Genomic DNA, 72089 nt, shown 5'->3' with positions numbered 1-72089 from the left:
ACTCATATTGAAATACTGCCCCTCAATGATAAACTATTCTGTTCTATTGTTAACAAAACACAAATATTTATATTGAGCCAGTCACTAATACTTAGAGCACTTGCTACGGTTAATTTACATAATGTTTCATACATGAAAGCTGCTCCTTTAGCTACAGTGCAATGAGATAACAATCTCTCATTTTGTATATATTTTTTGCATATTTCTCCAAGAGAATCCTGGGGCAGCATAAGAGCCTTTTAGGACAGGAGACAACCAAAAGAGGGGCCATTTAAGTGCTAATTGATGTGACTAATATTACATTACATTACATTACATTACATTACATTACATTACATTACATTACATTACATTACATTACATTACATTACATTACATTGAGGGATGCAGGTGGTGCTGTGGTCTAAACCTCAGAGCCTAGGGCTTGCCGATCGGAAGGTTGGCGGTTCAAATCCCCGCGACGGGGTGAGCTCCCGTTGCTCAGTCCCATTGCTCGGTCCTAGCTCCTGCCAATCTAGCAGTTTGAAAGCACGTCAAAGTGCAAGTAGATACCTTCCCACTCCGGCGGGAAGGTAAACGGCGTTTCCATGCGCTGTTCTTGTTTCGCCAGAAGCAGCTTAGTCATGCTAGCCACATGACCCGGAAAAACTGTCTGCAGACAAATGTCAGCTCCATCGGCCAGTAAAGCGAGATAAGCGCCGCAACCCCAGAGTCGTTCGTGACTGGACTTAACTGTCAGGGGTCCTTTACCTTTACTTTTAATCTTACCTTACAGAGCTTGGGTACTGATCCACATTTTAAGGTTAGTTAACACCCACACTATGTAGTTAAAGCACATCTAAAATACAACTAAATCACACTGTCCCAGAGCTACAATTTCCAGCACCCTTAGCAAACTACAGTTTATAGGATACTTTGGGAGGAAGCCATGTGCTTTAAATGTGTACTAAATGTGACTTAAATGCAGGGCTTTTTAAGGAGGAACTCACACGAACTCTGTTCTGACACCCCTCAGGTGAGTTCCGGCTCCTCTCAGGTGGCTGCCATTGCCATTTTAAGAGAATGAGGGAGGTGGTCATGGTGACTTCCGGCACCTCTTTTTCTAGAAAAACAGCACTGTTTAAATGAATGGTGTGAATGTGACCTGTTAGCCATTAGCTGTCTACTTGGATATAGTTAGTGCTGCTATATTTGTGGAGAGAAAAACATGGTCATAGGACACCACAATATGTAGATTGCCATTTTCCCATTAAATATCTTTTTTAATGCTACCGTCAATCATATCAGTGAAATGTTACTATATATATCTCCATCCAGTCATCTATCTATTTATCCATCCTAGTGGCTACATTTGTAAGTTTTGTTTTTCATTTGCAGGTGCAGGATGAAAAGCGGATTTTAATGCTGCCAAGTGAACCATGTGATAATGGTCAAGCAGAGGAACGCTTTAAGTATATGCATTCACTGACATGGGTAATGAACTGTGAGAGTCTCAGTACAGACAGTTCTGTAAACTGGTACCAACAAACACAGCTTTGGGTGGCTAATTCATCTTGAAATTCAGATTCACCTCCTCCAAAACACTTTCGAATGAGATGGGTCATGCAAATTCACAGCCCAGATGACTCCTTTTCTAACAATCTTTCCTATTTCCTTGCTGTGTAATGTAAGAAGCCTCTGCAAGTAGCTTGTGACACCTAAGCGGTTGTTAACACTGAATTCAGGGAGTGTAGAAATATGAAGTCGTGCAACACAGACTTGTGCTGCCTGCATCTGAAATCACAGTACTCATAGATCACCAGTTTATTACACGAGTAACATTATTTAAAGTTAGTGGTGCTACTTATGAGATTGAGAACATCTGTGCAACCATTGCCAATTCAGCCCATGCTGATTTATCACTATACTAATCATCTTTATGATTAATTTCGGTCTTATTAAAGTATGATTGTGGTTACGTTTAGACAAAATCATCAAGCCACTTGCTCCTAAACCGTTTGTCCAGTGCCAAGGACTCTGAGTTTCACTGCCAACCTCACAGATGGAACAAAAGAATCTTACCCCAAATACACACAGTATTTTCTCTTCCCCCCTCCCTTTTTAATATCAATCTTTATTAACATGCACATCCCATTTTTACTGAGATGAATACTTAATGCTAGAAAAGAGGAAAATCATAGCTTAACGTAAACCAGTAAATGCAATAAATAATGAACACTGCTAACAGCTTAGCATCATAAGGAAACAGATGGAAAATCTTCCTCCAGAGATCATTGCATCTAGTATTAGAGAATGAGTTTCTGGACATGCACAGGGTGAACAGTTCAAGCTTGAATTACAATGAGGTTTATGACACTTTTTGTTATAAATGTAAGGATTTCATGTCTTACTCTTAGGAAGCGCTTCCATTATACCATTCATCTGTTTCACCGAAGAGATGAAAAGCAAAATGCAAAACCTCAAGCTGTTAATGTGCGTCCAGAACTATCAAATGAAGATCTCACTCTGGGGGTGCCTTTGCAGAGTTTAAGAGTGTTGTAGAAGTGCTACAATGCCATCCTCTGTCTTGGAAAAGAAGCAGAAGCTGAGTTGCAACTTTGAGTCTACTAGAACCTTATTCTTACACACGTACTACACACAATAGCAGAAGATCAGCCAAAATATAGCATTACTATATCTATCTATCTATCTATCTATCTATCTATCTATCTATCTATCTGCAAACATCTTCACCAGCATAAGATGAAGCCATTTGGAAATGTTATACACCGACAACTGGAAAACACTGGCCTGTGAGTGCTCCAGTTGGAGAACAGCCTTTACCAAAGGTATCATGGACTTTGAAGACACTCAAACTCAGAACGCAAGGGAGAAACATGCTAAGAGGAAGGCACGCTTGGCAAATCCACACTGTGATCAACTCCCGCCCAGGAACCAATGTCCCCACTGTGGAAGGACGTATGGGTCCAGAATTGGCCTCCACAGTCACTTACGGACTCCTTGTTTATGGAAGACAATCTTACTCGGCTATGAGTGATCGCCAAAGAAGAAGAAGAAGAATGAAACCAGTTCCATTAAACTTCATACATCTTGAATTATGGAGATAAAGGACACAATGATCCACAATTGCCCAAAAAAGCTCAACAACTTTTCTGTTCAGCTTTTCACTATTTGAAATATGGCAACCCTACTGGTGCTCCCTTACAATTCTACAATTCTATGGTTTGAAGATTCAAATCATCCTTAATGCCCAGTGTCAATTTTCTTTTAGAAATTATCCATGGATCATTTAATTTCCCACCCCTACTCCAAGTTAATTTCCCCTCTGCCATAATTTGCTGGAAATGTACAGTACAACAAAGCCAAAGGGCAATTCCATTGACACATTTTTATGTGTGTGTGTTAATTTCCACTTGTAAAATAGGTAAAGGTAAAGGACCCCTGGACGATTAAGTCCAGTCAAAGGTGGCTATGGGGTTGCAGCACTCATCTCACTTTCAGGCTGAGGGAGCCAGTATTTGTCCACAGGGTCATGTGGTCAGCATGACTAAACTGCTTCTGGCACAACAGAACACCGTGATGAGTGCCAGAGGACACAGAAATGCTGTTTACTTTTCCCCCTCAGTGGTACCTATTTATCTACCCACGCTGGTGTGCTTTTGAACTGCTAGATTGGCAGAAGCTGGACAGAGCAGCAGCAGCAGCTCACCCCTTCGCGGAAATTCGAACCGCCGACCTTCTGATCAGCAAGCCCAAGAGGCTCAGTGGTTTAGACCACAGCACCACCCACGTCCCTTGTAAAGTAACTTACGGTTGCAATGTAAAGTAATATAAAACTGAAAGAACAAAAATTAATCACATTTTAAATTCATCTGAAATATGCTTCATCTTAATTCTTTCAACATGTGCTACCAGTTTAGGATCAACTCTTACAAGGATGTCTTTTTGTATTGTAATTTAAAAACAGAGGCACACTCACATTTACAATTAAGTTTTCTGCTAGGCAATGAATATGTTAAGAATGTCAGTTAGCCCTGCAGCCCAGAAAAACCACCAATCAGGTCACATGCACCCATAACGTAGGGTACACTGACTTCCTTCCTGTTTCTCACCCAAGAGATAGTAGCAGGTCCCACCAACAGGCTCTCACCCTTGGGCAGAAACCACTTCCTTCCTCCCACTGCAGCCAACCAGACACAAAAACATTACTGTCTCCAAAGACCTATGTCAGCAGTGCAAGTATGCTGCAAAGTTTCAAGTGCTCTCACTCAGGCCTGTCTCCAAGTGGTGCTGTGACTCTTTCAGATGCAGTCACAAGATGTATCAGGGCAAGTAAAGAGGCCAAGATAAACTTGGAGGCAGGTTTAGGTCCAATATTTTGCAGAGCTAGATTTTTTTTTGGGGGGGGGGGTTGTGAGTGAAACTTAACAACTTACCTCCATCTTGCCTGCTTGACTGGAGGTCCTGGCAGTGATCCTATCCTCAGCATTATTTATTGTTCCGTTGTTCGGACTATTACCATTCTCTCACATTACATTTCCCCCAAGAAGTATGCCTCAAGCACATCAGTGCCTTTTGAGCTCTAGGAGTTTCTCCGGACTACTGAATGACTCATTGCTGCAATAAGTTGAATTTGAATTCAGTCACTGGGCTTTTTATTTTGCAGTTCCTCCAATTGCTCTATTTTCTTTACAATGATTTCTCTTTCAAGGATTGTAGCTTTTTAAAAAAAAAAATAAATCTTGTGTTGCTTGACTAATCAGAACTCCCATATTAACTCGCTTCGAAGCCAGCTATTTAATTTCTTCTTTATTATGTCTCTTTTTCAATTTGTTCCAGATCAGATGCTTGCACTATCATCACGCCTGCTTGGGCCAAACTTCAAGGTCAACATATGTATGCATTATATGTGCTTTTTAGACTGCTAGATACCAGTAGATAATCTATTTGAGATAACTGCTTATTTTTAAACTGAGTTTTATGTGTAATCATACTAACTTGGACGCTGGTGCCTCTATACATCAAGAAGGCCAAAGAGCTACCGTATATGAATTCTGCCTTTTATAAAAATAAAAAAGTAATATAAACACAAACTGCCATTTACAACAGTATTTAGGTCTCCTCCAGCAGTCTCTCTGCTTTGAAGAAATATTACATTAATGTAACAAATTTTGTAAGGAATAAAGCTTGACCAGAATTTGGAGCAGATTAAACCATTCATTTTCCATCCTGCCTTTAAAACTGTATCACTCACCTGGGTATTGTAGGCTATACTACTGAAACTTCTGCTTCTTCTTTTGGTTGTAAGTGTTCTTACTTACCTTGACTTTGATGTTCCTGGTGCTGTAAAATGTTCCCCAAGCCAACTGGTCCTCAACTAATTTTTCAGGATTATACAGAAGTGTTTTTTGTAACAAAGAGATGTATTTCCTTCTTGTAATGTGGCTGCTATTCTTTTGCTTGTTTCAGGATGATCACCCCTGTGAAATTAAAAAATAAGAAGTATAATTTAATTTAACAATAACCAAAGGAAAAAGTCTCCGCATCAGGGTAAACTTCCACTACCATCAGCACCAACGAACATGGCCAATGGGCAGGGTTGATGGGAGTTGTAGTCCAACAACACGTGGAGGGCAGTTAATTGACTGCCCTGCTTTCCATTCTAATAGTAAGTAACTTTGGGGAGGGGAATCAAAAGTCTTAACAGTAATTTGGCACTCAACAATTTTTAAAAGGAAAAAAAAGGGGTTCACTATTTTTGAACAGTTCATATTGTTACTTTACTACTACTTTAAAAAAAACCCTTAACAAATTGTCTGCAAAACCAAAAACAAGCTGAGTTCTTCACAAATCATGTTGGTATTATTGTAGTTCAAAAGTGGGTCAGAATATTTTCCAGGATAAACATCCTCCACTCTGTATTTAGAAGTATGTAGGTCAACACTGGCCTAAGCATTTAGAGTATCTTAAGAGGCAATAGTATCAAATGCCTTTATTTTCTTCTTCTGCTGACTTGTCAGCCTCTAAATAAATTAGGCAAACAATTATGATAATACAGCAAGGCAGCTATGGTTTTAAAGTGGGGAAAAGCAAAACCCCGAACTATGGAAAGCCAAAGCTTTTATTATAAAGAGCACAAGGGCTACTTGTACCTAATTCTGGGACCTTGGACAAAGTGTTTGTTGCAAATTCATTCCTCTCCTGCTTCGCAGACAAACCACAAACACCCAATCTCATGCAACAGCCTTGACAGAGGGGACCATCAAAGCTCAAGGAAGGAGCCGGCCCAGCCATGAGACAAGCTGAGGTGACTGCCTCAGGTGGTAGCATCCTCAGAGGCAGCAGGTCCCAATGTAGATCTTTATTCCACCCCCCTTTGTTCCTGATGTAGATCTTCACTCACTTATACCAAGTCAGATCCATTGCAAAATCCACTGTTTCTTTCACGAGAGAACTACTACAAACCTGTCAAGCAGCATCACGGGATTGTTAAGGACATGGGATGGAGCTTCTACCAGTGTCAGAAACAAGACCAGCATCAAGGGTTAGGACGCCTGCATCTGCTAAAAGCCCACACCCCAGCACAGATAAACAGCACTTGGGACTTTCTCCTCCTCTTCAGCATTGCAAGCTGCTTGCTGATCCACCTCTCACTCTGGCCCAGATAATAGCTACGGTGAGAAGGAGCAGCTAATGCCATTGCCTGCTGGCTCATTGGCTCTCTGCCTGGCAAGCAAGCAGGTAGAAACAATTAGGAGGAATGGAAGCAGCAGCAGCTGTGGATTAATGGCAGCGAGGAGGCAGGGTGGGGGGGGGTCCTGGCCCAAGGGCCCTCCAAAATCTGGAGCCATCACTGGTCGGAAATGACATCTGGAAATACCATGTGTTCCAGGTGTCACAAGCTGATCCTTTGCCTTTCCCAGAAATAAAAGAGGTCATGCCACGCTTGGTTAATGGATGAAACAGCTAATGTGCCTTTGATTTCCAAAGCCATTTGGAACTGCCATTTGCTAACCTGTGGTGTTGGCCCACACCAAAATATACCTACATCTCGATCACTGGAATGTGTTGGAAGTAGGACACAGTAATGACAGAGGCAATAGTGTTTGTTGTCCTGACCGTGATCGTTTGGGTGCCCATTCCACACTGCAGCAGGCATCTTCCAGCTACCATAGCCCAGTGGCAGGATAAGTACAAAATTTAAAGCACAAGTACACACTTGTCACCCTTCTGCCCATAAAGTCAGCACCTACGGGACCACCTCTCCTGGTATGCCCCACAGAGGACCTTACAGTCTGTAAATAATAACATTTTGGAGGTCCCGAGCCTCAAGGAGATTAGACTGGCCGTGGCCTGGTGGAACACTCTGTCACAAGAGACTAGGGCCCTGCGTGATTTGACATCTTTCTGCAAGGCCTGCAAGACGGAGCTGTTCCGACAGGCCTTTGATCGGGGTTCAGTCTGATTCCCACTCCTTTCTTAAGAACTTGCATGAAAGCGGCCTTCCAATTTTTCTCACAGGCCAATAAAAGTTCAACACAAACAGTTGGGCCTGGTGAGTAGTCATACCGCGGGTTACAAACGCTTCAGGTTGAGGTTTTTCGGGTTACGGACCGCCGAAACCTGGAAGTACTGCAACGGGTTACTTCCAGGTGTCGGCGGTCGCGCATGCGCAGAAGCGCCGAACCGCAACCCGCGCGTGTGCAGATGCACAGCTGCGGGTTGCGAATGCTGTGGGTTGCAAATATGCATCCCACAGGGATCACCTTCACAACCCGAGCATCCACTGTATTTAAGGTCCCCAACCCTAATCTGCTGGTTGCCATCTGATTGCACTTTATTCTGATCCTGATCTGATTTTAGGATGTACTTTAACTGATTGCCTGATTTTATGTTAATGTGGTATACATTTGATGTTAGCTGCTCTGAGCCCGGTTTTGGCTGGGGAGGGCAGGGTACAAATTATTATTATTATTATTATTATTATTATTATTATTATTATTATTATTATTACAGTCAGCATTATGTAGTGGTTGGAGTGCTGGAATAACTCTTGGAGGACCTAGGTTCAAATCCCTGCCCAGCAAACACGCTCAATGGGCGTTTGAAAACCTAACCTCTCTTCTGAGGTTATTGTGAGGATAAACTGGAGGGGAGGACCATGAATACTATTTTGATCTCCTGGGAGGAAAGGCTTTTTAAAATGTTTTATTTATGTAATTTGTTGCTTGCTGATATACCAAAGAATATTTAGCAAGGTCCAATATAAAACTGAGCCAACTAGTTTCATACAATTTTAGGCTTAGCTGCCCCACCATAAACTGCTTATGTGGCTCCTAAAATATTTTCTGATATCCACATAATTCTGGTATCGGTTACACATCCCTATGTGTGTAGAGGATATAAGTCCGTAAATTTCTTCGCTCTATTTTTTCCTATTATGTGTGAGAGCAGAAGGTTGAGGGAAAGAGTTGCTTCAGTATCTCTATCTCTAGAGATGCAATAGTCTGGAAACTCAGTACTAATGACGATTACTGTAGAAGTCGTGTGAGGATTTAAATTGCGCTCTTCCTTGGTAGACTCATTATCATGCTTACTGAGCTAAGATGTCCAGGTTCCCTTTTTCACCTTAGCCACTGCATAGCATCATTTATTTCCTGAGTTACCAAAGCCATTCTCAGGCAGAAAAGAAAGAAATTTTAAAAACAGCAAGGAAGGAGAAGACCAATTCAGCAGGCACATATATACCGTAGCTTGGTCTTCACAATTCTGAGCCTTGCTTGCTGTATTCTCACACGGAATAGGAATGAATTTCAAACAAATGGAAATTTCCTCAACTTCACTTTGCTATAAGACACCATGTTCAATATTGCCGTCATGTTCTGCTTGTGGGCTTCTCATAGACACTGTGGGAAATAATATGTGGAACTAGATTCCTTCATTGCAGGGGTTGGAGTAGATGACCCCTGGGTCCCTGCCAATTCTACAATTCTATGATTCCTGGCCTTTTGTCTAATACAGAAAGACTCTTCTGTTCTTCATCAAGCTCTTCTAAAAAGTCTGAAACCTTGCTATGCTATTGCCCCACATACAGATTTTCAAGTCTGGCAGCTAGCAATAACAAAATTTAATTTATTTATAATGTATAATATTTGCCACCCAGTTTTCATTATAAAATGATCCCACAGCAGGTTACACTACGGATAAAACACATGCAAACTGTCAATCAATAGTAAAACAAGAAAACAGTTGAAAGCACATACCCAGTCAACTAGTGTTCTGTTCTGGGAGGTAGGCCATAAGCCACAGAATCCCATACACAATTGGCAAACGATGGTAGGAGAAGATAAGCATGCCAAGTCAAAGATAAACCAGGACCAGGCACAAGAAACTAATCTGAGTCCAAAACATGATCTAGGAGCAACATTAGAAGGAAACAGTTGAGGGTTCAGCAACAGAGGAAATCCAATCTAGTCCAAGAGTCCTGTATAAGGGAACTAGAAACACAGAAGGGGAACAATCAATAAAAGGGGATCAAATTGTAAAAAACAGATTATATTGTATTTGTTAAGTTGTGGGTGAAAATATCAGATGACACAGCGATTCTTCAAACAGCTCTTGTTTATTCACAGGCCAGAACAGAACTGAACTGAAGGGTTCAGCCAGCCTGCTTATATAGAGCTCCACTACAACGCAACAGTAACAACTTTCTGTAACTATCCAATCACTGAATGTCACTTTCAATTCCTTATTTGCATATGTGGACCTGAGTGAAAACTATCTACAGTATCCCCTGCTAGTCCAGGGTGAGAACTTCAGTACATAACAGTATTATTATTTTAGTGCCATAGGAGTATTGTTTGTATTTTCTGTCTCAGGCAGAAGCAGTAGACCCCTGGGTTAAACTGAATTTCTATTTCTCCTTAAATGCCAGGTGTCCTAGGCTGATTGTTTTGCCCTCTTGTGCAAAACTTTCACCCACAAAAACTTGTCCTTCCTCTAGAACAAAAAGCCTCTAGAACAAAAAGTAACCAATTTACAACTGAAGTTCAACAATCGATAACCAAACACAAAATGGCCGAAAGTCCCATTCCTTCACAATTCCAGCTACAGACATTGTCCGGAGACAGTAAAATCCATAGTTCCTGGAGAGTGTCAGCAGAGATTCCCATCTGATTTATTCAGATCACCAACAACTCACTGCCTGCCTGTGAACCAAACATTAGCAGAAATATAAAGGACTCTTGCTGCGGACTGAACAATGCTCCTATGGCTTCACTTTTGAAAAGATAATGGCAGCATCATTGTTACACTGTGCAAACTGTGCCAAGTCAAGAAACCACCACCCAGGGGTGCTTAATTCCTGCACAGTTATCATTTAAAACTCTGCCCAGCAACCCTCATTTGACATGTAGGCATGTATGCTGCTCATTTTTTGTTACTCACCTCACTCTTCTTTTTTTCATTCCTACTATATATTTTGGAAAGTTGTTTGTCCATTTGCTGTGCATTTGGACACCTTTTAGAATACTGCAACCAAATCTTGTACGAAGGTTTCCTAAGATCAAAGAGCAGCTTTTCATCTATGTTTGGATACAATTGGATGCCATTTTGAATCAAGCTGGTGTGCCAAACCTATCAAAATGGTAGTTGTTTTAAGAAGGACTTTAAAAATGCACTGGGGTTTTTTGTGTTTTTGTTTGTTTGTTTGTTTGTTTCTTAAGCAGTGCTGGGGACAAAGGCTGCTAGCATGTTTATAAGAGTTGATAAAAGAAGCAGATCTTGGTAAGGAGAAATGGGTAATGTTTATTATTTATTTAAACCATGCCTTCTCTACCAAAGCTGAGTGCAGAACAGTGGAAGACAAGGAAAGGAAAGGAATCGCCGAGAGAGCTTTGTGAATTTTAATGCAGTTTGTGAGACTGGATGGGAAGCAGAATGCCAAATCACTTCTGGCCTCTGTAGTACGTTGGGTATTTGGTAAGGCTATTTTAAGGCCAACTCTCAAAGTAAGAGTATCTGTAGTTTGTTGCCATAGCATGTTCTAAAGCCTCTTTCACAAACTATGTGCATCAAAAGCATGAAACGCTTTTTAAAAAAATCATTTACCTGCTCCTGCATCTATCTGTAATTACAGTGGTACCTCGGGTTAAGTACTTAATTCGTTCCGGAGGTCCGTTCTTAACCTGAAACTGTTCTTAACCTGAAGCACCACTTTAGCTAATGTGGCCTCCTGCTGCCACTGCACCACTGGAGTACGATTTCTGTTCTCATCCTGAAGCAAAGTTCTTAACCTGAAGCACTATTTCTGGGTTAGGGGAGTCTGTAACCTGAAGCATATGTAACCTGAAGCGTATGTAACCCAAGGTACCACTGTATTTCTCTTTTAGATTGCTTCCTATGAAGCATCTCAGAGCAATTTCACAAGGTGACAAACACACACACACATATATAACAACTGCATATATAAGAATAATTAAAACAACTGCATTTTTTTTTAAAAAAAAGCTGCTGCCTATACAAAAAGTTTAAACCATTGCATATGTCACCGCAATTTCTAATACAATACAGATACCGATTGCATACATCACACATAGCAGTGTTTTCCAAACTTAGGTCTCCAGCTGTTTTTGGACTAGAACTCCCATCATCCCTAGCTAGCAGGACCAGTGGTCAGGGATCATGGGAACTGTAGTCCAAAAACAGCTGGAGACCCAAGTTTGGGAAACACTGATACAGAAGCAAAATGTGCTCTTTAAATTCCCTCTGATTTCCAGCTAGAGATATTAACCATAATCTAGTCTAGCAACCTAGTGGGCAACTGGTGCCTCTGAGAAGCAACCTCCCACAAGCAGGAACATGAGTGTGATAGTACAGTGGTGCCCCGCAAGACGAATGCCTCGCAAGACGGAAAACCCGCTAGACGAAAGGGTTTTCCGTTTTTGAGCTGCTTCGCAAGACGATTTTCCCTATGGGCTTGCTTTGCAAGACGAAAACGTCTTGCGAGTGTTCCGATTTTTTTTCGCTCCCCCCCTTTTTCTAAGCCGCTAAGCCGCTAATAGCCTTTTAGCCGCTAATCCGCTAAGCCTTTAATAGCCGCTAAGCCTTTAATAGCCGCTAAACCGCTAATAGCGCTAATCCGCTAATAGGGTTGCTTCGCAAGACGAAAAAACCGCTAGACGAAGAGACTCGCGGAACGGATTAATTTCGTCTTGCGAGGCACCACTGTACTCTCTTGCTTATGGTTCCCAGCAGTTGGTATTCAGAGCTCTACTTCCCCCGATTCTGGTATGGTAATATGGCCATAGTGATTAGTCGCTGCTGACCACCTTCTCCTCCATAATCTGCCAAATTTCCTTTCTGGAGAGATTTAGCAAGTTAGGATAAAATGTACTTGAATTTTCCTTCCTATTTGAAAATGGACAAGGGAGTGCTAAAAAAGTATCCGCAAAGACAAATCCACCAAACATCCCACTTCTCAGTTGAGTCCTTGGGTTAATTTAGTGGATGGCTTCCATTTGTTGCAAACTAATTTACAATGAAATGCAATCCTTTGTCAATTGGGGAGGGAAATTAGCCATTGTAATTCTGAGGTTCATAGTGTATACTATTTTCAGAAACTTTGGTAAGGTGAACAGTTTTAACATCTTCCAGAACACGCAAAGACCCACTTTGCTATGCATGCACTTATCCAGAAAATAAAGCAAGATGAAGGATGTTTATGAATAGCACATGCTGCTGTTTACATCGGTTAGTGGAGTGCAACACAGTGGGACCAGATGTTCCTAACATAGACTGCCATCCTTTATTTTGAAAGATATTATTTGCATGCTATATAATCTAATGTGTCAATTAAAATATGCTCAAACATAATTTCTCTGCCTTTTTTTGCTTTGAAATTTGCTGTGATACAAAGTCTGTGTCATGCCTGTCTGAAAGTTATCCTGTGGGCTGGTGTGATACATTCTTGGTTAAAGTTCATGGCTAGTGAGGAAAAGCCCCAGTTCAGGTGACTGACTAAGCCTACTACCTCAGCTCAGTGCAGCAGACAGCACCAATTTTAATTTTTATTATTTACACCCCACCCATCTGGGCAAACTAGGCCATAGAATGACTTCCTTGCAAACAGAAGAAGAAGAAGAAGAGGAGGAGGAGGAGGAGGAGGAGGAGGAGGAGTTTGGATTTGATATCCCGCTTTATCACTACCCTAAGGAGTCTCAAAGCGGCTAACATTCTCCTTTCCCTTCCTCCCCCACAACAAACACTCTGTGAGGTGAGTGAGGCTGAGAGACTTCAGAGAAATGTGACTAGCCCAAGGTCACCCAGCAGCTGCATGTGGAGGAGCGGAGAACCCGGTTCCCCAGATTACGAGTCCACCGCTCTTAACCACTACACCACACTGGCTCCCCAGAAAGACCAGCTCCTCAGGTCCTGCTCATCAGAAGGGCATAATATGCCATCCCAAGGAGAAGAGTAGTCATTGCTGTCATTGTCATGGTGTAGTGGTTAGAGTTTTGGACTAGGGCCAAATTTCATATCTCCACTCGGCTCCGAAGCTCATTGGGGGCCTCTTGGCCAGTCACTGTCTCTCAACCTAACATACCTCACAGGGTCATTATGAGGATAAGATGGGGAGAAGGATATTAATGCACAGCACCTTCAATTCCATGAAGGAAAGGTGAGACATAAATGCAAAAACCAACAAACAATTCTGTGTTCCCCTTAACAATACAAGGCAAAAGAGAAAAAGCTGCCTCTTAGATAATATTTTGACAAACAGTAGCCTTACTGAAATTTTTGCTTACTTACTGAACTTGCTGAGTGCCTTTGCTATTTTAGTACTGGTTTGTTGTTTGTTTGTGTAGACAACTTACACACTTTCAGCAAAAAATGAATTCACAAAGCAGTTTGATAATTGTGTAACAATTAAATTGTATAACAATTAAAACATTCTAAACTTGTGCAGCGTCTTCTAAACTTTCCACTAGTTTCATATGCATCTTTCCTTGTGTCTTGTATAGGGCAGCCAGCTATGCTTTGCCAAGAAAGAGCATTTGCCTCACCAAAAAGATAAGCCAAAACAGGGAATCAATTTGCATAATGTTTGCATACCACAATTTGCACATATAGGCACAAATTTAAAAGTAATTACTAGAATTTAAATAAAACTAGAATATATCTCACCCTATCACACTACAGTGGGGGAAGAAAACAGTGGTTGAATCCAACTGTTTCTGGGCAACTGCAAGGCTACTGCTCTCCATTTTTATGGTTCCCCATCTTTAAATCAGACCTGAGCCACATTCACACCATCTATTTAATGTCCTATGATAACACTTCAAGCAGCAATGGCTCCCCCCCCCCCAAGAATTCAGGGAGCTATAGTTTGTTAAATATGCTGAAAGTTGTGAAACAGGCCCCTATTCCCTTCACAAAGCTACAATTTCCAGAGTTTCCTGTAGAGACTGATTTTTAAACCACTCTGGTAATTGTAGCTCTTGGAGGAGAACAGGGAGAAATAGTCTATCGGTGCTTTTAATTGTACAACAGCACTGTAAAACACCTACCAGGCAGCAGGCTTCTTCACGTGATCAGGAAGGTTACTTGGTCTTGATCTGTTCACAGTTTTTCACACTCACCGCTACTCAGATAATGGCTCACACAGAATGATTCCCTGCCTCAGTGGCTCATGGGGAATCTCGCGCTCATCTCTGCCAAGCACAGAGGACACCCCTTCTCTGGTTTGCATCATCTCTTACCCAGAAATCATGAGGAAAATGAAGAGTCACTGATCTCTCTCTCCTTCAACTCCTGCCATTCCCAGTGTTAAAAGTAGAAGAACCCCTTTTAAAAAAAAGTCCAGTTAGTTACCTTCTGCGTAAGAATTCTCACCTTAGCAAGCCAGCAGCAAAATAAAGATGCTAAAATATCTCCACAGATAACTCTGCATCTTTTTTGTTCCCTTCAGTAGGACTAGGATACTCTTGTGTATGTAGGCTACTCCAGTTAAGATGAAACAAAAGCTGGTTTTATTTCTTGGTTTCTGTTATATAGTTTTCAGTCTGGCACTCAAGAACACTAGTCCTCACTTCCAAATTCCCCCCGAAAAACACTACTGCCTTTGGGCCAGTAGGTGGTTACCATACAAGCCTATCACAGATGCTAGTTGACAAATGAGGCGGCCGTTGATCAAAATCCTTGGGACGTTTGGCACTGCAAACCTTGGAGATAAATTACTGATGATGATTATAAATGATTTGATGGACAATTACTGCACAGAATCCTGTGCTTGGGGGAAGGGGGTGCTTATACCTCGTCTGTCCTTTCTTGATTAATTAATGAAGCAATTAATTTAACAATGGATACTGAATTATTTCAAATGCTTGATAGGATTAGAAACAGATTGAAAGCTAATAAATTTTTTGCTTGGCCACACCCACTTCCGCACTTGGCCTGCAAAATGTTAGTCACTTCCTGGCCTAGAGGCAGCACCCACAGCCTGAATCACATGTTTACTCATTCCAATCCAAATACTTAAGTGTTTGGACAATGAGAGAAAAATGTGAAATTGGCATATAGTTGAATTAGTACATGTAAATGAGCAATGCTACATTTTGGAAAGTGCATGTGGTTAATCCTGTTTAAACCATGATGGGAAATACTGTATATTACATTGCTAATCCTTGTCACTTACCTAACAGCATTGTTGCAGTGTTTAGCGATCTTAATGCTTGCAGAACTGAATTCACATTAAAAGCTGATGTTGTCTGCAAGAACACTGTACACTTAAAGCATATTTAAAGTGCATGGCTTCCCCCAAAGAATCGCAGGATGTGAAATGTAGCCATCACAGAACTACAATCCTCAGCATCCTTAAACTACGGCTCCCATGATTCTTTGGGGGATATAATATGTTTTATTATAGCCCAGGCTAAAAATGTTGAAAATCCAGGCTCCTCTTACACCCATTAATCCATATTAAGCGTCTCCAACTTTTTCATGGCCGGGGCACAATTGGAAATATAAAAAACTGCAATGGTCCTCACCAAATACCCATGGCATAGAAGAAAAAGGAGGGTGTTCAAATGACACCCCCCCCAAAAAAACCACACCCCAGGCACACCTACCCCCCTAAAACAAATAAAACAGCTAGAAAGGCATCAACCCACCCCTCCAATCAAAAGAAACCCTCAGTTTTGTTTAAGATACCACAAGTCTTATTTTGTGGTACCTAATTGAATGTGTTCCTTCTGAGGGAAAGGGAGGACCAATTTTGAGAAATATACTAGGATCCCAAAACACATTAATCAAGACTTGATGGTATACATTACTTTCTTTTGATATTGGACGTTACTTTGGGTTACAGAGCACAGTCTGGTTTGCTATGGCCTCTTAAACATGCATTTTCTCAGCGGTAACCAGCTGGGCCACAGGGCTGGCCTTGTAAATCCTTTTAATTAAAATGTCTTCCTTCGCAAAGGTGATTGTATTGGGGGAGACAATGGCCTGCCTGAGCATGTTTTTACATACAAGACTTCCCGTGGCAAATTTAACAGTGTAAGAATCTTTATCTAGCAGTTCATCGCCACAGGATAGGTGAGGCCCAAGCTCCTGTTAAAGCAATTGATTTTGGAAAATGATTCTCTGTCACCCTTCTATTACAAAGAAAAAAAACGTGATTCTGCAGCAGTAGGTTTAAATTGCACTCAAACCATTCCTAGTGATTGTAGTGACCTCTTGTGGCGCTTTTAGAATATTGTGTGTTGTTGTTTCACTTGGGGGCCTTCAAAATTAAGTTGGCATTTCCCAATATTTGGTTAACAGGTTTTCCCCTCCCCACCCTTTCCTGCATTTAAACTTCAGGCAAGTTTTATTCACGCTTAAAATGTTGTCCCCTTCCCTCAATCTGCTCCTAGAATGATGGGCAGACACCTTCCTTTGAACTCAAGGACAACTCAGTCAGTATTGTTTTCTGACATCTCCTTTGCCTTGTCAGTCAGGGCTCACATATGGGATTGGGCTTTATGGGTAATGCTGATGGCTTGGGATAATGTTGATGACCGTATATTGATAGAAAGAAAAGGAAACTGTGCCAAAGAGGCCCCATTGCTTTTCAGAAGCACAGAAAAATGGAGGCACATCCAGAAGGGCAGCTTTATTTTTCAAAGCACACAAGAATTGTTGTTTTTCTGGACTCATTTGTGTATTTATTTCATTTAAGTTCTCAATAGCTTCCTAAGCAACATATTTAAGTGTAGACAATTCTCAGCTATGTGGACCAGAGGTAGTTTCTAGACCACCTTTCATCGCAAAAGAGCCCAGGGTGGCTAACAAAGCAGTTAAATTAAAATAAAACAGCAAAACAGTAGTAGTAGTAGTAATAATAATAATAATAATAATAATAATAATAATAATAAACATTTAAAAACTTCATACCTGAAAATGTGTTCAGCTATAACAGAATGCCTTCTAATAATGTCGGTTAGAACAGAATGCTTAACAAAATTTTAGAAAAAATATTAGTTAGATCAGTGTTTTTCAACCACTGTTCCGCGGCACACTAGTGTGCCGCGAGATGTTGCCTGGTGTGCCGTGGGGAAAATTGAAAAATTCGAAAGATTTAAAAATAAAGTATTTTATAATTTTTCACATTTCTGTTTACTTACTATTTCATAATAAAGTAATTATAAAATACTTTCTTTGTGTTTATTTGATTCCTATTCAAGAGAATTACTTTATATATAGTCAATATAGGCACAGAGTTAAATTTTTTAACATTTTCTAATGGTGGTGTGCCTCGTGATTTTTTTTTCATGAAACAAGTGTGCCTTTGCCCAAAAAAGGTTGAAAAACACTGAGTTAGATGACAAGGAAAAACATTGTAATTTGGGAAGCTGGTACCTAATTGATGCTGCCTTTATATTCTGCAATCCTGAAGGACAGGACCTGTTTTTTGTTCATATACTTACTGTCCATTATCTATAATATGTGAGTAGACTTCAGCCTTTTTATTCAGCTAAGTTCTGAAGCAAATTACTGTGGCAAAAAAAGGATAGACTTGTTGGCCTGTACTTGGTATGGCAAACCTTTTGAAACTGCGATGATCATTATATAGCACACTTCAAAGTACAAATTGCTTTTCAGTTCTTATCCTTTCCCCCCATTGTGAGTTAAGGTAGGCTGAATGAGATCAAAATGACCAGAACATTTAACAAGTATCTGAAGAGGAATGAATCAGCAAGTGTGATATACTTGGATTTCCAGTCAGTTTTTCTTTTATTGTGTCATTTTTAAAACTTAAATCCTGCCCTTCAGCAGAAGACCTCAGCATGGATTACACACATGAAAAAATCACCAATAAAATTAAAGCACAATAAAACAATTAAATGCCATTAAATAAATATTACCCATCTGTAAATCCAAACTTTTGCATTCAAAGGCTTGCTGAAAGAAACAGATCATTTGCTGGTTCCTAAAATTGGTTGAAGTTGTATCTAGAGGAGCAGCCATCTTTTCGCCCCGTGCAATTTCCAAAAAAACCCCCTACACATTATGACCTACAGTCACTTCCTTCAGCTGAGGAGATAGCAGCTGCTTCACTTCTTCCTGGAGCACAGTTTGACTTAGTGTGTTGTCTGAACATAAGCATGGGGTTTAGTTCTCTCCTTGCTAACCATGAGCTATATTATCCCAAGGTTTTTAGCTGATTTTTGTGTGTGGGAGAGCTAAACCATTAGCTCAGGTTTGGATGGCATGCTAAGCCAAACCATGGATTACCAGTATCTCAGTGCAGCACTACAGCAAAATGCCCAAGTCTGGGGAATGGGCAGAGTCTTCTTTCTGAAGCCCACACATTCCTGCATTCTTGCAAAGCCATGGTTTGGCTTAGGGTGACATGATAAACATTCCATAGGGTGGCTTTTTCATTACTTCATGCAGAACTCCTGATAGAAAAAGGGTTATCCACTGGAATAACCTACTTTGCACTCAAAACAACACATGGATAATAATAATAATAATAATAATAATAATAATAATAATAATAATAATAATATTTCTACCCCATCCATCTGGCTGGGTTTCCTCGGCCACTCTGGACAGCTTTCAACAGAACATGAAAAACAAAATGAAACTTCAAACATTAAAAACTTCCCTAAACAGGGCTGCCTTCAGATGTCTTCTAAAAGTTGGATAGTTGTTTATTTCCTTGATATCTGATGGGAGGGCGTTCCACAGGGTGGGTGCCACTACTGAGAAGGCCCTCTGCCTGGTTCCCTGTAACCTCACATCTCGCAATGAGGGAACTGCCAGAAGGCCCTTGGAGCTGGACCTCAGTGTCTGGGCTGAATGATGGGGGTGGAGACGCTCCTTCACGTATATTGGGCCAAGGCCGTTTAGAGCTTTCAAGGTCAGCGCCAACACTTTGAATTGTGTTAGGTCTTTCAGGACCGGTGTTATATGGTCTTGGCGGCCACTCCCAGTCACCAGTCTAGCTGCCACATTCTGGATTAATACATATTCATAGCAAGCAATCCCTTGCTCCGCAAATAGAATGGGACAGACAATCAGCCATGTCATGTCTCTTATGCTGAATGATATAAATCTGGAGCATGAAGGACTTAACTCTTATGCTCCACCAGCGGGGTCTATATCACATTACCATTTCACGTGGAAAGGAAAACAAGTCCCCCTCCACACTTATAATGTATGGTACATTTTCTTTTCCTTTTCTTTTTTTAGAAGTTCATCAAATAGTGGTTCAAGAGATTTCACATGACTTCTGATACTTTTTAAAAAACCTGCCTCTGTAACTAGAGGCTTCAAACAGCAGTTTGTTTCATACATGGTTAGTATAAGCAATTTTCATAATTTAAACCACAGAGTGAAATTGGTAGATATATTTCAGCTTGGCTTCATGTGATCCAGGTCTTAGGATGGTACAGGGGTGCCAACTTGAATAAAATATTGGCGGGGGGCAGGTAAGAATAGCCCTACATAATTGATCACATGACACAGTGCACACACACCATTTGAATGGCAATGCCCCTCAACTTGAGTGGGGGCAGCCCCCTCAAATATTTTATTGGGGGACCAAAGAGACCTTGGCCCCTAGGAGTTGGCTCCAATGGGGTGGTGTCTGAGAATAGCAGATGTGACCACGGAATGTTTTAAATGATGATGGTGGAAGAATAGGGCTTACAGTGGTAACTCAGGTTACAAACATCTTGGGTTACAAACACTTCAGGTTACAGACTCCGCTAACCCGGATGTAGTACCTCGGGTTAAGAACTTTGCCCCAGGATGAGAACAGAAATTGCATGGCGGCAGTGCAGCGGCAGCAGCGGGAGGCCCCATTAGGTAATGTGATACCTCAGGTTAAGAACGGTTTTAGGTTAAGAACGGACCTCCGGAATGAATTAAGTTCATAACCAGAGATACCACTGTATTTATTTTTGCTGGCAAGGTTTTCTAGCGTCTTATACAATTCTGTGGAAAGGAGAAAATGACACAGTGATAGGGAAAACTTTACCAATTTCCAGTGGCGTAGCGTGGGTTGTCAGCACCCGGGGCAAGTAATTTGCGCCCCCTAACCCATGGATTTGCGCCCCCTAACCCATGGATTTGCGCCCCCTAACCCTAACCCCCAGATGTTGCGCCCGGTGCGGCCGCCCCCCCTGCACCCCCCACGCTACGCCACTGACAATTTCTACTTGTTGTGTAATTGCTAAAGAAGTAAGAGCAACCACAGAATTACAGCTGCAAGCGCTAACAGCCCAATCCCAGCTTTACCAATATGTAAATCCCACTGAGTGCAAAACTCGGTGTTATTTTAGCAACATCTGTGGTTTTTCTTTATTTACAGGAAGTGGGGAGATTTTCATTGGGAGCACAGAAAGCAGCGAAGAGAGGCTCCCACAACGAGCCAGAGAAATTCTCTTTGTGCCTGCCCCACCCTTGTGTTCCACCCGTGAGACCTAGAATAAAAGTGCTCAAAGGAGTAGGGGTCCAGGGCATCTATGTCCAGGGCAGCTGTTTATCAGCTCCATCTGGTACGTAGGCTGAGACCCTATCTGCCTGCGGACTGCCTCGCCAGAGTGGTGCATGCTCTGGTTATCTCCCGCTTGGACTACTGCAATGTGCTCTACGTGGGGCTACCTTTGAAGGTGACCCAGAAACTACAACTAATCCAGAACGCGGCAGCTAGACTGGTGACTGGGAGCGGCCGCCGAGACCATATAACACCGGTCTTGAAAGACCTACATTGGCTCCTAGTACGTTTCTGAGCACATTTCAAAGTGTTGGTGATGATCTTTAAAGCCCTAAATGGCCTCGGTCCAGTATATCTGAAGGAACGTCTCCACCCCCATCGTTCTACCCGGACACTGAGGTCCAGCATCGAGGGCCTTCTGGCGGTTCCCTCACTGTGAGAAGCCAAGTTACAGGGAACCAGGCAGAGGGCCTTCTCAGTAGTGGCGCCCTCCCTATGGAACGCCCTCCCACCAGATGTCAAAGAGAACAACAACTACCAGACTTTTAGAAGACATCTGAAGGCAGCCCTGTTTAGGGAAGCTTCTAATGCTTGATGTATTACAATATTTTAATATTTTTTTGGAAGCTGCCCAGAGTGGCTGGGGAAGCCCAGCCAGATGGGCAGTGTATAAATATATTATTATTATTATTATTATTATTATTATTATTATTATTATTATTATTGAGTTGCACTGCCTGTGTCTGTCTTCTACTGACACAGGTCATCCATAAGTGTAGCTTCTGTACTGGAACCAGACCTTCAGGCGGAATAAAGCATGGAACGGCCCAACTTCCACTTACTCAAGTCCCTTACCTAAGAAGAGGATATTTGCAACCTGCCAATAATTATTTGAATCCTTGGGGTCCAGGGGGTTCCTAGAAGCAGCCTTAGGCAAGCATCTCTTTCAAGGCAGATGGTATCAGATAGTGTCATTCTACTACTTAGTCACTAGATGGCACTGGACTTAGGCACCCATTTGCCCTATACATTTAAGCTTTTATTGTACCACTTTCAACAAGCCATGGTTTCCCTCAAACAAATCATGGAAGCTACAATTTGCTAAGGGTGATGCTAGTGGTTAGAAGACCCCTATTCCCCTCACAGAGCTACAATTATCAGTCCATTAACAGGGACGCGGGTGGCGCTGTGGGTAAAACCTCAGTGCCTAGGGCTTGCCGATCGTATGGTCGGCGGTTCGAATCCCTGCAGCGGGGCGAGCTCCTGTCTTTTGGTCCCAGCTCCTGCCCACCTAGCAGTTCGAAAGCACCCTTAAGTGCAAGTAGATAAATAGGTACCGCTTTATAGCGGGAAGGTAAACGGCGTTTCCGTGTGCTGCTCTGGTGCTGGCTTGCCAGAGCAGCTTCGTCACGCTGGCCACGTGACCCGGAAGTGTCTCCGGACAGCGCTGGCCCCTGGCCTCTTAAGTGAGATGGGCGCACAACCCTAGAGTCGGACACGACTGGCCCATACGGGCAGGGGTACCTTTACCTTTAACAGTTAACTGGGGTGTATGGGAGTATTAGGGGAGGGGTAGCACCTCTGGTGGGAGGGGCACGTCATGCTTCTTCTGAGGTAGCTTGTCCACCTTTGGTCCCCACCTTGCACTCAGCTCTCACCAGTGACTCCCGGAAGCTGTCAGCATGAGACTGGGCCAACCCCCGGGGAAACAGCTTTGACTGTCCGGTTAAACCAGGTGAGGGTAGCCGATGTGTCTCAAACCCTCAGTGAGTTAGGGACTTCCTCTGCAAGCAAAGACAGGCTCTGGCAGGTTGAGAGGACGAGACCAATAGAGGGTTCAATGGCCAAGGTGGTGGTTTCTGGACAAGTTGTAGAGGAAAGTGAGGGGCAGGTGGGGTTTGTTAACTTGGGAAGGCAAGAAAGGTAAAACTCTGGTGCTAATCCTGCCCTGCAAGATAACTCCGGGAGAAAAGACTAGGGAGTAAACCATTCATGGATTTGGAGTGGAGTGCTTAAGATGGCTGGATAGCACTTTGCACACCGCCTGCAGCCAAGCTGGTGCCAAACGTGTTGCTCTACTTTTGTTTGGGTCACAGCAGAAAGGCCGAGAGTGGGGTCTTGTCATCTGGGCAGCCCAGGACTTCCATACACAGTCAGGCTTGTGCCCCAGGGGAGTCACTTTGGTGCTGCAAACGTGATTTGACTTCCCCGTTATCACTTGAGGCAGACGGATGCCAACGACAAAAACAGTTAATCTTCTCGCAGAATTCTGAGAATTGTAACTCTCTGAGGGAAATAGGGGTCTCCTGACAACTCTCAGCACTCACAACAAACTACAGTTCCCAGGGTTCTTTGTGGAGAAGCCATGACACAAGTGGTGTAACACTGCTTTGAATTATAGTGCAGATGGAGACCTTAAACTGTGTGGCACCAGGAGTTTCTGCAATCTGTTCTGTTCTTGTTTAAGAGGGTCAATAAAGTTATTGTCTAGCTTCCTGGCTGATGCCTTCTGGGATAGCTGGGGCTGCCCTCTCTCACAAGGAGAGGTTCATTACCACTCCCTGCCAGAGAAGCTGGTCAATCCCTCTCCATCCTGTTATCAGCCATGAAGGCCAAAGGTCAAGTGGGCATGGAGTTGGTAGGCAGGGAAATATAGTCCCCCCAAGTAATGTGATAGAGCATGCATGAGTCAGAACCAACACCCCAGGGCCTGTAGAAACCTTTCCAGTATGCTGAAGCTAAGTTGCACATGTGTCATTATTTAGATCCTTATTAGGCAAGCTTTTGTCAAAGCAAATACATGATTCATTGCAAAATATTCCAGAGACCTTGACAGAACTAAACAAGAGAAACTGCCATTAAAGGCTTACAGCACAGCTTGTGTAAATCACATATATAATTCTGATTTAGTAGTTATTATGTGAGCTTCTCCTTTTGTTTTGTTTTTTAAGGGAAGATGTATTTGAAAATGCCTCCTTTAAAATACAGTGCATCTGTGATGATTATGTGGTTTAGGAAATAATAATCTCCATCAATGATTCAATTATAGAAGCACTAACAATGGTGAAATTACAGTAAATACACAACCGTTTAAAGCCCTAAACGGCCTCAACCCAGTATACCTGAAGGAATGTCTCCACCCCCATCGTTCAGCATGGACACTGAGGTCCAGCGCCAAGGGCCTTCTGGTGGTTCCCTCACTGCAAGAAGTGAGGTTACAGGGAACTAGGCAGAGGGCCTTCTTGGTGGTGGTGCCCGCCCTGTGGAACGCCCTCCCTTCAGATGTCAAGGAAATAAACACCTACCTGACTTTTAGAAGACATCTGAAGGCAGCACTGTTTAGGTAAGCTTTTAATGTTTTATGTTTTATTGTGTTTTTAATATTCTGCTGGGAGCCGCCCAAAGTGGCTGGGGAAATGCAGTCAGATGGGCGGAGCATAAACAAATATTCTTATTATTATTTCATCACTGGCTCTTGAGTTTTGATTCCCTTTCACCTTTTTGGTTGCAAAAGTTCACCCAACACACACACACACACACACCATGCTTCGTTGAATTGCTGCAACATTTTGGAACCATTATTATTTCACCTCCTCAAGGTGAAGTTCAGAATAATAAAACACTTGTTATCCACCATTTAACAGAAAGGCGAATGGGTGGAATAGAGTAACAACAAGGTTGAGACTATGTGGGCATAGGGGTGGGAGCACCAGATGTTGACTCTGCTGTTATGCCTGTGCAGCCCTGACCTTGCTGCCACCCCACAAAGTGATAAGGGGCAGCCTAGCAGGTGTCAGAAGAGCAGCTCCACAGCACTGCTGCTCCTGAGCCGGATTACTGTGTCCATCCTCCCTGGCCAGTGACCATGCTGGCTGGGGTTGATGGAAGCTGGAGTCCAGCAACAGCTTGGGGGTGGTGGTTCCCCACCCTACAGCTAGCAGCCACTCAACTGTTTTCATCCATCCTTGTTTTCACATATTTGGGACTAGGTTTCCTAATTCAGTAATGGCGACAGTTGTTAAAATGCAGAGGACAGGACAAGACAAGCCAACACATGCCTGAATCCTATCTCGCCACCTGGTCACAAAAAACGAGGGTAGCATGTAGTCGTCATGCCCCACCCTCAGTACTCTTGCATATTCTACAGCTATAGGACAGCCAGAAATTAAATAGGTGTTATCTTTTCCAGCTCACAGAATCTGCTATGGGGAAAGCCCTTACCTGCTGAATTCATGACTGATGCACTTTCCTTTTTTTTTTTTTTAAAAAAAAAAGGCCTAGACCCTTTTAAAACATCCCTTTTTGTCGGGGAGGGGGCGATTGGGTTGTTGTTTTTATTTTTATTATGTATTTTGTGGTTTTATATCTTTCTTTTATTTTGTAGACCGCCCTGAGACCCCAGGGTATAGGGCAGTATAATTAATTGATTGATTGATTGATTGATTGATTAATGCAAGCACTTGTGCCCTCAGAGGTAAGTCTTCTCGAGTTCAGTGAGGCTTATTCCCAATGTAGATGACACAGGATTTGCAGCCTGAGTCTGGTTTCCCTTTTGATTTGTGGACTCGTCAACTGGAGGAGATATTACCTCTGGCCACTAGCACACCTAAAATCCACAGCCTCGCACCTGCAGAGGCGGAGGTTGCCCTTCCTCAGACGTTTCCCCATAAGACGGGAGCTTTCTGGAATCCAAGCGCGCGCTTTGCTGCCTACCAGTTGTTTTCCCCAATTCCAGCGTGAGGTGATGGACACTTTTGTAGACATCGGACCGCGACTGAGAGACGGGGCGGGCGGGTTTGTGTGTGAGATCCTTCCTGGCAAACAAACGAAGTAAGGGAACAAGACGTCCTAAGCTAAACCCCCAGCGAGAAATCCTGTGTGTGTTTGTGTGTCTCCCTGCTTCGGCGGGGCCCCCCAGGTGGTGTTTTTGTTTTTTGCTTCTCTTACTTTCTGCCTGCCTTCTTCGCTGCGCGTCCGACGTGTGCGCGGCCAGCTCGTGTTCCCGGAACCTCTCCAACCCTTCCTACGTGAGGGAAAGCAGGCCGGCTCCCCCGGCGGGGACAAATGACTCATGCCATACAAGCAAAGCGAGGCGGCTCTTAAGCCCTTCACACCGGGCAGGCAGCCCCCGGGTAAAATGAACGCCTCTCCAGACCGACGTGGGCTCCAAACAGAGGCTGCAGAAGGAAACTCCGCCCCCAAATTAAACTGGGAAGACAACTTCTCCAGACTAGCGGCGTTTCTTAAGCGTTTGCGCCAGATCGCCAGCCTTGCGAGATGTTTCTTTCGCTGCAGCCTTCGCGCACGTCGAAAGTTCCTCCGCTTTGACGGTCGTGGCCTTGAGGCCGTTATATAGCAAGTACTGTACAGTAAGTTTTGCACAGTAGCATGCATTCCAGCCACGCAAAGGTCAGGCGGCTTTTGGACCCAAGCAAGAGGCACGATCACAAGTTCCAAGCCAGGCCTCAGCTCTAATAAATCTTACAGCTTTGTGTGCGATGCATAGCTGTCAACGTTTCCCCCTTTTTTAAGGGAAATTACCTTGTTCCAAATAGGATTCCTCGCAAGAAAAGGGAAAAGTTGGCACTGCCATGCCATTTTCCTCTTCGCACTCCATTATGTTTAGTTTGTTTTTTCCTGGTGATGATTGGTAGCCGTTACAGAAACTATGCATTTAAAGCACATCCCCTCCCCTAAAAAAAAGAAAATTCCTAAAAGCTGCAGCTTAGGCCTCATCATGCTACATTTCCCAGCACCCATAAAAGTACAGTTCCCAGGTTTCTTGTGGGGGGGTGCTTTAAATGTACAAGCCTCGGCCACACAACCAGTACATACGACCTTTCCTCTATCTTATCCAGTGCAATTTTTCTAGAAAAAGAGGTGCCAGAACTCATAATTGAATGCCTCCCTGGTTTTCTTATATTGGCAATGGTGCTCACCTGAGGTGCCAGAACTGAGTTCTGGTGAGTTCCGGTTGGAAAAAAAAGCCCTAATCTTATCAATACTCCCTGCTCTACAGTGGTACCTCAGGTTAAGAACTTAATTTGTTCTGGAGGTCTGTTCTTAACCTGAAACTGTTCTTAACCTGAGGTACCACTTTAGCTAATGGGGCCTTCTGCTGCCGCTGCACCGCCGCTGCATGATTTCTGTTCTCATCCTGAAGCAAAGTTTTTAACCCGAGGTACTATTTCTCGGTTAGCGGAGTCTGTAACGTGAAGCGTCTGTAACCTGAAGCTTCTGTAACCCGAGCTACCACTGTACCCCAGTTTTTTTCACCTCCAATACTTTTACCACAAATCTGCAGTATAAAACTGTGTTGGTTTGTTGTGATGCAGCAGCATAGGGGAACATTTTTTTAAATAAACAGGTTTATTGTGGCATAAGCTTTCATGGACTTTAATCTGCAGTGACCAGCCCAGGTCCCTCCTGGGCTCACAGTTACACTTCAAGACCTACTTTTTACCTTGTGGTAATCCCTCGACATGGGAGTATGCAGAAAGAAAAGCCTGTTGCACTGCGTTTAACCTCTCACTTTTGTTACATCTGGCTAAACATAGGAGCTGAGGAGAGACCTTGGATTAAACGGCATGATTTCTAGTTTGCAGGAGGTATCACTATCCTCACTCACATAAACCTTTGCTGCACTGGTTGGTTAATATAGGTCAGCTACCTTAAATGCTAACCTTAGCAATTTGTTCTGAAAATACCTAGCATCTATATGGGCATGCTGCTGTTGCTGCTCTAAATACATTTCTGATTTGAAGAGGAGCAATTCTTCCTGCTTCAGTTTGCCATATTAGAGGCCAACAATGTGTCAAGTAGGAGAAAAAAAGTGGAGCCTTCTGACATAGCTACACATGCCCTGAACCTTCGTCTTAGAACATTAGTCATTTCCGTTAAGAATGGGCAGATTGCCACTACAGTCATCCCAATCCCAAAAGTAGTTAATCCAGAAACACTGAACTAGACCAATTCCATAGACATCCATTGACCATTTCAAAAAAAATCAAGTTTTCTCGGATTAGGATTATGTGATTGCAGTTTATCTGTATGTACGCACACCCAGCCTCCCAACCACGTGATGCTCAGATGCCGTGGACCAGGGGTCAGCAAACTTTTTCAGCCATGGGCCAGTCCACCGTCCCTCAGACCAGGTGGTGGGCTGGACTATATTTTGAAAAAAATATATGAACAAATTCCTATGCCCCACAAATAACCCAGAGATGCATTTTAAATAAAAGGACACATTCTACTCATTCCTGGACCGTCCGCGGGCCAGATTGAGAAGGTGATTGGGCTGCATCCGGCCCACAGGCCTTAGGTTGCCTACCCCTGCTGTGGACGCACCACAAGGAAGTAGCAAATGCGTCCCAGCACCTATTGACAGCGCTGAGTGTGTGATAATTAGAAGCCCAGTATGCATGGAACCTAATAGCCCCTGTTGCATGGTCATTAGTATCAGTTGTGCAGAGACACTTGAGAGGTGGGGGACCTCAGGTCCCATTCAAGAGGGATACACCATCTTTTCTACTTTTCCATGGCAATTGTCATCACAGGGACATTGCAATAGTGTGAATCATCTGTATTTTTCTAAATAGATGATCACTCATCAGATCCCAGCTCAGAATAGCAAAGTAAAACAAAGCATGCATGTGGCAGGAGATCCAAAGTTAATCTGAAACTATCAAAATAGAAGATCCAAAGTCATTCTGAAACAATGTGGAACAGATTCCAAAGGGAGGTCTATTCTTTTGTGCTGGTCCTTTGTTGCCATTTTAAAAAAGAACTCAGGGAGTATGCTTTGTCTTTTTTCAAGATGCAGAAAATGTCCCCAGAGTGTGAACACTACGCCAGTGTGGTGTAGTGGTTAAGAGCGGTAGTCTCGTAATCTGGTGAACCGGGTTCGCGTCTCCACTCCTCCACATGCAGCTGCTGGGTGACCTTGGGCTAGTCATATTTCTCTGAAGTCTCTCAGCCTCACCCACCTCACAGAGTTTTTGTTGTGGGGGAGGAAGGGAAGGGAGGTTGTTAGCCGCTTTGAGACTGCTTCGGGTAGTGATAAAGCGGGATATCAAATCCAAACTCTTCTTCTTCTTTACAAAAGAAATAGAAAATGCCGGCACATAACAAAAACGGCAATAAGGAACAGAAGTAAAAACTACACAGAACAGAGTAATAACAGCACTCCTAATTATTTTGCGCTCACCGAGTTTCCAGTGCTAAGTTTTTAATCCTTGCTCACATGACTTTATCCAAACCGCAAGTGTATCCTGTACTTTGTTGCAAAGTATGGCTTTTTGATGTGGTGTTTCTCAAACCAGCTTCACACTGACTGGAGTCCTTAAGCCTTTTCTAATTAGCTTCTAGCCAAGGTGTGACCATGTTTGCTAGGGTAAAGACATATTTGCCCTTCAACGCCCCCTGGTGTGTACAGAAACAGAAATGAATCTAAGCCATGCTAAAGTGAACATCTAAGGGTTGGGGAGAAGAACTGTAAAATGCACACAACTTCCCCTCCCCAAACCTTCATTGCACTCCAAGCGGTCAGTGTGAACAAACTGTGTGTTTCAGTCTCATCTCATATTATTTCAGTTCTGAACCAACCATGGGTTTCATTCTTACATTGCACATACACACATTTTCAGTAGACACAAACAGGATGAAGATTAGGAGAAGGAGCCTGTTTGATAAATCACCGCTGTAAATGCCAAGAATTCAGCAGCCATGGGAATTCTGACCCAAGAGTCAGAGCATGGACAAGCTTATGCTACAAAAAGGAGCATTTTCTCAAAACTGCATGTATAAAACATCCACCCTCCACCCCTCATTGTTCCTGCAAATGGTTCGCTCCGAGAATACTAGATAAGCACTTGTGTATGTGCCGGTTTTGTATATGCACAAAATTCAGGAAGTTAAGCATTAAATAGGCAAATATTTCCAACCTTCGTTTCTGCCTGCCTGCAGTTGATGTCTTCTGATGTTGCAACAGGTAAGCATCAGCCTGGCTAGGCAAAACAGTTGTAGGTGAAATGTTATCCAGGGATTTTATTGCTAGTTTGTGTGAGCAGAAATCAGTTGAGACATTGGGGGTGGGTGGGTTGCTTTTGATGAAAACTGGTATTTGATGCTTAAAAGGAAGGGGAGAAGATTATAAGAGCAGAGCTGTAATTAACATCCCATAAGAGTCGAAACCGTAAAGCTACAAAACCACTGTACAAGGAACAGTTACAGAACTATTAGGCCTCCTCAGTTAAGTTGTCATGTGGAGAAGTTCTGGACTTCAGTGACGTGACACATAAGCTACATGTGTCAGCGCTTAGAGAAGACTTTAATCTGCAAATGCGGATTAACTCTAAATACTCAAAAAGCTTCAGGAGAATTCAAACAACATGCAGGTTATTGAACATGCGTAACTGCCTTTAATGACTTCTTGTTATGCACAAACCAAATATAGAGTGGTCTGAAACAAAACTTTGGTTAATTAAATATGTCAGCTTCATAACCCATGGTTTGAAGATGGCGTTTTTAAAGAAACTAATAATTTTGTTTCAAACTGTAATCTGGGCCACGCATAACAAAAGGATTCTTTAAAAAGTGAAAACTAAGTGTCTCCCAGCCACAGAGGTGGTGGAGAGAGTGTGTGCATTCAAACCCAGGGCTTTGCTTGGGCTCCCTGCAGCTCATGTGTAGCACTAAACCACCTATTAGCATTTCCTGAAATGCATAACTTGAGCTACTGGTTCTCTCAATAAGGGATATAATCCAACAGTTGACTCCTGATGAAAAATTAGCAAAAGGACAGCTGACACTTTTGAACAGAATTTATTTATTCCAAATATCACATAAATACATTTCCCCATGAATATTCCAAATATACATGAAATGAACATTGCAGCAATTTTTTTTTTATTTTAAAAAAGGGGTTTGGCTTTTGTTTCATATAACAAGAAGTGCCAAACATAGTTGTAACACATACCTGTCTTTCATCTTCTTTTTAACCAAGTACAAAAATGCGATTAATAATTTATATTTGTACATATATACACATACACCCACACTCACACACACGTAGACATACACACATTTCTTCAACTAGCTTCAAAACAGGTAAGGATTTTGTTTCAAGTTTTATCTACATAAAATACGTTTTCTTTTTAAAAAAAACAACAAAAAAACTGGTCACAAGCTCCAGGATCTGGTTTTTGTGGGTGCTTTGTTGATACAATCATTCCAGAGCTGCAAAATTAAGGCGCTACCAAACACCAGGCCTTCAGCTATGTATGACACTGCATGACTTACGCATACAGCTTTCTGAACACCCTCTGCCATTGATTCTCTTTGAAATTAACTACAGCAACAAGCCAAAGGAGCAGAAATCTGCTGATTATCAGCTCACTGGAGTCACAAAGCAATCTCAGTGACTGAAAAGAAGAAAGGAGATTTCGAAAGCAGTAGATAAAAGGCCACAAAAGCAAACAACTGGTATGATCCGTGAATTTTTTTAAAAAAAGATTTAATTTCACTTACAAAATCTATTTTTTTTATACGGAAGCCTTACACAGCAGGCTTATAATGGAAAACAGGTTTTTGCATGTTTGTTTAGAGGGGAGAACGGAATGCCTTCTCCTCCTTATCATAATCAATAAACATGTCTGGAACATTTTTTTGCAAAGCTTTTCAGACCATAGATACCCTAAGCCCCACTTCTCTTAGGCTGCCAGAACAATCGGCCTAAGAGAAACTAAAAAAAACCAAAACATTTTTAAAATGTTGGCTTTCGTCATGTTTTTCAATTAATGCGTCTGCTCACTTGACAGACGTTGATTATTAAAAGAGCAGACAACCCGACCTTTAATTTCAAGGGCTAAGTGTACCATGCTGAATTCTGCCAGAAAAGTCCTCCAACCAAAACAAAACACCAAAGAAGAATATCAGCGGTGCTGTAGAGAACAGAATTTAAACATGGAAAGTGCTGAAAAAGTAAATCAGCAGAACAAAATAAGTTTCCTGTTTATGCTCAACTGCCGTGTAACTTCAGCTATTAACAGAAAACGAGACAAGGAGGGGAAATATATGAAACAACTTTTAAGCAAGCACAAAGGTACTGTGAAAAATCATGAAGTTTGTCGAAGTTCCCTGCCAAAAATTAACGAGGGCACATTTTGAAGGGATTTTTTTTTTACTAAATACCTTGGAAGCTTCTAATGTTCAGGGGGTTTACAGGAAGACAGATGTGTTTCGGAAAGTATGATAGCACCCAGGGAGCAGATCGAAGGGAAAATTCACCAAGACGGTCCATTCTCTAGCTTAATGCTAGCTCTCTTGAAGGAAATACAAGCACAGCTCTGGTAGAAGGTAGCAGAACTTGCAGGAAGGCTATGGTAGAGATTATTAGATCATTGGTTGCAAGTTATGCAGTTTACAATTAAAAGTGTAGTCACAGGTCGTTACTTTACTACAAAAGGCGAATTCAAGGTAGAGGCAACTACAGTACATTCAGGGTGTGTGTTGATCAGTTCCTAGGCAACTGCTACTGGCAACTTCTGACTAGATACTTCTGCCAATCATCTAACACCGCTCGGACTACAATTATGGTACGGATAATGCAGTCAATCACCTTTTAGATGATATTGCTTCCTGAATTCACATGCAAGTGTTCACACCTTCGTCAAAAGAGAACACACTTTGTAATTTAAGGAGGAGGCACTTCTGAAATATTTTGGTATTGCCACTATTTTCACCTTCCTGTCTTATTTGCACGTGAACCTGTGTCTTCAATTCACACGGCATTCCGAGATTTGAACCGGTGTTATTTCTCCCAAGCTGTTAACACAATTGTTTTCTACAATTTGGAGAGTTCAGCAGTTTGCAACAGTGCTTTTGCAGCTTCACGTTCACTGCTAAAATTTCTTTCCAACAGGCTGACAGACCTCTTTTTTTAAAAAAATAATAATTAAAAAAGAAAATTATTAACAATACGTACTGAGACATCAAAATACAGCTATATTTACAGAACCAACAACTAATTGAAGGTTAACACCTGGTTTAAGCTTGCATTGAAATTTGCCTTTACAGATTTCAGTATGTGCCTCCTCTCAAAGTTGTCACTGAGGACCAAGACTCCAAGCACAGACAGTGGTCGGTACATAACGAGTAATAATATTAACGTTTTGGTTAAAAAAAAATGTGCTAACAAACATTGTTCCAGTATAACAGGTTAGGCTGGCATGGCTGTTGAAAATATAGGTGGAAACTGGATCTTACCTGTTCTGAGTTATACTTACAGAATGAGCATGGAAGGGTAATTTGAAATGGCAATTCTATATCTCAGCGGCCTTTTGAGAGATTACCACAGAACTGCTTGAACCAAGTATATATGTACATATGCTAGAAATGCTGGCCATGATCCAGCAATGAAGCTCAGCATGCTCAAGTGGCTCCAATGGCAGCAAAAAAAAGCATCCCGCGCACACAGGGAATTCCATCCGGCACGGGAGGCTGCAGGATCCTCATGCGTACCGATATCTAAGTCACAACCACTGACAACAGGCTATCCATAAGTAACATTTTTCCATATTGTAATGCGGGTCACCTGAGGTTATTCTTTTTTTCTATTTGTAGGGGGGGGCGGTTTAGGGGAACCCGACCATCCTATACATATATCGAAACACTATTTCCCATTACACACAGCATGCAAGTTACAAAGACAGGGAGGGTTGATCAGCCGCAGTGCTGTCACCAGCTACTCTTTTGGTCAAACACTGTCTTGCAAGGCGAACGTCCAGGAAAACACATTTTGCTTCACAGATCAATCATTTTGTCAATATGCTACAGACGAAAAGACTGCCCCCTGTTCATTTAACACTTGTTATCTTGTGCATTCTTCCTCTGGAGGATATTTTGGGGGGTTTCCCTTCAACTGGCAACCTCTAAGAATTGTTTTTTCAAAGTTTCTTTTCAGTTTCTAATCCACTGTTTGTTCCGAGTTCTGCTGTGTAGAATTCAAAATGGCTGTTTGGGGTTTCAGGGGCATCTCAGGGCTTGTGACTCAGTTGTTCCCCCCATGATAAAATGGACAGTTGGTTGCAAGTAGCGATTCCAAGTTGTTGCCTGCAGCGATCGGCTAGGCTGCGATTGTGGCGCAACTTCTAAGAGGCTCAGATTTCTCCAGGACAAGAGGCACAGAATGCTTGGTTAACTACTGGGCAGAGTGTGTGCAAAAATAAAAAATTGTGAGTGCTTAGATGAGCAAATCAGTTTCACTGAAAGGGAAGAGTGCGCGGTCTCTTGAGAATACTTAGGAGTATTCACAACCATTTGTTTTCAGTGTCTGTTCACAAATGAGGATGTGTCATCTAGGTCTTTTGCGTGTCACAAATATTAATACGCGCCGTATAGCGATCAGACGATCTTTAAGTGAAGTCATGGCAAGAATGGCCAATTGGGCCCTGTTCTCCAGTGGCAATACTGCCAACAGCCACCAGTACCAAGCTGGACCACTTGGGTTGCTCTGCAAAGGGAACAACAAAACAAGACATCTTTAACGTGCTTAATATTTATAGAAAAATCTAAACAACAACCCTCTGCACTAAAATGTCTTACTATTTATAGGGTGATCCGAAATACCGCATTCTGCAAAATCCTCAGGCGGCCGAGAGTGAGAACAGACCCTCTATTCCTCTCACCAACCCATCTTTTGGAGAAAACAGTACTATAACAGGGAGTCGGCCCAAAACCAAAAGAGCACTCTCTTTTCTGAAACTATTTCTATTTCTAGCTTGATCTCTGTCTAAGACAAAATTATACCTGGCTAAAAATAATTGGCACAGAATAGGAACAAACAAAGCTATAGTATGACAATAACCTTTGGTCTGTTGTAATACTGGTGTTTATCATGCTAGTTAGAGAGAAAGAGAGAGAGAGACAGAGAGAGAGAGAGAATGTGTATTTGTTTAAAGAGACTGAATATACATCTAAGTCATTCACTACCATGTTTAGTTTGTAAGCCCATGTGAAATCATACAGTTGGCATTATAGGAATGGACATCTTGAGGCTATCCCACAATCTTTGATGAAATAGGAAGAATAACATGGGTGGAGATTTTTCCTTTAATGAGAATTGCTTTTTCCATTCTGGCTTTAAGCAGTTTTGAGCACTAAAAGCTGAACTAGGAACAACACTGATCATTCATGCAGATTTGCTCCTTTCTAAAATTTCCAGAGAGTGTTTTCCACACACACACACACACACACACACACACACACACACACCACTCACTATGTGGTCTCTCAAGTGCAACTGTCAAAGGAAGATCTCTAACTGTTTCGATTGAACAGTCCCGTGTTACTGATAAGGCTGTACTTTCACCCTGTACTAGCACAAAATGATTGGTTTATAATCTCAGAAAAGGCTAATGCACAAAAACAGACCAAGGAAACAAAGCTAAACTGAAGCCCGTACAAAATTTGCCCCAATGTCTGTCTGTTAAAATGAGTTATCAGTCTATGTGAGAAAGTCCAAATGTAATTATGACACATATGAGGATTTAACATCTTAATGGATTCTCCCTGGGGTGGTAATCCAAACGTGCAAGAGTTATTGGTGGCAGAAATTTAACTAGATGTTTTTAAAGGTGGTGGTTGTTTTACTCCCAGAAGCAAGTGAGCATAGACCACAGTTTAGTATAGCAACTAGCTAACAATATATGTATTTTTAGGGCAGAAGGACAGTCTCTCTCCCTCTCTCTCTCTCTTGAAAAATCTAACGGTGGATTACCTGTAACACTTCCACCAAATTGAACAACAGCATGAATTAGAGCCCTTCTCCCTCTAATATATCTTTTTTTTTTTTTTGGCAGAAAAACAGTTTTGGGAGGAGGTATTTGAAGCAGAGAGAAGTAGCAGGTTTTCTCATCCTAACTGCCTCATAAATGTGTGCTGGAACCTTGTAGCGGGAAAAACAGTCAGGGAGCAATTTGGCAATGGCAAGGGGTGGGCGGTGGGGGTTAAGCACTCCCCCTGCTGTCTCTACATTCCAAATTTCTTCTTCTCAAAGTTCTTTTTTAAAGAAAGGGGGTTGGTTCTAATACACATTTGCATATAATGCATACTTAGCCCCTGGTGAAAAACGTACTCTGCACGCTCCTATCTTTGACCCTTTCTCAATTTAGTAAATTGAACTTCTTACAAATTTCAGCTCTGAGAATTCTGCTGTTGTTCTAGGGACAGGGTGTGTATGTGTCGGTGTAAAATGGCATATTTTGTTCTACTCAGACTGCAGTATCATCACTGGATGTCTATTAGGTTTATACTCCTTTGTTGGGGCCTAGGGATGTGGCTTGCATGGACCCTATCCCTATACTGCACATTTCATGGGCCCTGCTGCTCCACACTTTCAAGCAGCAAGCTTTGGTCTGCAGGATTGGTCTCCAGGAATTTCCCCACCCTTTCAGAGGAAGGGTGAAGGGAACTTATGGTCCACCCCCCTGCAAAAGTCGATGGAAAGTATCCCCTACTCCGTGCTCTTAGACGTTCTGACCCACGAACATCTCTTCAAATGGAGACTTGAGGTATGTACAGCACTTACCTGTGGCTCAGGCTCCTTCCCTGGCATGGACCCAAAGTGGTTCAGAATTTGCGCTTTCATGTTGTCTTTAAGAGAAGTAAACCAGGCGACAGCTTGATCATAGACTGAATCATGAAGGCGGACAAGTTCTTCATACTCTGCCCCTTCAACCTACACAATGTGCAAAAAGGGATTCAAAGTCACGTTTCTCTCATTTGCAGTGTAACAAAAACAAGGCAGATAATATGAATTAGGGTTTATCTACACTTACTTTCCGGGGCACGGTCCGTGCTTTAAAGCTCTGTGTCCGAGTGCCCCCCTTTTTTTGCTTCAGAACTTCCCCCGCAAAACCCCACTCTTTAAAGCTGAATTGGAGCAAAAGACAACCCAGGGGAAATCTGAATAGCCATTTGCTCCGATTCAGCTTTAAAGAGTGGGTTTTAACTGGTAAAGATCGAGGTGGGGGGGAAGAGCACTTGGACACAGACTAGGAAAGTGTAGACCTGTGCCTGGAAAAAACGGAGCAAAGAGTAAGTGTGGTTAAGCCCTTAAAGTGCCACCTAAACATTTAAGCCACTTTCAAAATGACTTGGGGCACAGTAACTTGATTTTTGCACTAAAATGGGCACTGGGACAGAGGACAGTGTAGCCTAGAGAAGGTGTACTCCCTGAAAGCTCTACTCAGACCCATTCTGTCCCCTAAGCGTGTGGCAGAAACTGCAGTAAGTTTGTGTAAAAAACCCACCAACACTTGCTTTGCAATCACAAGGGCCACAAACTTTCTCCTTCAAAAGCAAAACAGAGATCCTTTGGGTGGTAAAGGTGTTCATCTCATTTGGGGTTTTTTATACTAACTGTTTTAGAGAACTTTTCGTCTGAATGTTGAATGTGTAAATGTATGTATGTCTAGAGACAATGGATAAAGCGAACCGCATCAGATGTACCGCTGGATAAATGTTTAATGCTAATTGTATTTGTTTAAAGACCAATATAAATTGTTTTTAAAAACAATTTAACACATAGGTTACAAATATATATGTATATTTTAAACGTTAGACAGGAACTCTTTCTATACTTTTTGAGAAGCCAGCTAAAACTTTTAATTCAGCAAACCTATCCAGACACAGATCACTATTATGTATGCATGTTTTTAAAATGTTGGTTTTTATCTGTGTATTATTGATCACCTTATATTAATTGATGTGCGTAGATTTTTCATTAAGGGTATACCGTATTTTTCGCCCTATAGGACGCACCTTTTCCCCTTCAAAAATGAAGGGGAAATGTGTGTGCGTCCTATGGGGCGAATGCAGGCTTTCGCTGAAGCCTGGAGAGCGAGAGGCGTCAGCGCGCACCGACCCCTCTCCCTCTCCAGGCTTCAGGAAGCTATCAGCAAGTTCCCGCGGGCTCGCAAGGCTTGCGGGCGGCAGCCTGCAGCCCGAAGCACGGAGGACGCCCCGTGCTTCATGCAGGTGTCCGCAAGCCTTGCGCACCCGGGGGGAGTTCCCCCCGGGCTCGCAAGGCTTGCGGGCAACAGCCTGTTCTGGGGGCTGGGGACGGGGGAAGCTCGGGCAAGCAAGCTCCAGGAGTGATGGCAAGGTTGCGCAACCTCACCTTCTCTCCAGGACCCCCAGCCCCGAGGCTAAAAACGAAGCCAGGACAGCGAGCGGGATCCATCCCGCTCACTGTCATGGCTTCTTTGCTCTTTTCCCCCCCTTCCCCCCCCCCAAAATAAGTGCGTCCTATGGGCCGGTGCATCCTATAGGGCGAAAAATACGGTATATTTTCCCCCCAAAATGAATGAAACATTAAAAACAACTGTAAAAAAATAAGCCCCACCATACTTCAACAATAACAGTAAAAAATATTCCAAATCAGATGATTGAAATCAATGCAATAAAACAATCATCTGCAACCCCCCCCCAAAAAAACAGATTAACAGCAAACCACGCAGCACAATACAATAAACTAAATATAATTCAGAAACCATCGTAACGGAAGCATGACACCCACACCTTATAGAAGCAGTCATACAGAAGAAGCTTTCTGACTGAAATGAGTGGCTCCTCCACAATTATTCAAGGAAGAACATTACAGTGGTACCTCTAGTTACGGACTCGATCTGTTCCGGGGTGCCGTTCGCACCCCGAAAAGCCCGTAACTGGAGCACCGCTTCTGTGCATGTGCGAAGCACGCACAACGCTTCTGCGTATAGCGTGCAGAATGCTTCTGTGCACACACATGCAGCAAAACCCAGAAGTATACACTTCTTGGTTTGCTGAGTTCAGAAGCCGAAAAGACGCAACATGAACCTAATGCAACACGAGGTATGACTGTATTCCCCAAGGCCTGCTAGCATGGGGAAGCAATTTCTTTGTACTGGAAACTTGTGGCAGCCACCTAAAAAGTCAAAACTTCCATCTCTACCACTGAGCAGAACGGCCTAACTTGCTATCTCCCCTCATAGAGCCTTAAACTCAGTGACTGCTTCCAGCAGCGCAATGGGTCTGACAGCAGTGAGCTCTCCCATAGCCTTCATGCATTTGGGTGCTATTCTTAAGGCAGATCAAACCTCCTTGACTCAATGTGGCTTCTGCATTAAGAGGATTTCACTGTATTTAAAAGGGACAGTCATCCACAAGGACAACCTTCTTAGGGGAAGGATGGAAAGTGAAGAGCAGAGAGTTCAACAAAGTGCATGAAGCACAAGCGTACAATTTTACACACATCTGCTTTCACGTGGAAACTTCTCGAGCCACTGTTTTATGGCAAAGACATTCGCATGGGAATCAAAATGGCGTCCTTGATACAAAAGAAGGTTCTGCCATATTTTGAGGTAGCCGAACTAAAAAGTGGAATTCTACCAGATTCTGGGAGGGACCAACACCTTGTCACCTCAAGCATTTCCAAAGCTTGGTATTCTCATGGTTTAGTGCTGCGTTAGCGTCCTTCTGATACAGTGAATAATGTGTCTATGTGCTTTCAATTATTTACACAATCGTGTTGCAGATTAGTAGCCTCAGGTCTGGTAAGCTTCCAATCCTCCTTTTGAAGGATGGAAAGATGGCAATCAACAGCGAATGATTATATATATGCACGCTGTTTGAGAAGCCACTTGCTAAACCGTCATCTGTATTCTCCCCAATGTCCATGACTGATGTGGAGGATGTGAGTTAAGTCTCTTTGCAGAGTGGATATTAGGCAAATATACTTGTAAAAGCCCCTTACGAGACAAGTTGTAATTTGAGTATATTTGAACAAATGATTTTTTTCTGCTGCCAACTCTTGCTCTGCATGTAATAAGAGATCTATTTCCCCTATTCTGTCCAAAACTCAACACAGTAGCTCAAGTTATTTTAACCTTCAAGATCGGAATGATATCCTATTCTCTATGCCTTCATCTGTTCCTTCCATCTGAGAACAACTTTACGCTGCACTGCTGGAGAAACCAGTTGCAGAAATTAACAGGATTAAGCGCCAGTGACCAAAGCATGCTTGAGGAACGCGTGATCCGATATAGAGCTTTCTAATGCCTTATCATCAATCTAAAGCAGTGCACCACTATTTAAGAGGCATGATACAAATTACAGACAGATTATATATGCCAGTTCTAACATTTGTCCACCAGTGGCGTAGCGTGGGGGGTGTAGGGGGTGCCGGCTGCACCGGGCGCAACATCTGGGGGTTAGGGGGCACAAATTACTTGCCTTGCCCCGGGTGCTGACAACCCACGCTACGCCACTGTTGTCCACTAAATACTCCTAGCAGCACCTATAACCACCAATTTTAGTGAAATTCCAATTTCTCATGTTGCTTGTTTCCCCAAACTGCTGCTGCTATAAACTCATGTTTTCTCACTCAATATATTTTTCAGGCTGTGCAAGGCATGTACAACTAGGAATGCTACAAATAAAGTTATAAACATCTCCAGGAAAATGCTTCCAGTCATTGTGAAGCTTGGTATGATGCTGTCTCTTCAAAACTTGTTGAGCATAGTGTTTTGATTCAAAGTAATCAAATATTAAATTTCCTAATGTTAGTGGACCAATATGCAGAGCAGGCGAGAGTAAGGAAACAGCTTAAGCTACTGGGGAAAGAAGGTTCTATGGTTGGTAGAGGAGGAGAAAATGGCAAGGGATGAAGAGAGGTTAGTATTAGGTTTGGATAGGGTTGTCTAATGGGGGGGGACCCAAAACCAATATAATTTATTTTGCAGTTAATTACATAAAAGGATGCATACTTGGAAGGAAAATGTAGAAAAAAGCCTCACAAAACTATACAAGTTACCTTTTTATCTTCCATGTATTCAATGTTTGCAGTATTATACCCGTCTCTCTGACCATGGCTCAAGACCCTGAAACGCCGGACACCAACTGTGTCAACAACTGAACGTCCGTCAGGGAAAAACTTCACATCCCTGATCTCTAACATGCAGCCGTAATCAGCAAACCTGAAGGGACAAAGAGAGCCATATTAGTCCTGTGTATTAAGTATACCTAAAAATTCTAAGCGTACTTAAGGAATGTGTCTCATTGATTCAATATGGAATCATCAATTCCATGCATAAGCATGTCTAGAATCAAGCTGTAAAAGGTTCTTGCATAAATTGTGCATATACGTGATCAGAGAGATGCAACGCATGTGGAACTAGGTTGCCTATTCTGTGACTGATGAAAGGCTGCAACATTGGTGTTAGAAGAATGCACGGACTACGTTCAGATGGCTGGATTCTGTTAGTACTTTGCAACTCCCCGTGAGATTATTGACGGGGAACAGTTAGGAGTTCTTTAACTCTTTAGATCAAGGTGTGTATGTGCTGCAGGATTTGCCGCCTGCTTGAATTGTCGTTTTGTCATCTGAGTCAGCATGTAATACACACAAGTCACTTTCAACACATGTAATAAAACAATCTTTCTTTATTCCTTTTGGGTGAGAACTTATTGTCGGCACCAAGTTAAGGATAAACACATATTCATAACGAACACACATTGTAACTCTAGCCGTGGATCCTTAATAGTTATTTAAAGTGTGTATATGAATACACCTGAGTGCTGGACACACAGGTGGGTTCAGACACACACACTCCGTAACACCAGCACCTCTTTCGGGAATTTAGCATTTTCAAGTCTGCTTCCAAATCCTTTGCTTACCCTTTCAGTTCATCAGCTAAGCACATGCCAAACTGCTTGGTGCCAGTATCCATACATCTTCTTATCATTAGCCGATAGCGGGGTTCAAAGATGTGAAGAGGGCAAGGAATGGTAGGGAATGCCATGGTGCACACAAAGATGGGGACATCTTTATTCAGGCTGTAAGAGAACAAAAAGTCATATTAAATCAGCACATGGAGCCGAAAGCTGTTTTCTGAAACCTGCCATGAAATAAGCTTGGCGGTGTTGACATTATTATTCCCTATTTCCTAGGCCTTCCTTCTATCAGTGACACACCCACATGCAACATTAATCCACAGTTTTAAAATCAACTGCAGCAGGCCTGCACGCCATGTTTGTTCTTGGCCTACTACTTGTAGTGCGTTTGAAGGAAATAAATCATGAGCCCAGCACAATCGTGAGCAAGGCACACATCATAACAGGCTTGTTTCCTTCGCCCCTGCCCTCCTCTCTTTTGTAGGAAGGCTGCTTACTTTGACAATTCCTTCATTTCTTCTTCGTAAACTTTCTTCCTTTCAGACAACTCTTCTGGCAAGTAGCGAACTATTAATTCTTCAGTAAGGATGGTCTTCTTGTAAGTTCGGCCGGCCAAAAACTAAAAATGAAAGCATTCAAGAACTCAGTAACAAAGCTGGCTTAGGGGCAGAATCTAGTGATGAAGTTAGTGTGGTTAGCCAAACCTTTTCATACTTTAAAAGCACTGGGGGGGGGCTGCAGATGTTGTTGGATGTCAACTCCTACAATCCCTCATCATTAGATATGTTGACAGGAGTCTGACTTCCAACATCATCTGTAGGCCCCAGGCTCTGCCATCCTTGCCTTAAAGTCTGAAGAGGAGAAAAGGTGTGTGCAAAATACACAAAGATGGCACAATCCTGTATAGTGCAGTGAAGGGTTAACCCTGGTTTTCAACAGCCAGGACAGATACCTGGGATAGCAAAATAGTGGGGGGGGGGGCACTCATCACTGTATCTGCAGAAGATGTTGTAAAAAGAAAGAAAGAACAGGACCCATTCTATTATTGTGGTAAAGCCATACTGCAAAGAAATTTCCAATTACTTTCCTCTTTTTTGTAGTCAAAAACGACCTTGGAGGAAATAATTCATGTTTAACTACTGCTGTGCAGTATATTCATTATCTTGCTAGCGAAGCTTCTTTGAGATGCCCAGCTATAAAATGAGGTTCACATTAACAGGTAGGGAGCCTGCCAAAAGAGGGTTGTTGTTGTTTTGCTCCTCTACTAATCCCTCCCCCGTGTTTCCTGGCTCTGTGGGCAACAGCTGGAGCCAGGAAGAGTCCAGCTCAGACGTAGCAGGGCTGTGGCAGGTCCCTGCAGGCTCAGTGTTCATGAGGCCAGTTCCAGAAATATTTGACACCTTGTCTTGAGTTGGGTGTGTCGATCCAAGTCTCCAATAGCCCAATCCCTTCAGCAGTGTCTGGGCTAAAGAGTGTGTACATGAGCTCCCTCCCTTCCTTTTGCCCTCATACCAAATGAAAAACCTTGTTGTTCCCCCAAGAGGAAAGCCTCCTGGACCCTGCAATAACTTTGGGGAGGAAAGCATGCAGCTCCATCTCCTTTGGCCTCCAAATCCGCTCTGGGAGCTTAGGCTGCAGGGTAGCACATAAGAAACACCTTGCTTCCTTTCAGCCTAACTTCTATTCACAACTGTTTAGAACCACACAACTTTTATAGAGTTGGAAGGGACCTCAAGGATCATCTAGTCCAACCTGTTGCACAATGCAGGAATGTCTTGCAAAACATGGAGCTCAAACCCACCACCCGGAGATTTAAGAGTCCCACACTCTTTGCATTACTTTGCATTTTATAATGATGCTTTAAAAACGTTGCGAGCAACCTTGATTCCCAAACTTGGGAGAAAAAGAAGGATATAAATATATTAAATAAATATAAATAAAACTGAGCTGAGCTGTGCAACTCTTGAGCATGCCTAGCCTTGTGTCCTGCTGCAATTTTGAGTGGAGGGTATTTCACCCACACCCAAAAGTTTCCCTGCATACCCTGAGGGCCTTTATCACTGGAACACACCTACTTCTGCATCACCAATTCCTTATTTTGCAAGCCACTCCCCCCCACCCCACTCCACGCCTGGTTTGCTAACAGTATTACCCAACCAAGAGGCTTCCATTCAAGCAGCCCATGAGAGAAAGTGAATACTTACTTCAGACAGCTTTTCCTTACAAAGCGGACAGTATGGATTATGGTCCAGGCAACGTTCAAGGCATTTGAGGCAGAAAGTATGTCCACAGGGAGTAGCAACAGGTTCGTAGAATAACCTGAACGATCGTGAGCATTGAAAAAACAACTGGTTACTCCACACTTCTGTTCAAAGCACAACTCCATATTTTTCACATGCATTAATAAAGGCATATGTGATTTCATGAGGTACAAATAACAGCTCCCCCATGTTAAGATACTCAGATATATAAGGTAGACGCCAAATTGCTCCTTAAACCAGGGTTGCAGGTGCCAAAACAGAAATTCTAGTTGCTATTTTGGGCCAGAGGGCTCAAAAGTCGTATTTTTCAATACGACTTTTGGGTTCCTGAAATTCATTCTGACTTTGCAGATAAAATATAATGGATAGAATTCTACAGGATGTGGTATTAGTGTGTGAAAACAGTCAAGATCCAAGGACCCCCAGGCATGCACCTCCAGATGGTGGAGACGTCAGGCGCCATCCTGGCACCTGGGAATCTTCACTTGGTCGCAAGTGGCCAATGGGCAGGTGCAAAGCGCACCTGGCGCCTGATGAATTTTGAATGCTGCTGCTCCCAAAATGTCAGTGGCAGTAACTCACTCTCTGCTACATTCAACTGTACAACTTTTGTCGAGGCAAGTAATTTCGTAAGCTATATGACTGAGAGCTCGGTTTTTAAAAAAGAGTTTGAGCATAGCTATAGAGCACATATTCCACAGGAAATCAATGTGATGCCCTCCTGAAGTTTTTGTACTGCAACACCTAACTTCCATGACCACTGGCATGGCTGGCTAGGGCTGATGGGGAGCTGAAAGTCAAAAAACATCTGGAGGACCAGTGCTATTTTTCTAGAAAAAGAGGTGCCAGAACTCACTAGGAACACCTCCCTTGTTCACTTATAATGGCAACGGTGCCCACGAAAGAGGTGCCTGCAAGGCCCTTTCAGCCAAGCTACACCCACCTGCCTGTCGCCCGATTTCATAGGACGTTCCTTTGGCACCGCACCTTGTTGTGCTGCTTTCGGCAGGGACTGAATACACTCAGGAGTTCCGGATCAATTCCAAGCATACCTGATCCCTGCCAAAATTAGCACAGCAGGGCAAGGTGCCAAATACGAGCAGCACCCAAAGGTAAATCCCCTGTCGCAACAGGAGAACCTGCAGCACACTCCAGACGGATCCTTTATCTTTGGCACTGCTTGAATTTGGCACCTTACACCGTCATGCTGCTTTCAGTGGGTATAGGATGCACTCAGGAGCTCTGGGTTTTTATGGCATCGGGTGACTGGCAGGTCGGGCATCCTGTCAATGCGGCCTGTGGAGGGTTGACCACTTTCAGACCCAGCCCTCCAGCTGATGAGTGGTTCCTCACCTCCATGGGTAGATAGATAGATAGATTGATTATGAATTAAATAGCTTAGTGTGCATAAGACAGGATCTTTCCCTCTTTCCTCCGCCTTTAAAATGCCACACAATATTTTCCAAACAACATTTAGTCCATTTATTGCTAATACCTCATGCAAAGGGAACACTCAAAATCAGATGCATCCACAAGGCTTGCGGGTATCGCTGTTAAGGGAAGAGAGTTGGGATTTTCGCAAGAAGCATCTCCATCTTAAAAAGAGAGAGAGAGAACACACACACATTGAAAATCAGCAAGGTTTACTGAAGGGCCCTATTATTAATTTTAATTGTTCAAGGTTATCCTACATTAAGAGCTTTTTCACTAACTAAACCAACATTTCACAAAGGATTTGCTGGAGTACTGAATTAAGAGTATTACAGAGAAGAGCAGGCTAAAGTAGACAGCGTAAGGCACCCATTTTCCTATCAGAAAAATCATGCGTTTACATCATTTGGAATTGCTATCTCCAGCTCCGGAGGAACAGATAATGAATTAATTTTTCACATCTGAAATTACTGAAAAACATCAAAAGCAAATGAAAGCTGCTGCAAACAAAACCAATGAAGTTGGGTAACTTGTTGAATCAGATGAAGTAAATTCCAGTCCATGAAAGCTTATGTTACAACTAATGTGTTCATCTTTAATATGCCACACGTTCGTCACTTTTGCTGCAAAAGAACAATACTGTAAACTGGGAGTTGCATCAAAACTGCTCTCCAGAGAAGGAACACAGGTCTGGCTGTAAAATTTCACATGTTGCCCACTTTATTGTTTATTGTATATGACCTTGGTGGTTAGGAATGAAACTCTCCCTGCAAAGAGTTGTATCTGGCATTTTCTTTAAAGAAATTTCAGCAAATGCTGATGACACAATCTTTACCCTGGCTTCCGAGATGCATAATTTTACAACCGACCTTATTTATGTGATTGGGCTTTGTCTTAAAATTGTTTTCAACATTGTGCTGTAATTGTTATAAGCTGCCCTTGGGGCCCTTAGGGTGAAAAAACAATGAATTAAAATACTATTTCAACTAATAAAGTTTTTTTTTAAAAAAAAAAGAAGAATCCTACAAATTTATCACCAAGTATCAAATTAAATTCAAAAGCTGTGACACAGGCATAGGCAAACTCAGCCCTCCAGATGTTTTGGGACTACAACTCCCATCATCCCTAGCTAACAGGACCAGTGGTCAGGGATGATGGGAAATGTAGTCCCAAAAACAGCTGGAGGGCCGAGTTTGCCTATTCCTGCTGTGACACATCATGTCATCCCACATACGCTGCCAACCTGGTGCCTGTGGATAATGCCCCAATTCCCCCAATTCTTTAAAAAAACAAACACCTTCTACTATTTTAAGACCCTGATATATAAGATGAGGTGTAGCAACACCACTGTTCTCATTTTTCTGTGAAAAATTAGCCAGCTCTCCCCTATTCAGTGTTTCGCTTTGAGCCACACTCTAAGTTGAGAAAAATTCCTGTAGATACCCGAGTATGAGAGAGGGGGAGATGAACACGTGTTGTGTGTGAAAGAGATGTATATGTGTGTGTGCGTGTGTGTGAAACAGAGAGGCATGTATCCATGACCTGTATGTGGGCAGCAATTGTGTACATGTGCATGAGAGAGGGGTGTGTGTTGTGGCCACCTGCCGCGTTTCTTATAGTTCTGGAGAATGTTCCCTTTTATTTGACAGCAACAGTATCCTTGCATGTGCGCACAAGAGAAAAATCAATATCGTGAGATTTTCAGAAACAGGCTCAGTAGGACATGGATGACTTCCAGAAATTGTCTGGGGCAGAAAGTGGCAGAGAAGCAAATTATTGTACTCTCTTTAATTATGCAACACCCCCACAGCAGCTATGTGCCATTGTGCCACATCTTCATGGCACAGGTGTGAATGATGCCCACAGCATTTCCTCAAAATTCAAAACTTGCCCGCTGATCCCAAAACATGGTTAGTGACCCTTTTTCTACAGCAAGAGCATTCTCTTATTACATTAAACAGTGTATATATTACAAACTTTTAACTTTCTAACTTACACTACTCATGGCAGAAATTGTCCAGGTGCTCTTAATGAAAAATAACCTACCAACCACAGAAGCAGAGTAGCGTGAATTTCCTTACAAAGCAAGGAAAAGGAGAGATCCTCATTCAAAAAACACACCTTTTCTAGGAATTTTGATAGGGACGCCCAAGCTCTGTAAATCCCCATCACTAGAAAACTTTCTTTTTAAGCTTGCGCCAGGCAGACTGGAGAGGACCGTTCCCAAAGTTTTTTTGTTGTCTTCAAAAGAGAAGTCCAGTATATGATGAGAAACAGAAGACTCTGTACTTCGATATGCATCAGTCTCTTGGGACAGGTTTTTAGTTAGCTTCAAGGTGGCCTCCTGAAACAGATACAACAATAGCATCTTCAATTCAGGAACAGTTTCACAGACCGCTGTTGCATGACCTTTATAACTGCTGCTTATAAATCATCTCCTACCCCAGTTACACAAAAATGGACTAAGTGGATAATTATCCAAGTCAGTGGAACAGTGGCTCATGCAGGGCTCTATTTGCATAATTACTGGAACAAACGAGCTCTGGCTTGTATCTCAAGACTGCAAGTCTCCCCAGTATGCTTTAAATGGGACTCCTCAAATTTGCAAAACTTTACAGTTTCAGCTTTTCGTGGGCAATTTCTTTCACTTTGTTTTCTTCCCATTAGCAAAACACTTCCTTTGTGAGCTGCCATGTTACTGACTTTACTGATCTAGGACCAAAGCTGAGAAACTTCTGTACACTGTGCTCCAAAGTGCTGGTGTAATCACTTTGCCGGTCTATTCTAAACCTCAGTAAATAGTCAGATAGGGAGGTGATATTCTGATCCCCAACTTTTTATTTTTGAAGCATACGTGTTGTAAGCCTTACCTTTGAGGTCTCTGCAGTTGACCCATCTTCTCCAGAAGACTGTGTGTTTATGCTACTTAGAAACACAGGTTTCAACCTCGTATACGAGGTCCGATTACAAAAAGGTGTTGTTAGATTATCGTGCACGTTTTCAAATGCTGGGAAAAACATCTCACACATTATCTAAACAAAGAAAAAAGGAGAGAGAAAAAGAAACAAGTTTTGAAATGCTCTTGCAGTTACTCAGGCTAGAGAGGTCTTGGGGCTGAAACAATCTCACCCTATTCTCAGGACTTTAAGAGACTCACAGAATTTGTAGAGCTGGAAGGAACGCCAATCCTCTGCAATGCAGGAATCTCAGTTAAAGTATCCCTGAGAGATGGCCATCCAAACTCTGCTTTAAAAACCTCCAAGGAAGGAGAGTGCACAACCTTTCGAGGGAGACGTTTCCACAGTCGAGGAGCTCTTACTGTCAGAAAGTTTTTCCTGATGTTTAGCTGGAATCTCCTGGGTAAGAAACCCAGCTTGCAAATAACTTCTGGTTAGCAGTGCTGGTGCTGTGCCCAATGCCAGTGCTAATCAGGCTGCACATAGTTTTATCTGGTAAAGTGAATGATTAGAGGTCTTTGGCAGAACAGTATACTACACTAGAAATGAAGGAACTATAGGATATGGGGGGGGGGGCTATAGAGATCAGCTGCAAAGCTGCAGCTGTAGTGGCGTATGTGAGACCTTCACTGGTTGGTAAGCTAGTTGGAGGATATCCACAGGTTAGATACGGTTTCAAAGGCTATTAGCTGCAAACCACGGTCTTCGTGATTATTTTAACCAGCAGGCAAATCCACAAGCAACAGTGGCTATTGTTTCATTGGAATGATCAAGCCACTCAAGCTATAAATCCCTCTGCTAATTATCATGAGCTGATTAACATGGCAGTGAGAACCACACCCATGACTAACACACAATCTCACTGTTAACAGCAGAACTGTGCATCAGAAGCCTTTAGCAAAACACAAAACGCACACTTGCATATATTATTCCCTGCGCTGACCACATGCAAAGTTGGTACAGTTATCCTACCTTCTGAGCTTCCATTTTCATTGAGCTCCATTCAGGATTTAAGGCAACACAATAAAGAAATTCCTTCAATGCTTCTTCAATCCTTCCTAATCCAGAAAGAGCTTGTGCTTTCACATAATGACCCTGTGTGAACATAACACACAGAAAAACCTCAATGTATCTCAGTTTCAAAAAAATTGTGGGAAACAGAACGGTTTCTTACATGCATTTCGTTATTTCATATTTGCTACCCATAGGCAAACAAAAACTTTTGCCACCTCCCCCATAGCAGCTTATGAACCTTGTACCTTAGGCCAATGGGGTTTATTTCGGCAGAGCGCCTCTGCATCATAAAGAGCTTGTTGATAATTCTTCATAGCTGTACAAAGTTCTGCCCGCTGTGCTATTAACGAACACTTACAGGAAGCTGAAAAATAAGCAGCAGACGAGAAAATGTAAGGGAAACTTTTGTCTAGCATTATTAAATCTTGCTAGTTTTACACAGGCACAATCAAAACATAATCAGTTCTTCTCTCTCTCTTGTTTATAATAGCATTCATGCCTTTTTAAGAATATGATGGTTGAGACACACATCTCTGCTAAAAGGCTGCATATATAAAGCATTGTATTTTTAGAGCTACCTAGCTAATCGCCAGGCAGCTTTCAAAAGGGGTATATGTGGCAAGTTCGAGATCAGTGTGACACCAGGTTCTGTAAGGATTATAAAACATGAGAACACTTTGGCATGCCATTTCACTATGACCCTTGGGCTTAAGTTTCTAGTAGCTGGCAAGCTTACTAATTGGTAATATTAGCTCATGGTTCACAATTCCTGAAGACCAAACTCTTCCTCTGCAAAAACAAGAAGGCTTAGAAGCAACAGTATTTTTTTTTTAAATCATTAAAATGATTATTGACCCTTCATCCAGATTGAGGCCATCAGTCTACTATTGTTTTTCATACATTATTATTTCTGAATTATATAATTTAAATTCCCAATGCATATATATTTAGGAGGAGGATTCTTTTGATAAAGGTTTTCTTTATATATATTAAAAAATCAGCATCAAAATCAACTGGAAAGTTAGGAATAGCAACTGCTTGGTTTGATGTTATATAGCCTTTCTTGCAAACAAATTAGGATGCTCAATAAGCAGCCAATATCATATAACCTCCCCACAAACCTTGTACCAAAGCTTGTCTAGAAGTGACCTCAATATAAGCAGAGACCCCTCTGCTTCCCTTCAAAGATAGAGAAAAAACACTCAAGGCTTTATTGGCTTCCTTAATTAAGCAACAGAAGGTCACCGGTGAAAACCAGAGCTAAGTCTCTAAACCTACTTCAGCAAGACTCCACTCATGTGGTTAACATCTCTCTTAGAACTTTCAAGCCTACAGCTCCTCTTCGCCTCCCACGGGCTCAGTTCTCTTAGTCTGTCCTTAGAAACTGTACTCAATTTTTGTGAACAAAGATGTTTTGAAAGGGAACTAATTAAGTAGACATGTGACTAAACCGTTACAGTTCCTAATGAAAAGCTAGACAACAGGTACGAACAGATGAAGATGGAAGAGTGAATGATACCATTGATGGTCAAGTTACTGAATCACCTGCTAGTCCTTTATGCTTCTAGCAGGTACTCATGCCTTATAACAAACAAGTCAGGTAGACACTCTGTAAAATACTCCGATGGTTCGATCCTATGCATTTGTACTCAAATCTAAGTCCCACCGAGTTCAACAAGTCTTACTGCCAGGTAAATATGTACAGCAAGGGCAGCTAACCAGTGACCCTACAGATGCTGTTGGACTACAAATCTCATTACAGTGGTGCCCCGCAAGACGAATGCCTCGCAAGACGAAAAACCCGCTAGACGAAAGGGTTTTCCGTTTTTCGATGCGCTTCGCAAGACGAATTTCCCTATGGGCTTGCTTCGCAAGATGAAAACGTCTTGCGAGTCTTGCGATTTTTTTTGGCTCCCCCCCTTTTTCTAATCCGCTAAGCCGCTAATAGCCTTTTAGCCGCTAATCCGCTAAGCCTTTAATAGCCGCTAAACCGCTAATAGCGCTAATCCGCTAATAGGGTTGCTTCGCAAGACGAAAAACCGCTAGACGAAGAGACTCGCGGAACGGATTATTTTCGTCTTGCGAGGCACCACTGTATCCCACTGGCCATGGTGGCTAGGGCCATCTGGAGGATCACATCTGGATTAACTACCCTGGTCGGTGTAAGATTTCAGGCTGAACTTTCCACATTCTGTATTGGCATTGTCCCCAATGCTCTGAACCACAGTTTTGCCGGCGTTTCTACATATGTTCTACATATGCTAGTGGATCTCTTAAGGTTTATGCTTTAAAAAAGGGGGAGCTCTTTTTTCCTCTGTGAAATCTATAGCAATGAAGGGTGAATCAGAAAAGAAATATTTGGCTAACTAGTTGGGGGAGTCTTAGCCATTCTGGTTCAACAAGGATCGCTCTTAAGGAAGGTGTGGCATGTTTTCAACAAGTACTTTAACATCACCTACGGAACACACACACAGTCTACCAAAGCTTACAAGGAACATGTGTTTTACCATGACTAACTACGTGATAGACATGGGCACTTAAGATATTTTTAAGCACAATTCAAAACATGTTTGTGCAAGCACAACGGAAGCGTTTTAAAACAGACTGAGACCGTGTATAATATGCAGTTACATCAGTCTTTCCCTAAATGTATTTTCTTCCCCCCCACCCCCAAGCTTTAAAGAAGCCTTAGGTTTAGTAAGGGAACAAATGGGGGAGAATCTGCTTAACCCTTTCTCACCTAGGCATTTTTTCTCACTACAGGGGGGAAAAACACATGCTCATATATTTCTTCCTGTCTGGAACTACAGAGAGGAGATTTTGACCAGAAAGAACAGCTGGCAGGGGAAAGGTTAAGCAGAGCCTCTCAAAGCTCCTTTTGGACAAAAGATCCACACAACTTCGTGCCATGCGTTATTTTGGCCTCAATTAAATTATATATACAGTTTGTTATCTGATCTCCACATTATGCCACCATAATGGAATACAAGCTGTATGAGGCATATGAAATATACTCGGTCCGAGCATTCATCCTGATTTGTTTGCAGGGAGGCTGAATGAGGTCGCGTCATTTCAACCGTTATCCCACATTTTCCAATGTATCTTCCTATCACTTTCCTTACTTAAAGAAAGGTTTTGGCTTTTGGAAGCGTGTTGGTCGTACAAGACTGCCGAATCCATTGAATTTGCAGGTGTGCAGCTGAATCCCACCCACAAAACTGCAATGGTTGGGAGGTGGCCCACGTTGTTTGATACTAGATTGGATCCGGGCATAAATGGTACTATGAAATTACACAATGCTGCAGAATGAGTTCAGTAAGTGGCAGCACTCTTATTTCTTATGTGTAGATTTTGAAGAACTTTTTTGGGGTGGAGGGGGTGGGGAGGGTTATATTGGAACAACATCCTTTTTCGTGATTTCACCATAATCATGAGTGCAGACCAGCAACTGCTGTCAAAGTCACAGGGGGAAACCTATTTGAGGCCAAGAGGTAGGTTTTCATTAACCAGACACATAAAGTAAACACTAATATGCCAGAGCTTCCGTGGGCTTGAACACTCATGCCATTACGATTCATGAAACTATTCAAGTACAGTGGTACCTCGGGTTAAGTACTTAATTCGTTCTGGAGGTCTGTTCTTAACCTGACACTGTTCTCAACCTGAAGCACCACTTTAGTTAATGGGGCCTCCTGCTGCCACCGCGCCTCCGGAGCACGATTTCTGTTCTCATCCTGAAGCAAAGTTCTTAACCTGAAGCACTATTTCTGGGTTAGCGGAGTCTGTAACCTGAAGCGTATGTAACCCAAGGTACCACTGTATGTCTGAAGCGAATCCTCACTTTATTCTGCACAGAGCACGCTGACATCCTGCCAATTTCACAAAATGCTGTGCAGAGAGAGATTCTGCCCTGGGTGGGTCAGGATTGCTCCTAAACCCATTTGCTGGCAGAGCCCAATGCCAGGCTTGCAGGAAATAATCACACTGGAAGCAGCAAAAGGAGACTGCTGGGGCCCTTACAGCACAAGGAGGGAAACTGGGCAAAGTTGTTGGTTTGTTGTTGTTTGCAAGGAACAGGGTGGCGTGCGAGTAGAAAACTCACATCTCTACATGCCAGTTCTAGGGTTGCCCCAACCAACAATGACAAAACTCTAGGTCTGCAAAAGGAGTAGTCCAAGTAAAAATGGAACACAGATCTCAGTTTATTTGAGGAGGGATCATAGCTGAGTAGGAGAGCATCTGCTTTACATGTGGAAGGTCCCAAGTTCAATTCCTGGCATCTCCAGTTAAAAGGGATCACATAACAGGTGCTGGAAGACCTCTGCATGTTCACAGAACGATGCAGCTATTATTGTGAGTTTGACTTCGCTTGCCGAAGAATTGATGCTTTTGAATTATGGTGCTGGAGGAGACTCCTGAGAGTCCCATGGACTGCAAGAAGATCAAACGTATCCATTCTGAAGGAAATCAGCCCTGAGTGCTCACTGGAAGGACAGATCGTGAAGCTGAGACTCCAATACTTTGGCCACCTCATGAGAAGACTCCCTGGAAAAGCCCTGATGTTGGGAAAGATGGAGGGCACAAGGAGAAGGGGACGACAGAGGGTGAGATGGTTGGACAGTGTTCTCGAAGCTACCAGCATGAGTTTGACCAAACTGCGGGAGGCAGTGGAAGACAGGAGTGCCTGGCGTGCTCTGGTCCATGGGGTCACGAAGAGTCAGACACGACTAAACAACAACAACAACAAATTGGTTGACAGTTTTGTTCTCTCTTACTGGAATTAGTTCCAGTGTATAGGATATTACTGATGTAGAGGATACAGTGGATATACTGGGATTCATGATTGCACTGTGACTTTCTAGAATAAGTAAGGAATGTTTTCACAACATTTCAAGGGCATCTTTAAATAGAACTCTATTTAATTCCCATTACTACAGCGCAAGAAGAAAACTAGATTTAAGAACCAATAAAACTGGTGCAAGGCTTATTCAGGGAATGGTATTACTAATTATTAATGCAGAACAGAGTGAAGTAAATTTAACATTTCATTTTTACTGCATTCAGCCTAAAAAAAGTACTGCATTTATCCCTAAAATATTGCCAGCGTTGAATAATCTTCACCACCACTACAAATTTTCAGAGTTATAAAAGGGAGTTGCAAAAAATATACCAGTTTATGCATCTGCAAGGTACATCTAAGTGCAACTAAAAATGAATGTTGTCTGTTATAGCAGGAATGCAAATAAAAAAACATTACTGCAGCTTACAGTGAAATAATTAAAAGTATAGGTGACATCATCGTAACACTTGGAATAGGGCAAAAATTCAAAGCAGGGGTGTTTAACCACAATAGACAGAATTAAGGTGAGCACAGCCTGCTGCAAGGAAACTTTCCCAACATGATTCTGTTTGCACCCTGCTCACCCAGGGGAATGCTAGGTGATGGAGGGCTCACTTTATGGTAGAAGTCCAAAATCTTAGGCTAGTGTCCTTTTCCTCCATGGAATCATAGGGGTTGAACTACAACTTCCCACTATTCCCAGCATAAAAAAGAAATTAGCAACATCCATGCCTTGCCATAGTCTTTCCCTCATACTAGAAAAAACACTGCAGACTTCTCTCAATTAAGGGATCCCTTCACTGGGCAGGCCATTATTAGCAGGATGGGAAAGAGGGAATCAAGTCCTTTGAAGGACCAGGAGTTCAATAAGTAACTTCCAAGGACATTATTTTTTAATTTTTTAAAGGGAGAATTAGAACCAGCAATAATAACTTTTATATGAGCTCAGCAACTTCTGATGGAAGTAGAGCTGCCACACTTCAAATCAGCTGGAGCTTGAAAACTAGTTCAAGGCTAGGTTGAAGAGCACTGCATTACAGTAGCCCAGAGGTGTTGCTACCAGGGGCATGCCAAACATCTAGTTGTGTAGTATCTAGGTCGATGTGATGCAGACAGCTGTGTGCTACTCAAAAGCTGGAAGAACACATTACTGGTCATGGCTGCCATTTGGGCATCATGAAACAGCTACAGGTTCCCAAGGTGCACATTTGTTCTTTATTTTTTTGAATAACGAAGTTGAATTTATTCGGACATGTTACAGGACTACAGGAAATCAAGATTCGAGGAATCTGAGGACTCTGATTCTGAAGCCTCGTTCCACCGATATGTTTGTTCTTTATTTAATTGAAAGGAGACTTCCATTTAAGAAAAGGCCCGCCGCCCAGCATCAACAGGTCCATCTTATCTGACTGAACTTTAGTTTTCCCACTTTTATTCAGTTCATTATGAATCTTATTCATGGAAGACCCTGCCAGCCTGGATATAGAAGGAAATCCCTAGAAGACTCCATGAAGCTGTCTCACTTGAGTGTTAAGAAGCACAGGCAGAACCTTGAGAAACGGCACAGGATTGTCTCCCACAAGAAATGGAAATACCACCTTCAGGAACTGCCCTGCAAGGTAGGTACAGAAACATTGCAACCGAGTGCCACCTCTTGGCAATCCTCAACATTCCAGAAAGACAATCACTGCCACTGATATCAAAAGCAGAGATCAAAAGTAATCAGCTTTCCCCCACTCAAGCAGGTAGTAGTAATCCACCTACGATAAAGGAGTAATTAAAGGCTCGCCAACTCCAGATAATCCCATCTCACCCAATACAGAAAAATCCCATCCAGCGCAGCTTCGGCATCGCTCTGGGACCCTTTCTGGGGGCTGGGGTCGGGGGAAGCTCGGGCTTCCCCCGCCCCCAGCCGCGCAAGCTCCCAGAGCTGGGCTCCCACGGCTTGCGGAGAGCTGCCTGTTCTGGGGGCTGGGGTCAGGGGAAGCTCGGGCCTGGGGGGGGAAATAATTTTTTTCCTTTATTCCCCCCCCCAATCTAGGTGCGTCCTATGGGCCGGTGCGTCCTATAGGGCGAAAAATACGGTATATTGGGACAAAGCCCACACTTGTCATGGGGTTCCTGGGTTTGTTGAGACTCACCAGTTAAGGAGGTCTCAAATGGAGATAGAAGTCTCCCCATATCCACAACCTGGGACATATCCAGCAATGTTCTGTCAAGCTCCATCAGGGAGACCAAGAGGCAATCAGTACACTGACTGGAAGGCCTATTCTGTCCCAAGCTTCCCCTCTAATGGAATGTCTTTTGTAACCAGAAAGAATAAATAGTTCAGTAATATATAATCAGGTGGCCAGTTGCATTTCCTTCACCTGTTGTGTTTACTTGTGATTAAAGCATCATTAGGAGTCCTTTAATTATATGTTGCACAACCAGCCTCTGCTGTTAACAAGGAGAACAGTCATTCTAGAGCTGCTCTCTAAGTTCATTCTGTATAGTCCATTCCTGTCTGCCCTACATTAACCTTCTCCTGTCCCAGAAGCAAACATGTTTTTTCAGCAGTATTTATCAACTGCTAAAAATTCTGCTAAATGCTGGCTACAATCTTATAATCGCAAAACAAAGGGAAACGTAAAAGTAGAAGCACAGAACTCAGGAGCTGCAAACTAGAAAGCCAGCCATCAAACATGTTCTCTATCTGCCAAATGCTTCCACAAAGGCACATGTCTGTCCAGAAATAACAGCCTATCACTTAAGTCAGGATGGGAAGTACAGTAGGAAATGGCTAACCTTCTATGTGAGCAAGATAAAAGAAATTCACCTGGGGTGCATTGAAGTCATGTCAAGGCTTTGGGATATACTACTCTTGGATTTCATAGAAACATTAGCTAATTATTGTAGTAGATTCATCGAGTGTGGAATCTATTTCCCATTTAAATGAGTGGTAACATTCCTAGCTACCTTTAACAGATGACGGTTGAGCCATATGCATACAATTTTATTTTATTTTAAACCAACGTAAAAATGCAATACAGCTTCATAAAGATCAGAGCTACTGACAGTCTCTAGGTAACCACAACTCCCACTGCGTGATATTTCTTCTGTGCACGTGTACTCAGTGGAAGAGCGGATTTCAGAGATGGCAAATTTGATGCTTTTCAAAAGGAGTGGGATGATCAGTTCTTTTTCTAAAGGTTGCATCGACCGCGTTTTAAAACACCAGACACATTTGTCTGCTTCTCGGTCACGTTGAGGCAGTATAACAAAACATTTTAAGCTCTGATTATCACTTCTTTTTTATGTGAAATCTGGCAGGCTCATTATTATTATTATTATTATTATTATTATTATTATTATTATTATTATTTTGTGAGGCAGAGGAGGAATGAGCGAGAGGCAAACCCCCAATTGTCTACCTAAACCTACCTTGTATTAAAGCAGAAATTAAATATTTTGTTCAAAGTGGATTGCTCCAGCCAGTTGGACAAGCAGCGCTGAAGACAGCATCTGTAGGCCTGGCCCTGAAAAGATTACGAAAGCCTGAACTAAGACCTAGGAAAAGACACAACATGCTTGCTGGGTCAGTGAATGCCTGTAGTCCAAAAGGCATGTGGGACATCTTTTCATTGCCACGTGAACCATGTTTGCATACACGTTATCAAGGGAAGCTAGGGAAAGAAAAACAAACTTACATAAGCACTTCCAGCTTCTGAGTTATATTTTAACCAATTATTTAAGGGAAAACCAAAAAACAACAACCCCAAAACGCTCTTTCAGTTATCCTTGCTCTGTTTTGTTGTGAAAAAGAAAGAGGAAGGAGGAAAAGGGAGAGATGGCCAGATAAAAACGCTGTGAATATACAGTGGTACCTTGCGTTAAGTACTTATTTTGTTCCGGAGGTCCGTTCTTAACCTGAAACTATTCTTAACCTGAAGCACCACTTTAGCTAATGGGGCCTCCTGCTACTGCGCCACCGGAGCACGATTTCTGTTCTTATCCTGAAGCAAAGTTCTTAACCTGAAGCACTATTTCTGGGTTAGCGGAGTCTGTAACCTGAAGCGTATGCAACTTGAGGTACCACTGTAATATAATTTTCCATCCATGCCCCAATCGTGAAACAGCAGAAACCATTCACAACGATAGGGCAGTGGCACAGTGATTTGCTTTTTTCAACCCTCAGTTTTGAAGCGTGCCAACGAAGTGTCTGGCCCAACAACATGTGAGAACATATGGCGCAGGCTGTCCACTGGAAAAGAAGACTCCACACCATTAACTTCAGCTGGGAAGCTGCATAATTCCAGTCAAAGTATTTGTCTGTCGGTCTGACATTGTCTACTTGGATTACCAGCAGCTCTCCGCTGGCATAGGGAGAGGAGTCTTTCCTATCTCCTGCTCCCTGATTCCTTTAACTGGCGACAGCAGGGGCTGAACCTGGGACATTCTGCATGCAATACACATGCTCTACCCACTGAACTATGCTGCCTCCACCAATGGTTCCCGGGGGTTAGTTCTTGTACCTCGGCCCTATATACCTGAAGAAGCATCTCCATGTGCTGAGGTCCAGCTCCGAGGGCCTTCTGGTGGTTTCCCTCACTGTGAGGTTACAGGGAACCAGGCAGAGGGCCTTCTCGGTAGTGGTGCCTGCCCTGTGGAACGCCCTCCTATCAGATGTTAAGGAAATAAGCAACTATCTGACTTTTAGAAGACATCTGAAGGCAGCCCTGTATAGGGACTTTTTTTAATGTGTAATGTTTTATTATGTTTTTGTATCTGTTGGAAGCTGCCCAGAGTGGCTGGGACAACCTGGTCAGATGGGTGGAATGCAAATAAAACAACAACAACAACAACAACAACAACAACAACAACAACAACACTGACTCATGGGCTTAAGGAACAAAATCCTAAGGGATCCCCATTTTGGGAAAAGCAGTATTTGTATTATGCGGTAGCTCTAGAGGGTTTTCTACCCCTAAACATTTTGTGAATCTTTGTACTTTTGTCCATTTACTGTATTTATTTTCCCCGATTTGAACTATAAAATGGTGATTCTCCTGAGACAAAATGAGAGTACCTCTAAACATTTTTTTTTTTAGAAAAAAAGCACTGGGTAGAACAAATTGCTTTGAATCATACTTGCTTTGATGGCTTTGATACCTGCCATCACTGAAAATTACCAAGCATTTATTTTAACACATTTATATCCCACCTTCCCATGACTAACAAATGATTGAAATAAAACCACACAAGGTCACATAAATCTCCCCATCACTCTAACCTAGGTAAAACATGTGTTCATATAAGATTACAAAGATAGTCACCTTACGGACACACTGTTAAGACAATATTCATGGAAGACATTTTTCTCGACAACAAGTGATCACCAAAGAAGACAAAAATTAGACGATGTGGAAATGTAGCAGAACTTTTCCTGCTATCAGCAATAGTGATGGGCACATTATCTCTGGGACATGCCAGCTCTATCATGTATTTAACAATAAGTCTCTTTCCAATGGTAATTGAAACACTCTATTCCAAATGGCTTGACACGGGGTTTTGTTTTTGTATCTGTATTAATTACCAAACAGCTGCAATAAACCGTTTATTCAGCTGCACGTGATCTGCAGGAAGCTGGCAGCTTAGTGCAAACCAGCAATGGGCATATTAAAAGAGGTCACGAAGTTGCTGAGAGCTAACAAGAGCTGAAAGGAACAAAACCTTCAAGAAAACCAACATTACATTCCTTTATCCCATATACTTCTACCTCCAAGAAAGTGTGTGTAGGATTGCAGCTTTAGTGTGTTCCTAGCTTTAGAAGCAACATGTAGGAAGCGAACCAAGCAGTTAACACAAAAGAAGAAGAAAAAGACCATATTCAGGAAGAAGAGGAAGAGAGAGAAAAGGCGCAATAGTGGTTGACTTAAACTTAGGCACATAACACAATGCAACGCTGAGAAAATTGCATGGCATTAGCTGATAGAGATAGCTTCTTCCCACTTCTGCATGTAGTCATAAAATCATAAGAGTTCAATACTGAATAAGCTAGGGTTATGACTTCCTTGCTATTAGTGCACAGAATTTAGATAGTGTTATTTCAACTGTTACACAGTCCTGCAAGGTTGGCTTGCTATTGCCATCCTGAAAGGGGCTGAGAGCGAAAGCTGCAATATTGCCACCTGGTGAATTCATTGCAGAGGTGAAATTTCAAGCAAGGACTTTCCAATTCAGAAATTTAGCCATGAAGCTACAATAGCTCAACCTTCCAAAACATTTCAGCAATTTCCCCGCCCCCCCCCCTCCGCTTTTAAAAAACTGAACAGAGTTTTTGGAGCTCCAGAGATTGCACCGCACCACATGCTTGTATTGGCCTTTTTTATTTATTAAAAAAAGGTCATTATATGGGAAAAACATAGTAGCGTCCATATGGGTACCACCGTGCTCGACTATGCAGGGAAATGTTTATTTATTACTGTCAGAAGGAAAATGAACTGACAGCTGAAATTGGAAAGTCACCTTAAGCAGAACCACCACCCTGCACTGAACACCCAGCATCCGGCCAATTTTAGCTCAACCTTTAACATCTGAGCAAAATCGACAAGGCAATCCAGTGAAGAGTACATTGAGTTGAATGTCTCTTTGTTCACATTAAGAAAGAAACCAACCACTTGCTTGCACCTCTAATTTTCTCCTGTCTACCTCCACTACTATTTTTAGCAAGCGCTCCAAACAGAGCATAATCTACGCACACATTTCCCCAAAAACACACAGGAAGAGAGGAAAGGAAATGTCGCTTCTGAACTATATTACACATGCACCTTTAGTCCAATATATTTCAGAGCTTCCGGGTGGTATTAATTAAATTTGGCTTTGCATGTTCCTTGGTGCTCTTCTTACCTCAAATAACGGTGTCAACAATATAAAAGCAAAGTTACAGTCAAAAGTCACCTCCTAAAGTAGTTCACACACTGAGACACTTAAACCAGACTGGGTTGGGGGGGTGGAATCTAAGAAAACAGAGTTATTTGCTACTGCAGCACAGGAATGCCTGCTGAGATACACAATGAAGGTCCAAGCTACAAAAAGCTATCTAGGAATATAATAGCAGGGGGCCTATTTATAGCAATTTAAGTTGGGCAAAAAAAATCTTTTTTAAAAAAAAAACCTCAGCAATTTCCCTTGTACTATCAGGCAATCCTAGTACATTTATCCATTCAAATAACTTCTGTGAATCATGCCAGTTACAATGCCAGGAGTGTCCCTGCAGAACTGGCATTATCTTATTTCAAATTCTAAAAGCAGGGCCTGTTCTTTTGTTGTCTAGCATTGTTGGGGGAGGAGAAGAGAAGCCTCATTATACTGCTCTTCAGTCCTTTTTCCCCTCTCATTACACCATTTCCCCACCCCCACCCTCTTTGATTCATTTTGGATTTTAAAATCCAGCATCTAAGAACTACCTTCAATCAGGTGTCATTTCTGTTCTCTTTTTCTAAAATAAAAATGGCTCTCTCTTTTTTTACTGCCCCACATTACTCAAAATTACATATAGGCTAATACTGGAAGGAAATGCCATTTGGGAGGAGTTCTACAAAAAAAAAAATCACTGCACAATAGTAGCCTGTCACAAATTACACAGGAAAAGAAACAGAAAGACAGAAAAGAACAGAAAGACAGAAAAAGAAAGAAAGATCTGCTGGTGCTTCTGGAACAATCTAGAACAGGGGTAGGCAACTTAAGGCCCGGAAGCCGGATACGGTCCAATTCTCAATCCGGCCCGCGTGTTTTTACATGAGTAGAATGTGTGCTTTTATTTAAAATACATCTCTGGGTTATTTGTGGGGCATAGGAATTCGTTCATGTTTCACTCCCAAAATATAGTCCGGCCGACCACATGGTCTGAGGGACGGTGGACCAGCCCATGGCTGAAAAGGTTGCTGACCCCGATCTAGAATTACTAAGTCACCCTACTAAATCCCACTTAAGAACTCGTTCAAACATTAGTAACCAGTATGCAACTAGTTGCTGAAGCTCCCTCTACTTGCCAGTCATTTAGGGATGCCTCAACTTAGATAATCTCTGTTGCTATGAGGATTTTTCTCTTTCTATAGTTTTTGCACCAAGATCATCTTCAGGGTGCTGATCTTTAATTTCCAGCAATCCCTACCTGGATTTCTTTTGCAACCTCCACTTTCTCATTTGCTCATTCCAGCCCTCTTGTTTCCTTTCTCACCTTGGTGTTTCCTGTCATACATGGAACTGAATTCCAGTTATTCCATCAGTCTAATGCTTCCCACTACAAATCCCCCTTCCCTGCAAAACAGAGCATGTTTAGGATCAGTGCAACCAAATCATCACCCCAATATTCATTCGTACTCCTTTCCCTATCGTTTTGTGAAGCCCTGTCCTTATTTCCATGATGGGATCTCTCCACCTTGATGGTCCAAACAGCACCAAATAGGATGCAAGAACTTAAGAACTAAAATACTGTAGTACAGAACAGCACGACACTTGCATGGTTTCCCCTAACATCTCTTTATGTTTTTCTCTTTGAATGCAGAACCCTGGGAACAGGCTTTCATAACCTCACTGGTTTCTATTAAGATGAAGATTTGAGCAGAACAGAACTCTTACAAGGAGGATGGCTTAGAAGAACCCGCCCCTCCGAAAGGAGGAGAAACTATCCTTGGAGGTAAACATCCTCTTATCACCAGCTGTATTTAAATCTTTTTGCAACAGAAAGACCTTATGGTGCTTGTACAGGCATGTACAATGCTAATAAAAATGGCCTTAGGCAGGGTGCATATAACCCCAAAGTAAGCTTGCATTTTCCTGCCAAGTGCTGGGAAAACTTTTATTCCAGACTTCTGTGCCTGTTCTGAAATCCAAAGGTAGAAGTGGAAGGCTTCTGCTCCCCACTTCACAAAGAAACGCAAACCAAGAGCTTGCCACACACCTCGCGATAAACTACCACTTGGTTGGTTGGTAAAGGGCTGTCACCACTGGTTTTCTCAGACTTGCATTTTTCAAATTCCCCACAAAATGCTTAATTGTGTTACCACAAAAGCAACGCCACATCGCTTGCAAGGAGTGCTGACCCAACTCCTTATGTGAATTTTGAAGCAGGCCAGAAACTGGACTATTCTTCAACTAAAGAGGCCTCCCTGTGCTCTGAGCTTGCAAAGAAGAAGGATTAAGAATGACACCGCTTCTGCGCACTGATACAGGTTTCATTTTGGGTCCTTTTCCAGGTGCTACGTTGCATTTCTAGATATATTCCTAATGTGTTTTAAGCGTGCACCTAAATTTGTAATGGGGTGGGTGGCAGGGAACATAACAGATGTATCTCTGCAAACACAGAGGTGTTGTGCAGGTACACGTGTTAAGCAAGCTGAGACCAACTGCCACCCCCTGTTGAGTGTACACTTGATGACACACTCCACTTCGCTTGTGCACAATGTGTGGAACCCCAATCTAGCCACCAGCATACAGTCTGACATAAAGCTCCCCCGCCCCTCAAAATGAAGGGGGGGAAAGCAATGTATGCTTCTTGTTAGCTTATCCAAGCTGTCTGAGGCTTGTTCCATATTGCGATTTGTTGCCCACAAGCCAGCAAAGGTTGGCAGCTTTGATTTAAACCACTGCAAGTTATTTTAGTGATCAAGCCACCATTTTGCCACGCAGAAATGTGAAGGAATGGTTCTAATGTGCCTCTGACTGCCTATTGTCTCAGAGTAGAAACATCAACACATTTTACATAAGGCTCTTTTCGTCACAGACCAGGGAAAAGGCTTTTCTAGAAATGCTGCAGGATGAGTCATAAACTGCAAGGCAGTAAAGCATTTCACTGTTGATAACTTGATGCAGTGTGATTAAGCCAGGCTTTGTTTTCCTTTTTGTTCCATTTACCAGGCTGCTATCTCGCCCATTTTAAAGTATAGGCTTGTCTGAGATGCAGCTAGGCTATGTATGTGTAGTAGGAAGTTGTTTATGTATGTCACTGACCTTCTGTACACAAGATAGCTCTAATCTTATGATAGACACACAGAGAGAGAGCTTATTCACCTTGTCTAACTGACGTATGTTTAGGAAAGGCGTAACTTCAGTTAGAGGTCAAAATCTCACCAACTTCCCTGAAATCCATCTTTCCCCACTGGAGTTCCAGTGACTAACTTCCTGTTTTACCCTCTTTACCCCTTTGCAAATACTTATTTACAGCTTGTTCAACATACTCGCAGAAGAGAACTCGACTATTGGAAGGCAACTGCAATTTTGTGGTCGTTCCTACTGATGATGGTCTCTGCAGAGCCATAGCTAGGGGTGGGGTGGGGTGTCTAGCCAGGGTTTAAACCCCTGGGTGAAGCTGCCAGAGGGGTGCCATTGAGGCTCCCAGCATGTCTGGGCTTCAGCCAGAGAGGAAGATGAAAAAGTGATGGCAGCCTTCCTTTCCCTTTACCCATGAAGCTGAATAATAAATAAATAAACAAATAAAAATAATTTATTATTTATACCCCACCCATCTGGCTGAGTTTCCCCAGCCACTCTGGGTGGCTTCCAATCAAGTGTTAAAAACAATACAGAATTAAATATAAAAAACCTCCTTAAACAGGGCTGCCTTCAGATGTCTTTTAAAGAGAAGATAGCTGCTTATTTCCTTCACATCTGAAGGGAGGGTGTTCCACAGGGCGGGCGCCACTACCGAGAAGGCCCTCTGTCTGGTTCCCTGTAACCTCACTTCTCGCAATGAGGGAACCACCAGAAGGCCCTCGGCGCTGGATCTCAGTGTCCGGGCTGGGGGTGGAGGATGGGGGTGGAGACGCTCCTTCAGGTATACAGGACCAAGGCCGTTTAGGGCTTTAAAGGTCAGCACCAACACTTTGAATTGTGCTTGGAAACAACACACTGCAGGGAAAGGGAGAGTTGGAAAATCTGAAGAGGCTGTGTGGCTCTCCCCAGTGAAGCAGAAGATAGGATCCCCTGTGGGTTTGCTCAGGTTTGAGAAAGAAATTCTGGAGGGGCAGGAAGCTGAGGAAGAGAATTAGATGGACTAGATCAGGGGTCTGCAACCCGCGGCTCCGGAGCCGCATGTGGCTCTTTTACACCTTTGCCGCGGCTCCGGGGCGGATACAAGCGAGGGGAGGAGGCGCATTGTGCGCCCCAACACTCCCCACTGTGGCGGGCGCTGTACTGGCTGTGACATCGCATCGGGGTGTGCGTGCGTTAGTCACGCACCGTCCCGACGTCACCTTCCCGCCTGCCCGCTACATTGTAAGGGGCATGTACTCTAGTCACTGCATTGAAAGGGGGCATGTTCGCTGGTCACTGTTTTGAAGGGGAGTGAACAACACACACACACACACACACACACACACACACACACACACAGAGGTAACTTGTTAATTTAACGTTTATTTCTATGAGGAGGAGTAATTCTGAGGGGTCAAACAAAGAAATAATAAAAAAGGGACAACAAAGTTATTTTTATAATGACTAGTTTTGTGGCTCCCAGTTTTTTTTCCTTCGGAAACGGGTCCAAGTGGCTCTTTTTGTCTTAAAGGTTGCAGACCCCTGGACTAGATGAACCTTGGGGTCCTTTCCAGCTCTACATTTATATAATTTTATGATCTCTTCCGAACTTTGAATGTGTTGAGTCATTTTACAGTTGAGTCATTTTACAGACTATACATGATCTACACACAGGAAAATAAGGGGTGTGTGAGCATTTTCCCTGCCAGAGCCAGTTCCCTGGCAAGCTCTGGTATCTTCCTCACTTTTACAAACACTTCTAGCAAAAAAAGCTGTTATGGCTCCATACTTCTAGCGCAGCCTCAAACTACAGTAAGAACTACTAAAATAGCCAAAGCATTTGCGTAGTTCCAGAATCAAACTTTCAGCTGCATTTATGTGCTGAACACGCCACTCAATATTAAAAATACAGATCCAAGTAGCCTTAGGTGTGTTATCAATCCTCTGGCAAAACAATATTTTAATTTTTTTAATATTAATATTTTAAATATTAAGTATTAATATTTTAAAACCCTTTAACAACCCATTGTGCATTATGACTGCAAGTATTTAGGTACTGTTTCACTGTCCATATAAGCACTGGGAGAGTGAGAATACGAGTTTTTAAAAATCTCCCTAAACCTGAGCTAAATGCTTTCCAGTTTGAGATGGGCCCAAGAAGGATCACAGAAATCAAGCTTTCCCAGGGGAAATTCTATTTGGGGGGATAATGATCTGTGTTAGGTTTTAACCAAGTACTTTTCAAAAATTTATCCCAAAAGTTTTATTCTTAAAAAAACAACCTCACAACTCATTACAAAACTGAAAAATGCAGCATTGCTTTAACGCTTGCGAGAGAAAGAACTTCTCCATGGTTAAGTTGACAATGACAAAGGAGGCACAGCTAGGTAAATCAATTCCACTGATTTGTTTTACTGGGTTAAAAAGAGGGCACTTTGGTATCACAATACAGAGATAATTCAAGATGCAGAAACGTACAATTACAGAAACTTTCCTCATATCAGAATGTGTTTTCCAATGAAACAATGAGGCATGAAACAAATGTAGTTTTGCTGCTTGACATGACAAAGGGAAGACAATTTCAGCTCCAATGGTTCTCTCTATTATTACAGGTATGGGAAGCCTCTGGCCGTCCAAATGTTGCTGAACTACAACACCCATTGGTCCCAGTAAGCACAGCCAATGGTCAAGAATGATGGGAGCTGCAGAGGTCAGCAACATCTGCAGAGCCGAAGGTTGCCAACACCTGCTCTACTTGGGAAGGTTTTCGTTTGTTATGTCTAAACAGTTGCATGTAACGATAGCAAAATAACGACTGAAAAAGGAAGGAAAAACACATTTCCCTATATACAAGCTCAGTTCCCAGCCCATTGAAGTCACCAAGAAAGGCCCAGCTCCAAAAACTTTGAAACAGCCTATCAGAAGAGAACCAACAGTACGCCTCCCTACTGGCATTTCAAAAGGTCAGGATGACCTGTGAAAATTTACACTACATCAAGCATACACAGCCAAACCTGGAACCATGGCATTCCAGAGTGTTCCAGACCCTCTGATTCATGCATTAATTCACACACACCCATATTTCTGAAATTTTAACAACAACCAGCAACAGTGAAACTTTCACTCTGCCTGTCCAAATGCACCTATTTGATGTTTCTGGAGAAATGGCTTCCTTTTCTTAAGTCACATAGATAGCAAAAAGGTTTTGAAATCCATCTATATTATGCAATCAGTTCTGGTGGTCTTACAGTAAGCATGTCAACATCTTAGGTATAAGGTTCCGAATGTGTTTAGAGAAGTCACACTCTCTTACACTGTGTTGTGATGATGAGTATTCAGGGAAACAATATTATGCAATTCTGATGTTGCTCCCAGCAAGTACACAGAATCTATTCTCAAATTCTCGCTAATTTGTAGATGAAAATGGAACGTTGTAAATTCTTTGTTTTTTAAAAAAATAAGTCCTCCATCTCCCACCATGAACAAATGAACAACACACAGATAATCTGCAGGGTGCCCAACTGCGTATCCATAAGTTCTGTGGATACAGTAGCTGCTGCAAGTTTTGCTTTGAATTGTAAGGAAGTCCCTGAGGTAAGAAAAGTCATTTATTAATTTCCCAAGGTTTGGGTAAAGACGATTGGCAATGACCTTAACCCACACTGCACATGTTTTAGAGATTCTGCCAAGCAGGAAGTGTCATTTTATATATTCCCAGCTATTTTGTGGCTAGTCAAAAGGCTGGCAGTGAAAATAGTATGTACAGTGGTGCCTCGCAAGACGAAAAGAATCCGTTCTGTGATTCTCTTCGTCTTGCGAAGCAAGCCCATTGACGGATTAGCTGATTAGCGCTATTAGCGGCTTTTAGCGGCTTATCTGCTGATCGGCTCAGCTGATAAGCGGCTTAGAAAAAGGGGGGGGGGAAACAACAGCAGGAACTCGAAAGACATGGTCATCTTGCGAAGCAAGCCCATAGGAGATTTGTTTTGCGAAGTACCTCCAAAATGGAAAACCCTTTCGTCTAGCGGGTTTTCCGTCTTGCGGGGCACCACTGTACCTACTGGGTACTGGCAGGGCAGTAGATGAAGATGTATTGCTGCATTTAGAAAAGGTATGTGACGAGGAAGGATTTGCTGTATCTTCAGGTGCACACCTTACACCCTTTCTGGGTTTCCAAGATGCTCAAAGCCCCACAAACCTCTGTGTTGACAATGTCACAAAGCATTGCCACACCTAGGCTACAATTACGTTTCAACTTTCACTATTATACAATTTAAAAACTCTCTAGAATTATTTCCCATAAAGCTGTTTTCTTACTGGTGCCTGACCCGTCAAATGGAAGTCAGAAACCAATACAAAATAAGTGGCTTTAGTTGTGCCAGAGAAAAGGAAAGCTAATTTGAAGCTCTTGAGCAGAAATCTGAGCCACAAGGCACCAGGATTGAGAAAACCATGTGGGGTATGAACTTTTCTAACTCCCAGATGAAAATCTCGATTTCTCGCAGTTGCAAAGGCCCTTAACATTCTCCACAAAGCAATGCACAGAAGATACAATATGTGTTCCGATGTCGACTATTCCCAGTATTTGCTCTCACCCCTGCCCTGGCATCAGCTGGGAAGCATCCTGGGGCTGTAACTGCCAGCCCTCAAGAGCACACCTTACCTCATTCTAATAAACCCCATGGCTGCTTCTGGTCAATGTTAACAAAAACCCAGTTTTTTTTACTGAATGGGCAAGGCAGCTGGAACCCACCTAAACAGAATTCATTTCCCACATAACTTGAGAAGTCAAATTAACCCTTTACCCAACACTCCACAGCCTATTTCCCCAATACACATGCCTTCCAAGCACTGAAACACAACTGCGCCTATGTCGCAGACCCTTCTGACCCCTAGAAATCATTTCACCATTGGACTGTCACACAGCCCAAGCACGATCACATAGCAGTTTGTAAGAACTGAACAGATTCCTGTTCTCCTTCACAAACTGCAACAGTTGGGAGGGGGGCGCCTCCCAACAGAATATTGGGATCCCCAATTGCACAGTGCCAGGAAGCACAAGCTTAGTGGGGGGGGGGTTCTTTTTTTAGAAAGTGACACACTTCCTCCCACTTTCTACACTTCACATATAGTTTGCAAAAACACCAGGCAGTGCAGAAAGCGCCACAACGCACTTTCCACCCAGGTGTTGAGAAGGGGCCCCTTATTGTCGAATTCCTTCTCATCCATGTATCAGGCAAGGCCTGGCTGCCCAGCGTTGGCAGAAACACCCACTCCTGGAAATGGCCCCCATTACACTGCGCTTTCTCCCCGTCGGGAAATCCCTAATCCGCTTCCCACATAAGGAAGGGAGCTCAGGAACGCGACTGGGCCTGTTTCTCCCCTTGTGAGCCAAAGCAACACAGGTCGGGGTTGTGGCGCAGCGCCCCCGAGCATATTGACAAGGTGTTTGCCCTTGCTGCTTCCGAAGGCGACAGGGAAGCTTTCTTCTGTGGGGAGGAGTCGGGCATGTGCGCCACGGCGAGCACTCACCAAGGTCCAGGGCCTGGTTGTACTTCTCCAGGGCGGGCGCCAGCTCCTGCCTCTCCTTCAGCGCGTCCCCTTCGGCGCCCAGCCGGCGCGCTTTGCTCTCGGCCGGGAACCACTTCTCCAGCAGGCTGCCCAAGACCACGTTGACGCGGAGACCGGCGGGGGGCTGCGCGGCCGGGGCAGAGGCAGAGGCTGGGCGCCGGGCGGCGCAGCGGGCGCACTCGCCTCCGCCGCTCTGGGCGCAGCGCTTGCAGTGGGTGTGCCCGCAGTGCAGAGTCACCGGCTCGCAGAGCAGGCGGCGGCACACCGGGCAGCCCAGCGGCTCCGGGGGTCGGCAGCAAGGCGGGTCCGCCAGCGGGTCGTCTCCCTCCGGAGCTGCGCCGCCGCCGCCAGGTCCCCGCCATGGCGGTAGGCGCAGCTCTTTGTCGCGGAGGCTGAGCGCGAAGCTCTCGGCCAGTTCGCGCAGCTCCTCGGGCCTCAGGCGGGCCAGCCTGGCGGCGGCGCTGTAAGCATCCAAAGCCTCGGCCATGCGCCCCGCGCGGGCCAGCGCGTCCCCTTGGCGGAGGCAAAGGCCCCGCTCGGGCTGCGCCAGCTCGGCCAGCTGCGAGCTCAGGATCTCCGCCGCCAGGGCGAACTGCCCGCCTCGGAAAGCCTCCTCGGCCACTTGCAACATCTCCGCGCAGGGACCGCCGCCGCCTCCTCCTCCTCCTCCTGCCGCCGACGGGGCCTGGTGGTGGTGGGCGCGCTGCTGCGCCTGCTGCCCGAGCGCGGCCCCCAGCTCCATTTTCGCCGGGTTGGCTGACTGGGTGGGTGTGGTGGTGGCGGCGAGCGCTCCTGCTATGGCTTCATCGTCGAGCTCAGCGCCTCCGCGAGGAGCAGGAAAGCGGGGAGGCGGCCCCTCGCAGCCGCCGCGCCTCGCTCAAGGAGCCTGGTGACCGCCAGGGCTGGGACGGACGCCGTTATGAAAGGGCTGCGCGGGGGGAAGGCGCGCCGCCAGCTCCGTCTGGGGCGTCCCCCGAGGAGAGCGAGCGCGTCGGGGTCAGGGGGAGGAGAGCAGGGCGGCGCTGGCCCCACTCCCGGAGCGCGCCAGCAGGCAGCTGAGACTATTCCGGGCTCAGGCGCTTATGCAACAACGAGCGGTTGTATAACTCCTTCTCCCCGGCTGAGGGCAGCACCGCCCCGCCGAGTGCCCGCCCTAGTCCCCGGCCGGGTGAGCCGAGCGCACATGCCCTTCGACAGCCGCTCCGCCCGCAGCGCACGTGTGTGTGACGGGGAGAGGCCGGCCTGCGCCTCGCAGGCTTCCGGGAAGCGGCGGCGCGGCTGGTTTTCTGTTCCTCTCCAAACTGGCTGCGTCTCCGCCTTGCTTCAGCCACAGTTCTGCGTGGAGAGGGGCGGCTTTCAGTTCTCCACAAAGGAGAACTAGGGCGAACCGTGTGGCCGTGACTCTCATTTTTAAGCCGGCAGCTCCGCATTTGCGATGCTGCCTTTTGTAAAGTTTCACAGACCGCTGTGTGTAATTTTGGCCGAGTTTGTGTTTTTTCAGCGCAGTTTCACGTGCAAGGAGAGGCCAGCAGAAATCTAAAGAGGGTTAAGAGAGGGGAAGCGCGTATATTTATATAATAACCCATCCTCCACGCCTCTCAACTGTCTGGTTGTAAGTCATACGGCTTCTTGGTATGACTGGACAAAGTCTCATCATCCATCATTCACTGTGAACCTATCACAGTGCAATCCTATGCATGTCAGATCAGAAGGAGGCATCCAGTGGGGCTTACACCAAGGGAATCTTGAACCGAAGCCTTGTTCCTATTTCCATATCAGGTGAGACAGGCTTAGCTCATCTCCACACCCAGATATCTTCCCTTGTTATCCACAGTATGGCTAGAATCACTTTTTTTAAAACCCACTCTAAATGCCATCTCTTTGAATCGGTTATTTAGAAATCAAGAACTCTAGGATGGATCTGACGTTTGCCTGACACAATAAAATGGCACCTGTTCTACTGGGCTGCTGCTTCTCTCCCTCCATAACTTATGGGAAATGATCAGCTGAAGCTGCTCCCTCACGTTTAAGTCACTTGGGCCAAGTGAAGCCCTGGTCAAAACATGTAACCTTCAAGTTCTGTTTCCAGAGGCAGCGCTGATGGCCCTGGGGTTACTGAAGTTCTGTTGAAATTCCCATCAACCCCAGCCAGCATGGGCCATGTTGGCTGGCTTGGGGCTGCTGGGAGTTATAGTCCAAAACAGCTGGAAGATTTCAGGCTGGCAAAGCTGTTTTTTGGAGTGCACCATCCATAGTAATGCAGTAATGCACCATCCATAGTAATGAGCAAATATTGCAAA

General features: G+C 43.4%; 1 protein-coding gene and 1 long non-coding RNA gene across 2 annotated transcripts; both read right to left on the bottom strand.

Moving 5' to 3' along the window:
* Positions 1-31150: 31150 nt before the first annotated feature.
* On the bottom strand, positions 31151-70954 carry LONRF2 (LON peptidase N-terminal domain and ring finger 2). Its single transcript, XM_083501715.1, has 12 exons — positions 69751-70954; positions 49610-49728; positions 49323-49445; positions 48264-48425; positions 47515-47737; positions 45458-45557; positions 43906-44020; positions 42199-42320; positions 41705-41863; positions 40842-41004; positions 36576-36725; positions 31151-34499 (listed from the first exon to the last, which is right to left on the bottom strand). The coding sequence occupies exons 1-12, from the start codon at positions 70529-70531 to the stop codon at positions 34341-34343; spliced, it is 2376 nt and encodes a 791-aa protein (XP_083357841.1). The 5' UTR covers positions 70532-70954; the 3' UTR covers positions 31151-34340.
* Positions 38349-40804, bottom strand: LOC310706269. The gene is made up of 2 exons (XR_014525789.1): positions 40292-40804; positions 38349-40164 (listed from the first exon to the last, which is right to left on the bottom strand). It is a non-coding gene; the product is annotated as an uncharacterized lncRNA (long non-coding RNA).
* Positions 70955-72089: the final 1135 nt, after the last annotated feature.

The sequence above is a fragment of the Podarcis liolepis genome, assembly GCF_965112155.1.
Source record: "Podarcis liolepis genome assembly, chromosome: 4".
NCBI classification, from domain to species: Eukaryota; Metazoa; Chordata; class Lepidosauria; order Squamata; family Lacertidae; genus Podarcis; species Podarcis liolepis.
This window is presented reverse-complemented; position numbering and strand designations above follow the sequence as displayed.

Excerpts from the sequence above, each read along its gene's own strand:
- LONRF2 (XM_083501715.1), bottom strand. The coding sequence starts at position 70,531 with ATGGAGCTGGGGGCCGCGCTCGGGCAGCAGGCGCAGCAGCGCGCCCAC. Across the intron at positions 42,321-43,905 it reads GTAAGGAAAAGCTGTCTGAA|TTTTTGGCCGGCCGAACTTA; the intron begins GTAAGTATTCAC and ends TTTCATTTTTAG. Across the intron at positions 36,726-40,841 it reads AATACATGGAAGATAAAAAG|GTTGAAGGGGCAGAGTATGA; the intron begins GTAACTTGTATA and ends CACATTGTGTAG.